This window comes from Helianthus annuus, chromosome 14 (genome assembly GCF_002127325.2).
Source record: "Helianthus annuus cultivar XRQ/B chromosome 14, HanXRQr2.0-SUNRISE, whole genome shotgun sequence".
Classification (NCBI taxonomy): Eukaryota; Viridiplantae; Streptophyta; class Magnoliopsida; order Asterales; family Asteraceae; genus Helianthus; species Helianthus annuus.
The window spans coordinates 99,076,178-99,148,266 of NC_035446.2; the positions used below are offsets into that span (position 1 = coordinate 99,076,178).

Sequence of the window (72,089 nt, forward strand, 5' to 3'; positions counted from 1 at the left end):
TTAGCCGGCAAGAAGCTCCGATAACAGCACTTAGCATACTGAAGGAGCACCCAGTCACCCCAAACCCCGCGCAGGTCAGTTACGTGCTCAGCAAGAATCACACAAGGAAGCAGCGCAAAGCTGCTCCAGGTAGTACACAAGGTACAAGTGGCAGAGAAAAAGAGCCAATGAACATCCAGCAGGCTCTGTTCAATCGTGCGCCACGATCGTCTGACGAAAAGTACTTAAGGACGCCTACGTGGCACCAATCAGAGGATGGAGACATCTGTCCCACGATCTCCACTTATCTGCTGATGGCAGAAGGACGACAGGGCCGACAACAATGACACGTGGCTCCAATCAAGGCGCGCCAGCGCCGGAGAGCTTCTAGAAGCCATTAACGGTCGACACCAGTGAGACAAAGAGCATATCCATTATGTTGTCGATTACCGGCCCAAGGCCCATCAGCCCATATCCTCTTACACCTCTCCGGCTATAAATAGAGGCCTCACTCCACAGGTTAAACATTCTATTCCCTCTACTCTTACTCTTAGCACTTAATTATCCTCCCAAAGCAGTCGCTTATTCTTACGTCGGAGCCCGGTTAAGAGGGAAACCCCCACATTCCCCTCTTGACGAGTAATGGTGTTCTGTTTTGCAGGATTAAACATCAAGTCGGAGCTCAGATATTTCATTAGAAGATTAACCACTATGGTAGAAGCATAAACCAAACTGATTAGTTGTCTAATTAGTTCCGTGTTTCTTCATTGGCGCCCACCGGTTTTTCTACAACCATTTTCATCTTCTTTTTTCTGAATTTTCGACATCTCTCTTCCTTCGATCATGGCTGGTCAAGTAACCATTCCCGAGTTTGGTTTCGGAGCAAACTCTAATGGGGTGTTGGGAGAAGGAATCCAAAACATTCAAGCCCAACACATTGAAGAGATTGGTGAAATCGAAGTAACCAACACTGGGGACCCGCGCGGGAGCATCACCCGCATCACTCAGACGGTCACCCCAGGAAACAACGGCGAAAGACCTTCGAACCCAACACCGCCACAAAACGTTTCGGCACTGTTAGCGCTACCGGAAAGCGAAACTCCAGCCTCATGGTACGCCAAGAATATCGCCACAATCAACGCAGCATACCAATCTCCGATTGCGCAGCAAGCAGTCTTGACGGCAGAACCGCCCTTGGTCACTCCTCAAAGTCAGGGGGCGCGCCAGATGCCCCACCGTCAAATCTCCAAGGCAGAATCAACAGGCCTCCCCCTACCAGACGTTTAAGCGTGCATGACACGCGCGACACAAGGGGAGAAACGGAAAGTTACTATGACTATCCGTCAAACCTTCAAAGAGGTCCTGTTCATAGCCGGCTTACGCCGCGCAACATGAACAACGAATGGGAGGAGACTGACCCGAATGATCCAACTTGGGAGGATGACGAGGGCTCGTTAGTCTTCAACCGCTTGCAGAGGAACCATGAATACTTCAAACCGCGACAGCATGTCGGGTACACAGAAGAAGCTGAAAGAGATTTCCGCCTGTCCTACCGGCCAGCGGAAGCTGCGGAGCATTCAAAGTTCATCCCAAAAATCGCACTCGCGCTGCTTTCAAGAGAAAAGTTACCTCCGACTGTCGGGAAGTTCAACGAATTGACTGATCCGGATGATCACGTCAGAACTTTAACTAGCGTAGGTTGCATGGGAGGTTGGAACATGCCTATGTGGTGGCATTTGTTTATTCAAACCCTTACCGGGGCTGCTCGCGCCTGGTTTGACAGCCTTCCAACAGGGAAGATTAAATCATGGGTAGATTTCAAGACTCAGTTTTTAAGCTACTTCAGCCAACAACGACGCTACCAGCGCGACACAGCTGAAGTAGAAGACATCTGGCGAAGAGATGGCGAAGGTCTGGAAGATTTCATCACCCGTTTTAACAAAGAATGTTTGGAGATAGGCGGCGTAAGCGAACAACTCATGCGTTGTCACTTCAAGAAAGCCATTCGTTGTGATAGTCTCATCAGAACTATCACGGGCAAAGACGGAATGCCAAAAGAATGGGATAAACTCATGTAAGCCGCAAAAATCGTTGCGCAAACAGAAGAATCACTCGCTGGAAACAAGAGTCATTATTCTGAAGATCGATTCTCCAGAGTGAACACGCGCGACAACAAAAGGCGCAACAAATACAAGGGTAACGATTGTAAATCTGGGAGATCAAGGGGCCATGATGAAAGGCCGCGCTATAGAGAAGACGTGCGTGAAACAATCGACAGAATCGGTTACAGGAAAGCAGTCAAGGATGATAATCGTGATAAGCACTGGACCCCGCTCATCAAAACGCCAAAAGAGGTGTTAATGACGGAGAACCACGATTTCAAGGCTCCCAGGCCTATGACAAACAAGAAGGGGCAAGACCCCAACTTGTACTGTGACTTCCATAAAGACTCAGGGCACCTGACAGATGACTGCTATAGTCTGCGCCAAGAAATTGAGAAAGCGCTAAAAAGCGGAAAGCTAAGTCACTTGGTGAAGAACGTGCGCAAAGAAACTCGTCAGCTCCATCGCCACGATGAGGGAAATCACAAGAAAGTCCGACGCTTGGAGACCCACATGGTCAACGGACCAAGATACAGTGCAAAAGAGAAAGGCAAGCGCCCCTACGAGCCTTCATGGCAAGAGCAGCAGGTTATTTTCCCGTTAGTGCGCGGCGGTCCTCGCGCCACACGACCCATCGTCATTACCGGCATTATCGGCCACTATGAAACGGAATACGTATTTATTGATCCAGGAAGTACGGCTGACATCATCTACGAACAGTGCTTTAACCAGTTTGATGAAGAGGACAAAGCGAGACTCGAGCCAGTTGATTATCCTCTGTCCGGATTTTGCAACGAGATGGTTTTCCCACTTGGTCAGATCAGCTTCCCCATCACGCTCTCTGACGGGAAGCATTCAAGAACAAAAAGCGTAAATTTCATGGTGATGCCTGTCAAATCGAGGCATGATGTATTGATTGGGAGGGAAACCCAAGGCGAGCTGAGGTGACTTCCACCCCCCATTCAGCAATAGGGTTCCCAACCAAGACGGGAGTGGCAATCATCTATGCCAAGAAGGAAGTGATGTCAACCGAAGAATTGCGCCCAACAAAAGCAGCGAAGGTCTCAACAACTAAGCCAGAAAAATGGGTATTAAACCGTAAATACCCAGAGCAAACAGTGACAATTGGCCACGCCATTTCATCAGATATCAGAACGCATTTAAAGCAGCTACTGTTCAGAAATATGAATATCTTTGCTTGGACCCCGGCAGACATGACCGGTGTCCCACGCAACATAACCGAACATTGCTTAAACACCTACCCCTCTGTTGAATCAAAGGTGCAAAGAAAGCGCAGCTTAGGGGCAGACAAAACAAAGGCAATGAATGAACAAGTATGTGAGCTGCTCAAAGCTGGAATTTTGCGAGAGGTACGTTATCAGAGTTGGGTCGCGAACCCGGTAATGGTGGAAAAATCAAATGGTGGATGGCGAATGTGCGTGGATTATACTGATCTCAACAAGGCATGCCCTAAAGATTGCTATTCTTTGCCTGAGATCGACAAAAATATAGACTCTCTCGCGCCATACAGATGGAAATGTTTCTTGGATTGCTACAAGGGATATCATCAAGTTCAAATGAAGCTCGAAGATGAAGACAAGATAGCTTTCCGTACTGATCTCGAGATTTTTTGCTACACAAAGATGCCATTCGGCCTCAAAAACGCTGGTGCCACATACCAGCGCTTGATGGATAAGACCTTTGCGAGGGATATCGGAAAGCATATCGAAGTTTACATTGATGATCTGGTGGTCAAAAGTCCCGAAGAGGACCAAATGTTGAAGGACATCGAAAAGACGTTCAATTCTTTGCGCAGTGTAAATATGAAGTTGAATCCAGCCAAGTGTTCTTTTGGCATGGAAGAAGGGAAGTTTTTAGGCTTCATAGTCACAAACGGCGGCTTTAAAGTGAATCCAGAAAAAGTCCAGGCAATAGAGCGAATGCCATCGCCGCGAACAATTAAAGAGATGCAACGTTTGGCCGGCCGCCTGGCCGCGCTTAACCGCTTCCTATCAAATCACGCCGCGAAGTCGTACCATTTTATCAGTACTCTGCGCAACTATGTGAAGAAGCCCCGAGGCAGAGAAAGCTTTCCAGCAAATGAAAGAATGTTTGATTGAGCTCCCCACCCTGACTGCATCGTTTGAAAAAGAGCCACTCATATTCCACGATGGAATAATTGGTGCTTGTGCTGCTGCACGCCTCTCGAATGTTGCGCAGATATTTTACAGGGCATGTGATCACCGTGCTTACAAACTTTCACATCGGCACAATATTGCAAACCAGAAACATACGGGCGGTTAGCAAAATGGGCCATCGAGTTGGGGGGCCACAACATTTTGTACAGGTCGCGCCCAGCCATTAAGGGCCAAGTCCTAGCTGACTTCATCACAGAAGTCCCAATTGATAAAATCAAAGAATGTGAGCTGGTGGAGACTCCCGAAAAAGACGTGACAAATGAGACTTGTATGCTTTATACTGATGGGGCCTCAAATGAGGACGCCGCGGGAGCCGGATTGCGCCTAGTGAGCCCCGAAAACCATGAATTCACTTACGCCATCAAGTTGGATTTTAAAAACACCAACAACGAGGCAGAATACGAATCATTTTTGGCAGGCTTACGCCTCGCCATCAAAATGGGAGCTAAAAATTTACGAGCACACATTGATTCACTCCTGATAGCCAGCCAAGTTAACGGTATATACGATGTAAAGGGCGAGGTTATGGCCCTATATCTAGAACAGGCGAAAGAGTTGCTTCAACAGTTCCAATCTCACAAGGTAATCCACATCAAACGATCTGAAAACAAACCGGCTGACGCGTTGAGCAAGCTTGCTTCAACTTCCTTTCAACATCTTGCTAAAGATGTAAGAATCGAAATACTTAAGAATCCGTCAATCCTGCTACGACAAGTCAACGTGATCGAGGTAGGGCAACCGTCCTGAATGACCCCTGTAATTCAATATTTGCAAGAGGGGATACTCCCTGAGAACAAGGCAGAGGCAAGAAAAATTCAAAACAAGGCCCTGCATTACGAGATGAATGGTGGTATTCTATACCGAAAATCCTTCTTGTGACCATTGCTGCGTTGTGTAGACCCGCAAGATGCGAATTACCTGATCAGAGAGATCCACGAAGGGATCTGCGGCATCCATGCAGGTCCACGCATGGTTGTCGCGAAGATTATGAATGTCGGATATTACTGGCTAGGGATGCATGTCGATGCCCTGAAAGAGCTGCGCAAGTGCGATTCCTGTCAGCGACACTCTCCAAAAACCCTGCGCCCTAAAAACGATCTTATCCCTGTATCCACTGCTTGGCCTTTTCAGCAGTGGGGAATTGACATGGTGAGACCCTTCCCAAAGGCTCATGGCGCCGTCAAATTTATAATAGTGGCCGTCGATTACTTCACGAAGTGGGTGGAGGCCAAAGCTCTCGCTTCAACTACAGCTATGATGATGCGCAAGTTCATTTGGGAACACATCATCTGCAGATTTGGCCTACCACTCAAGATTGTAACCGACAACGGCACAAACTTTGCGTCTGAAGACCTTCAGAAGTGGATGAAAGAGATGAAAATCGAACACACTTTCTCCTCCGTTGCACATTCTCAAGGCAATGGGCAGGTGGAAAGCGTGAACAAGTGTATCGTCGATGGGATAAAGGCCCGACTGGGCACAAAGCGAAGAGGCTGGGTCGGTGAGCTCACGAGTATCTTGTGGGCTCACCGAACCATGCCAAAGACAAGTACCGGCGAAATCCCTTTTAGCCTAGTCTATGGCTAAGAAGCGGTTATCCCGGCGGAAGTTGGCCTGCCCTCCCCGCGCTTGACAGCAGTCAACGCAATCGACAACGAGGCAGAGCGACGTTTTGACTTGGATTTGCTAGAAGAAAGGCGTGAACTCGCACGAATTAGAGAAGCTAAGTACAAAACACAACTGGAAAGGTACTACAATACAAGAGTCCGCATCTGTACCTTCACTCCAGGAGAATACGTCTTCCGAGACAACGAAGCGTCAAGTGCTGAACGCCCAGGGAAACTAGCACCCAAATGGGAAGGCCCATACTTGGTTCACGAAGTGCTAGGCAAAGGGGCTTACAAGTTACGCACCCTAGATGGTCACATCATACCGCGAACGTGTAATGCGCAACAACTGCGCAAATGCTATATGTAATTAATCTCGGCCTTGCGCCTTTACCCGCTAATGTCGGCCACGCGCCTTTTACTTTCCTATGTTGGCTACACGCCCTTTACAATTAATGTATGTTGGCCTAAGCGCCTGTTTCCAAGTCAATGAAAGCATACGACATGTTTTCCATTACTTGTTTCGTTACAAATGCATGTTAAACTTCTAATTAGCACGAAAACACTCCAGTGACTTACGAGCCCTCAAATGGGAACGCCTCCAAGGTCCTCCGCGAACAAAGCGCGAGACCGGGCAATTGCACTCACATGAGAGACACTTCCATTTATTCGAGTTAACTTAACCAAAGTTTCTAACAACAGTGCAATAATTGTAACGGGAAAGAACAAATAACATTCATTCAGTCTAAAACAAGCGCGACCGCGCATAAGTTTACATTCAAAACAAACAAAAAATTACAAGGCAGAAAGCCTGTCGATAAAGCCTATTCAAATTCATCATTCCCACTACCATCACGCTGATCGCCTTCATCACCGTCATCATCATCGTTTCCACCGTCATCACCATCGTCTCCACCATCATCACCAGCTGGCTCCTCTTCATCTGATAATTCAACAGTTATCGGTGGGTCGAGAATAGCCTTGAGGCGCTGACACCAGTCGTCATGCTCTAGAGCCTTCGCGACTAAGTCCATCACAGGCAGTGATAGGTTATCATAAGCATTTTCAGCACGTGTCAACTCGGCACTAGCCTGGTTAGTCACCGAGCAATGACTCACGTCAAACTCCTGGCCAAACACCTCTTCAACATGTTGCGCACATTCCAGATACCTTCCTCGATAACCAAATGCGCGCGCGACATCTGTTAGAGCAGCAACAGCGCGATCCAGCTCTCCAGCATTAAGGACACAGTTGGCAAACTACAAGGGAAAATGCACATTAAAAACAACTCCTAACACAAAACTTCTAAAGGACAAAAGAATAACATACCAGCACCACTCCGCGGTTTCGCATCCACTCGGCCTCAGAGACAAGCGTATCAACGATGCCTTGAGCTTCAGAATAGTTAGTCTGCGCTACATTGAGGGCGGCAGTGCTAACATCACGCGCTTCCTCAGCAGTGGCAGCCTTAACTTTCTCTGCTGCAAGATCGATTTCCAAGGATTCGCATTTATCAACCTGATCATTCAGGCGGCGTTTCAGTTCAGCGATCTCGACATCCTTGGCCTACAGATCCTTGTCTTTGCTCGACAGCTGCAACTTCACATCAGCCAATTCAACCTACAAAGCGACAAAAGACTTAGGCTATTTTGCAAACAGAGCACATAAGGGTATAAGTTTTACAAACCTGAATCTGCTCCTTAGCAGCCTGTGCAGCTTGCGCATCCTCTACCTTCGCAGTCAGCTCAACAACCTTGGCTTCAAGATCGACAATCTTGTTACGAGCCGCGAACGCGCGTTCACTGTCCTTCTCGCATATGCGCTTGAACTCGGCTTTCTCCTTAGCTAGCTGCTGTTCAGCAGCTTGAAGTTTGTTTTTCAGGCCCTCACGCCCCCATTCCTCCGCTTTCTTGTCAGCATCAAACTTTGCCTTCTCTTCATCAAAAGCGGCTTTGGACTTCTCGAACTCGTTAATACGTTTCAACATTCGCTCGCGGTAGCTCTCCCAATCCGACCGCTCTCTAACCATTGTTCGCCACTCACGGACTATTTAATGATTAGCAGCGCTGTCACACCCCTAATTTCCACGTGTCACTGGTGGGCCTGGTGCTCATAGTAATGGATGGGGTTCGCCGGTGCGAAGGCCCGGCTTCGTGATCATGACCTGTCACGGGTCCTTTGCCTCTACCTCGAAGGAATCTGGGTGGCATGATGACCTGCATACAATATTTAGATAACCACAATAATATAATTTTTAAAAGACTCAAAATAAAACAAAGCAGAGTTTGTCCTATGTTCAATGTCTAGACTTGGAACTCGAAGAATGTGCAAATTTGTGCACTGAGATTAAACACAAAAGGCTAGTGTTTAATTCACTCAGTGTTGGCTCTGATACCAACCTGTCACACCCCTAATTTCCACGTGTCACTGGTGGGCCTGGTGGGGGGATTCCGTGACGTAGTTGATATCATCATATGTCAAACAACACAAATTATAATGCACAGCGGAAGCAAATGAAAATAGATTTATTTCAACTATTAATTGTAATATCAAGTATTACAACCAGTCAAAATAGATCCACAGGCGGATCGAAGTAAAAAGAAAGTTATTGTTCAACAGATTACGCATCCCAAAAGCTTGCGAGACTCTACGATGCTAAGGAGAAACCAGCCTATTCCGTATAGCACCTGCACTTAATCTTTTTGGGGAAAATACGTCAGTTTGCACTGGTAAATACAATTTAACTGACTCATTTTGAAAATATTTAAAAATATTGGTTTTAAATGCACAAGGCACAAAACATTTTATAACTTGGGAATAATTAAGCAGAGTTAAACTTGTAAAAGATTTACATGTTTGTTGACCGTTCAGTCGCCCGAGTCATGTCGGGTTTAAGGTTAAATGACACACCACATGGTATAAGTCCGCGGCGGGAAGCCAACGTTAATACCTTAAAATAATAGACATAAGACCGGGTGTACGCCTACACCCGACTGTCAAGGTCGTGGCCAAAAATGATGCCAAGGATATCCGGGACATGGTCATTAAGCTCCCAAAGGTACGAGAAACAAACAACACCAGATATTCAAACGGGTCCCATTGGTAGTACCCATCTTCTAATGAGATGGAACCAACCGCCCGACCAAGCGGTATATTACATACCGTACCCCCAAGCCCGTATAGGGAAATTAAGTTAAAAGTATTTACCTGAGCAAGTATAACCACAATTTCAAAAATGCACGTGTCTTTTACTGGGCTCCTACTCTGGAACGAAGGTTATAATAACCTATTAGAATTCTAACGGGTCTTTTAACATAGCCTAAGCTTAGACCGGTTAGTTTCAAAGAGTAATTATGGTTTAATCGCGAGGAATGCGAAAACCGGGGAGGAATGTGATTTAGACCCTACAAGTTTGGATACTTGTATAATATGGGTAAACTAAATACATTCTGAATTTTGAGACTTAGATGATATGGTTTGACCCGCTTCGGCTAATATGTGTGAACTAGTCACATAAGCCGATCCGAACGCGAAAGTGCGTAACGAGTAACCATATAAGTCATATGCAAGTTTCCTGAGATCATATGCACAAAATATGTTGTAATATCAGAAAGGTATACCCAAATATGTCCCAAATGTTTTTATACGCCAATTACGCCTCATAAGGGCATTTTAGTAATTTTACATAGGCTAAAAAGGGTACAATGGAAAATCTGAGTTTCCAACTTTAGGCTACTGTTATAATGTATATTTTTATAAAATATATCAGTAGGTTTAAGCCTTTTATATAAAATCTTATTTTGACATATACTATGTCGTGAAAATGCCTAAAAAGGCGATTTGGAGCCATTCCCGGGTTTTAAAAGAAAAGCTGGTATTTTTGTATTTCCAGAAGGCTCAAAATATGATATTTAATATAACGAATCAGTAGAAAAAGGTTTCGGGTCAAAAGGTTATGTAAAACTCATTTTATGACCGAAAAGGGTAAAACTGGCATAAGCCGAAAGAAGCTTAGAACCTCTAGTTATGCTCAACCTAAAAATAAGTAAAAATCTTTAAAATTCCCAAAATATTATTTTATAACAGTGGGTATAAAGTTTTGGCATAAAATTCGGGTTTAGATAGGCTATGCGTTAATTATGCTAATAATTTACTAAGAAAGCCTCTAATTACGCTAATGAGCATAACTCTTAATCTAGACCTCAAATTGATGTCAAATTTTGGGGACAACTTTATATTTCAGTAACTAAGGTGTCAACCCTTTTAAATTATCAAAAATTATGATTTTTGGACATTCGGGCATAATGGTCAACATATGGCATTTTAACGGAAACTTGCATACGAACTAGATGTCTAATGAACCACATTGTATAATCACAGGAGGATATATTAACATGTTAATAGGCTCAAAAGAAGCTCTAAGGTATAAACAAACTTGACTAAAACGGGTCAGAACTGAAAGTCAAAGCGAAAGTCAAACTATGCGACTTTCGGTTCCGAACCGGGTCTAAACAGAAAATTGTCGAGTTGAACATGTTGGAACATGTTCTTACACTTATTACCAACTTATATAAATTTTCAAACAGGTTACATACAACCTACATTGCTAATTATGCATTAATCTAAAGATAAGCATTCTGTTGACTTTTTCTAATTAGCTTTGACTCGACAATTAACATGCTTAGAGTGGGAATCTGGAAATACCCTCTTAAGGGTTTGTTACCCACTTAATTACCTTCCTAAAGGTACTTTTAATTCGTGGTTAGACAAAGCACATTATGCTTAATCACGAAGTCAAACCTTACTTACGACGGTTTGACTTTTGCTTAATTAACTAAGCTAGAAAGGATTAAAGGGGGTTAAGGACACTTACAAGAGTCCTAAGATGGATTAGAGAGCCTAAGAAAGTGCCTTAGTGACCAGAGGAGCTCCAGAAAACTTGTAGCCAAAGTTCCAAATGAGTATCCCCAAATGATCAAGCTTGTGTTCTTATTTATAGTGAACACAAGGTCTTTAGATCATGCCAAGCAAGTCTAATGTTGATATAAGATCATTACAATTGTCCCTAAGGGGCTATAAACAGCCTATGCAGCCCATAGTAACTCAATTTTACAATTTAAGTCGGTTACAAGAAATGGACAGGCAGCTGTCCAAAACATACTGCCAGCGACGGTCTTACGGGCCGTAAGCTTGAGGCTTTACGGTCCGTAAGGACCTCTTGCGGACCGTATGATATCAGCCTTGCGGTCCGTAACCAACTTCACTGAAACAGAGTTCAGGTGCCTTCCTTACGGACCGTAAGTCTAGGGCTTTGCGGTCCGTAACCGTTCATGCGGAACAGAATCTATATACCCTGCTTACGGACCGTAAGCCAAGGGCCTTGCGGTCCGTAAGCGATGACCAGAAGACAAAAATTTTGCAAACTTTAAAGTCTTGACCATACACTTACAAAACCCGAAATATGCATTTCTTTTGCAGCTTGTGGGACCACCTGAACATCCTTTGCATGATGAGAAGACTCTTACATGTTCCCTATTTCATTTACTCACAAGGGCCATGACAAATTGACGGATTTCTCAAAGGAATGGGTCTTGAAGTTTTATAGAAGTTGTTTACAAAGGATTTCTATTTAGATTAGGAGTAGTAACACTCATAATTCCATATCCCTTAATAAAGATGAAACTTTATCTTATTCGAGAACAGCCGTTTATTGTACAAGATAATTATTTATGGATCTTGGGATTTATAAAATGCCGGGTCGCTCAGAGGTGATTTAATAACATGTCGCCCTTGGGTCGTTCAGAGGTAATTAAAATACATGACGCCCTTTCCTAATTAAATCCTACCACATATCTCTTTATTAAATCCGGTTTCTCTGACACGTCTGTCACAGAGGACACGTGTCTTTATTTAATTGGACAGGAATTTTCGAGGTGTCACAGTGTTGGCCTCCCCGATCACATAAGTGCGATATAGCCCTTCATGAGTCTTCGCCCTCTACCGATTTACCTCACCAGGAGTAAAGGAATTTAGGAACCAATCACGGCAAGGCCCGAACTCTTGAAAGGTGTCCCTCTGCTTCAAACCCCAGGGAGCTTGGTGAGGGGCATTACCGCGTTCCTCTTCGGTATAACTTTTATAATAAATATCACCAAGGGTATCCTTCGCCCCGATAACTTGTAAGTTATAACCCCCAGCGCCACCAGAGCTCGCGCCGCTAGAGACATACCGGCCCGATCCCCTGTTAGAAGTTACCTTAGTGCGATCAGGGACCTCAGTATGCGTGGGGTGGATAGGTTTCTCAAACTCGGTGATCACAAACTCCTGATCATCGTCAGGCTTTTCCACAGCCTTCTTCCTCTCCTTCTCCTTCTCCATATCAGAGGCTTTCTTCCTCTTCGCCTCCTCAGCCTTTTTATCTTCCTCAGCTTTCCTCTTCTTCTCTTCCTCAGCCTTCTTCCGACGCTCCTCAACCTTTCGTTTCTCTTCAGCAGCCTTTGCCTCATTCCCCTCAGCAACATTTTTCTCCTTGGCAGACTCAGCCCCAACAATCTTGGAAGATTTAATAGTAATATTTGGCCTCTTGGGCTCTGGCTCGGTAAACTTAACACCCTTCTCAGGGGTGGTCTTCTTAGTCTCTGCAGAAACCAAGTGATTAAGAAAAGAAAGTAACAAAAGGAAGAGACGTTAAGAACTTACCAGGAGAGAATTTATAGAGAGAACGCAAGTTGCTCGTTTTCCCAATCAAGGGAATCGCACCAGCTACCGACACAGAAGCCACGCCAGTTGTGGTCTCGCTTCTAGTTCTTTTTCTACTGATCAGCTTTTAGTAACCTCTTCTTCTTCTTCTTCCTCTTCCTCATGCGCAGCAGTAGAGAGAGTAGCACCAGCATCAGGGTTACGAGAACCCGCGCTACCAGAGCTCTTTGAACCACCTGCTCCAGTCTTCTTCTTGGCTGCGCGCGACAAGCCTTCAAGTGAATCATTAATTATCACATAATCTTTTAAGTCACTCTGTCGAAGGCGAAGAGTACCTTTACCAGCAGCACCAGCGGTTGCGCGACTACTCGCAGCCCCCTTACTGGTCACCTCAGGATTCAAGTTGCCTACCTTTTTCTTCCTCAAAGGTTTTTTCTTCTTATCTTCAGGGTCAATGCCCAGGTCGCGCAACACACCTGCAAAGATGTTAGACCACGGACTTAGTTCTCCGTTCGAAGACCCTACAGACTCCTCGCTGGAAAGAGAGACGACCTCTTTCCCAGCAGAAGTCACAGAGCGCAAAGGACGAGGTTTAGATATTTGCGCACCTTCGGTTGCAGTAGGCGGCGGGGCAAATGCATCAGCAACCGGGTACATGAAATTACCCCTAATCTGGTGGTACCAATACTCCTCCCCAGCCTGGAGGGGGCGCACACTCATAGAACCACCAAAGGTGGGGAATGCAACTTGAAACAGTTGCGCCTCTACACAACAAAGTACGTAAATAAACAGGAGTTACGAAACAAGAAGTCAAAAAGGCTAAGTAAATTAATAACCTCTATCGTTGAACATCAGAACCGGAACGTCTTTACTATCAGCTGGCCATTGGTCACTCATGCGCGCCGCCACCAAGACATTTTCTCCAAATACCCGGTTTGGAGTAGAAGTAAGCTTCTTGTACCAAGCGTCATTCTTGGGGATCGCCAAATCCTCCTTCAAAATTGTTTCTGACCACGCGCGAAAAGTCATGGTGATCGGTATCACCTCCTCACGAATATAAAAGAACTTCGGTTTCCAGTCATGAAAGCTCTTGGGGGGGGTTCAGAAGTATCTTTTTTGCAGCACCCCGACTGGCAAACGAATAGAAGCCCATGTTTTTTAATCAGCTGATAGAATACCCTAAACTTATCAACCGTCGGCTCAATACCATGTGACCAACACAAGAACTCAAAGTGACGAACCCGGACCATCCCGAGAGGGCTCATCTGCGATATATGAAACCCATAGAACTGCAGAATATGGGCCATAAAACTCGTCGCCGGTAACCGGAAATTACCTTGATGAAAGAAGTCTTCGAACAACGTGATATACCCCGGTGGTGCATCAGCAGCTGTCTGGTTTTGGCCGGGGTACTTAGCGTCCCATTCCGGTGGAAACCGGAAACTCCTCGTGATCTGCTCAAATAGACCCGGATCCCACTGGAGAACGGGAACAGGGCCCTCCTCCTCAGGAATATCCTCTCGATGTTCTTTAGTCATAGTAACTAAAGATTCAAGTTTTTCTTGAAAAACTTGAAGATACGAAGAAAGATCTTGAAGATCTGCTACAAACTTTGAAGATTCGAAGAGAAAAAGACACGAAATGAGAGAAAGATAGCAATAGTGGAAGAGAAAAGTGATGACCTCTCACATCTCTTCGGATATATATACCGATCGCATTTAATGCGATGGGTAAACGTGCCGCGATCGTCGCGCACGTGACCAATCAGAAGATGACACGTAAGGAGGGAATCTCGGAGTGACGGTTACCACGTGCGCGTGTGCCTCACTCGCCTGACGGAAAGCCGAACCGTCAGGAAAACCTAACGACAGCCGTGTAACAGGTCAACTCAAACGTCACCATCAACGACGTTTCTCACCAACTTGTCAGAGTTCAAATTTCGAAGTTTTTCCCGCCATAAATTAAACTTAGCTTCATGCAAAAGCTACTAAGGCCGCGCAGTGTAGCAATGCCTTAACAACCCTTCGCGCCTATTCATGAAAAGCAATAACCCACCTAGAACCAGGCCTGGCAGCCGCGCCGTTGTAACCAATAAAGCCTACACGCGCCACGTCCGCCAGAATCAAGGAAGCATTTTCTTCAACTTTTATTTTCTAAGTCCAGAGCTCCAACCACTTGCCTCGCGCATGGTGCAACACTGGACTGGACTGGGGGGACTTGAAGGGGTATGGTCCCAAAAAAGCCGCGCAAACCTCCATCAAGGTTGCGCGCGGAACCATACTTCTTATTTAATAAACTTTCTACCACGAGCCTTGCGCGAGTTTCACCATCTCCTGCTCTACGTCGCGAGGGTTAGCCGACAAGAAGCTCCGATAACAGCACTTAGCATACTGAAGGAGCACCCAGTCACCCCAAACCCCGCGCAGGTCAGTTACGTGCTCAGCAAGAATCACACAAGGAAGCAGCGCAAAGCTGCTCCAGGTAGTACACAAGGTACAAGTGGCAGAGAAAAAGAGCCAATGAACATCCAGCAGGCTCTGTTCAATCATGCGCCACGATCGTCTGACGAAAAGTACTTAAGGACGCCTACGTGGCACCAATCAGAGGACGGAGACATCTGTCCCATGATCTCCACTTGTCTGCTGATGGCAGAAGGACGACAGGGCCGACAACAATGACACGTGGCTCCAATCAAGGCGCGCCAGCGCCGGAGAGCTTCTAGAAGCCATTAACGGTCGACACCAGTGAGACAAAGAGCATATCCATTATGTTGTCGATTACCGGCCCAAGGCCCATCAACCCATATCCTCCTACACCTCTCCGGCTATAAATAGAGGCCTCACTCCACAGGTTAAACATTCTATTCCCTCTACTCTCACTCTTAGCACTTAATTATCCTCCCAAAGCAGTCGCTTATTCTCACGCCGGAGCCCGGTTTAGAGGGAAACCCCCACATTCCCCTCTTGACGAGTAACGGTGTTCTGTTTTGCAGGATTAAACATCAAGTCGGAGCTCAGATATTTCATTAGAAGATTAACCACTATGGTAGAAGCATAAACCAAACTGATTAGTTGCCTAATTAGTTCCGTGTTTCTTCAGACAGTGAGCTGTCGACTATCAATGATTTAAAATACGACAAAAAAACTCGATTAAAAGCAAATGTAATCCTTTAAATTAGCATTATTTTATTGTTAATTCCAAATATTAGACAATAAATTAAAGAGACATGGTGTTTTGAATTTTGATGAGACGATCGAGTACAGGGCTTGAGGCCACTATAGATATAACATTTAATATATAGATGGACTTTTTTTTACATATTATATAGTGAAAATACTTTATTCTCAAGTCTTTAAACCTTAAAATTAAAACGATCTTTAATTCACAAACCAATTCTAATTCTCTTTTTAATTTTTAATCATCTGATGTATTAATTTGTTTAATTATAAGAATCCATCAAATCTCAAAATCTTTTAGGAATAAAGTTTATAGCAAAAGTTTTAGGTAGAGTGGTAGAGAACATACAAGGATTGGTTCTGTTTGAAATAAAGACGAAATGTTATTCATTTATAAATATACATTATAATTTTTTTAATATTTTTGAAAGTGTCTGTGAGTGAAAGACAGAGAAAATGCAATGATAAATGTATAAAAAAATATTATTTGAAAGAAAGAGAAAATGTAATGATGAATGTATAAAAATATTATTTAATTGAAAAGATTAGAGAAAAAAACATTTGTTTTTGTGTAACTCTAAATAAAGAATAGAATGCGAATGCTCTAAATAAAGAGGTGCCGAAAGTCTACCAGCATATAAATACCCACCACTTTTTTACAATTTTTACAACTTCTTTACCTCTTCTACCATATCTCTTTATTTTTTATAAAATCAACCCACAACATCCTACAATGCATCCTTATAATCGCGGCTACAACCCCTTTGGATACCAAGAAAACCCGAACCTAGCCCGCCACCAAACTGTACCCTGTTTCTTTCTACCATAAGTACCGACCCTACTGCCTTATCTGAAGAAGACAAGTATAGTATGAGTGGTTCCTTCTCATACGGCGCAGTTAGTGTAGGGAGTCTGATCAAGCATTCTTTCATCTGCTGGAACGCCGCTTCTGCCTCAGGCGTCCACTTGAATTCTTGTTTCTTTACGCAATTGCGCAAGGTGCTGATAAAAGGGTATGACTTTGCGGCATGATTTGATAGGAATCGGTTGAGCGCGGCCAAGCGGCCGGCTAATCGCTGCATCTCCTTGATTGTTTTTGGCGATGGCATTCGCTCTATTGCTTGGACCTTCTATGGGTTTACTTTGAAGCCTCCGTTTGTGACTATGAAGCCTAAAAACTTCCCTTCTTCCATACCAAAGGAACATTTGACAGGATTCAGTTTCATGTTCACATTTCTCAGCGAGTTGAATGTTTTCTCAATATCCTTCAGCATTTGGTCCTCTTCTGGACTCTTGATCACCAGATCATCGATGTAAACCTCGATGTGTTTCCCGATATCATCAGCGAAGATTTTATCCATCAGGCGCTGGTACGTAGCGCCAGCGTTTTTGAGGCTGAACGGCATCTTTGTGTAACAGAAGATGCCGAGGTCGGTTCGAAAAGTTGTTTTGTCTTCGTCTTCTAGCTTCATTTGGACTTGGTGGTACCCTTTGTAGCAGTCTAGAAAGCACTTCCATCTGTATGGTGCGAGAGAGTCTATCTTTTTGTCGATCTCAGGCAGAGAGTAGCAGTCCTTGGGACATGCCTTGTTGAGATCGGTATAATCGACGCACATTCTCCATCCCCCATTCGACTTTTCTACCATTACCGGGTTTGCTACCCAACTTTGATAGCGCACCTCTCGAAGAATTCCTGCTTTTAAGAGCTCGCAAACTTGCTCGTTCATTGCTTTTGTCTTATCCGCTCCTGGACTGCGCCTTCTTTGTACCTTTGGTTCAACGGATGGATAATCGTTTAAACAGTGCTCTGTAACATCGCGCGGGACTCCGGTCATGTCTGCCGGAGTCCAGGCGAAAATATCCATGTTTCTGAACAAGAGCTGCTTTAGATGCGTTCTGATATTTGGTGAGACGGCGAGGCCTATCGTCACCGTTTTTTCATGGCATTTGCGGTTTAGAACCCACTTTTCTGGCTCTGTTGTGGAAACCTTCGGCGCCTTGGTTGGACGCATATCGTCTGTTGACATTACTTCCTTCCTTGCATAGATAATTGCCACCCCAGTTTTGGTTGGAAAACCAATTGTTGAGTGAGGGGTGGAAGTTACCATGTTGAGCTCTCCTTGGGTTTCTCTCCCAATCAAAACATCGTGCCTTGATTTCACAGGCATTACCATGAAGTTTACCATCGTTGTTCTTGAATGTTTCCCATCAGAAAGCGTGAGAGGGAAACTGATCTGGCCTAGTGGGAAGATCATTTTGTTGCAGAATCCTGACAAAGGATAATCAACTGGCTCGAGTCTTGCTTTATCTTCATCATCAAACTGATTAAAACATTGCTCATAAATGATGTCCGCTGTACTTCCTGGGTCAATGAATACGTACTCTGTTTCGTAGTGGCCGATAATACCGGTAATGACGACAGGGCGCGTTGCGCGCGGCCCCCCGCGCACTACCGGGAAGATGACCTGTTGCTCTTGCCATGCTGGGTCGAGAGGACGCTTGTCTTTATCACGCTCGCTATATCTTGGTCCATTAACCATGTGTATTTCCGGGGAAGGTTCTGCCGTTAGAATTGCTTGACGCGCGCTCAAAGATTGATACGCCGCATTGATGGTGGTAATCTGCTTGGCGTACCACAAGGCTGGAGTGTCAACCTCGGGTAGCCCTAGTAGCGCTGCAATATTCTGGGGTGGAGCTGGATTTGAAGGTCTAGCACCCCTGTTTCTTAAGGTTGTCGAATGGATGGTGTGAGTGAGACTCGCGCGAGGTCCCTCGGTGTTGGTGACTTCGCTTTCACCAATTTCTTCGATATGTTGGGCTTGGACATTCTGGTTGCCCTCCCCCACTGCCGCATGTGCATTTGTTTCGAATCCAAAACCAGGAACGATTCCTTGACCAGCCATGGTCGGAGGAAAGACAACAAAAAGCACAAAGAAAAGAAGGTGAAAGTGGTTTGTAGAAAAAACCGGTGGGCGCCCATGAAGAAACACAGAACTAATCTTAGGGATAATTAGTTTGGTTTATGTTTCTACTATAAGGGTTAATCTTCTTTGATTTCTTGAGCTCCTTAATGGCTGATTATCCTGCAAAACAGAACACCGTTAGCTCGTTAAGAGGGGAATATGGGGGTTTCCCTCTTAACCAGGCTCCGGCGTGAGAATAAGTAACTATCTTGAGGAGATTAAAGTATGAGTGAGAGTAGAGGGAATCGAATGGAATTAACCTGTGGATGAAGTGTTCTATTTATAGCCGGAGTGTTGTAAAGGATGTGGGCTGATGGGCCTTGGGCCGGAAGACGACAATAGAACGGATATGCCTTTTGTCTCACTGGTGTCGACCGTTAGTGTGTTCTGGATGCTTCTTGGTGCTGGTGCACCATGAGTGGAGCCACGTGTCGCTGTTGTTGGTCTCTGTCATCGGCCAGTTAGTGGAGATCGTGGGGCAGGTGTCTCTGCCCCGTGATTGATGCCACGTTGGCGTCCTTGAGTACTTTTTGTCTCCTGCATGTCAGATGATCGTGGAGCACGATTGAGCAGAGCCTGGGGGATATGGATTGGCTCTTTTCATCTGACACTTGTACCTTTTGTACTCTAAGATGTCTTTACGCCGCGTCCTTGCGCGGCCCATGTTTCACATGGGACTGGCCCGCGCAAGGTATGGGCGTTTGGAGGCTCCACTTCTGGATGCTAAGTTGTTAGTCTTTCTCGTTTAGACCCCGCGCGGCGTGGCGAGTGTTGCTCTACCCGCGCGAGGTTGAGGTCGAAAATGTAATTGATTAAGGAGTATGGTCCTTCGCGCGACTTGGAGAGAGTTTTGCGCGGGTTTTTGGGACCATACCTGTCACACCCCAACCAATGGCGGAAACATCGGGATGAGACGAAGTGTGAAGATTGCTCGAGACATCATAACGCTAATAATTGTGACAAGTATTTAAATAATCGTTTCATTTCATTTCTAAAGAATCAAGTACAAGGTTTTGAAACAAAATACAACAACATAAATAATAAAATGATACAATACAAATACAATTCTTTCTAAGTGTGTATCTAAGCATCCTACTAGATTCCATGCATCGTCAACATCCATCTGTAACATGTTAAAATAAAGTTCAATGCAAAAGCAAAGGCGAGTATACAAGTTTGATACGTACATAGCAAAAGATAAGTTTGAACGATTCCTCATAGCAAGCATGTGATTCAAGATGAACATTTAAATATGGTATGTGTCTAACATATCAAACCAAGGAAACGCAATATGCTCATGACATAACCGAAGATAAAGAGGCGGGTCGTTAATCCTATAGCGCTACATATGTCACGGTTTGGCTCGTACGAAGTTAATGATAAATTCAACACATAAGATAAATCCAAGTTTTAAAGCATCAAGCCATCACGTATACAAGCATGTTATAGGAATGTTCATGTGTTTAAGCAAAATGTTCATGTGTAAGTTTGTTGATAGATAAACATGTTACACCCCAAAAGTGGTAAAAGTAAAAAGGGGAATACGAGTATACTCACAAGGTTTGCATATGTTTTCCGATTATCCAATTGTTGACGAGTAGAGATTTAGAGTCCGAATGTATAAGGGTTAAAGTTCAAGTATGTTTAGAGTCGAGATTCGGTGTTTAAAACAACATAAAAATAAGATATGAGAATAACATGGAAAATAATCATTTAGTACATATGATGCTTGTTCTTGACACTAGGAAACTCGAAGGAGTTTAGATGTTTTCATGGAACAAGGTTCCATTAGAATCGTGACAAGTTATCATAGTCTAGGATGATGTAATCTAGTACCCCGACATATGAACACTAGTTCATCATCAAGGATTCGATTATTCGAATAATATGTTTAGGGTATATAATATATGTCCAATAGTTCAAGCATGAGGTAGAAGATTAAAATCTTCATTTTGGTACCTCTAAATGTCATAGAAATCATGTAGGAGGTAGGAAGATCAAGTCTTCCATTTAGGCACCTCTATGTGTTTACCACTACACTTGATATAAAAACAACCAAGGAGGGTCATGAACATACAATAAAGAATAAGAAATATACACACTAACTAAGAGAAATCATCAAATCATGTGAGGATTGTATGTTTGGACAACCCAAGTTGTTCCATAATCACTCATGTATCAAAGACAAAGTTTGACATGACTTGTGGGTTAAAAACCCTAAACAAAACACCAAGTTTATGAGGTTTAATCCTCTGATTTTTAAGTGTCTCAACCTTGTTTTTAAGCCTAACCAACCACTAAAGTGTTGTAAGCATTAGGACATAGGTTTGAGATGAGATAGACTCAAGTTTGGTAAGAAATAACAGGGATTTCATGAAAACAAAAACAATTAGTGGACTTTGGAGCCTTTTTGTCGGAGTTCCAGGGACTTATTTACTGTGAAAAACCCATGGAAACGTAGATAAGGTCAATACAAAGTAGTAGGAAAAAGAATCGAGTGAATCGGATAAGAATTGAGTGAGTTATGCTCATTTTCGTGAAGGGGTGTCAATCTGCTCGAACCCTTGCTTTCAGCTACGGTTTGGAGGATGTTTTGAGAGTTTTTAGTGTTGCAAAAGTGGTAGGGAGGCTGGTTATAAGTGATATTTATAGGGGGAAGGATTAGGGTTTCAATGGGTTGGGATTTGTAAGTGTTTAGAAGGGGTTACACCTTGAAACTAGCCCACAAAACCCAACTATATGGGGCTGAAGTTTGCTGAATTGGGGCTGTCATATTTCTTTATTTTTTTAAAACATTATAATGAGTAATTTTGTTAATTAAGTTGTGTAATAATATGCAACAATGTTTCCCCTAACTTGTAACAAGGTGAAATATGAAATAAAACATGATTTAACTAGGTAAAAAGTGTAATGTACAAGTATGTAACATGTTTGTAAGTGACAAGTATATGTCACATATTAGATGATTAACCGTTGTATAAATAAGCATATTATTAGGGGTTTTTAGGTATCAACAATTTAAGGACAAGCATGGACATGCATCGTGAATAAGTATCGTATAAGTATGAATTACAAATAAGGATTCGATGTACAATGAATTCGAACGTATGAACATGTATGAATATGTAGATGGTGAATTTAAAGAAATACGAATTTTATTTATGATCCAAGTCTCGGATTTTACAACGAAAAGACGACTACAATAATACAATATTTCCAAAAATAACATTACAAGGCGAGCTTTCTAATTATGGAAAGTATGAAAAAGCAGGGCGTTACAATACCCCTTCAGGATTCGATCAAAAAAGGTTTTTTTATTAAGTATAAGTTTTTTCTTAAAAGCTTAAAGCTAGAAACTCCTAAAAGTTTCATGCCAATCATACCCTAAGGTAGCGTTCGTTTCATGGAATGGAATGGAATTATGAAGTTTTTCTTTGTAAAATTGATCTTGGTTGGGGGAGGGAGGAATTTGAAATCCTTCACTCTAATGAAATTTGTGACTATTTCAACATTCCTTAGAAATCCTTCACTCTAATGAAGGAATGGAATGGAATGTTAAAATAGTCACAAATTTCATTGATTAAAGAAATTCATTGGATTTCAAATTTCTCCCTCCCCAAACCAAGATCAATTTTACAAAGAAAAGCTTCCCAATTCCATTCCATTCCATGAAACGAACGCTTTCTAAAATAAAAGATTTCAGACATTCAGGTTCAATTCCTGAACCATACTTCAAATAGTAGACCAGTTCGATTTGGTCAATCGAGTTTTGAGGATGTTTGTAACCAAACTTAAATAAAAAAAGAGGGTTATCAAAAAGTTTTAAACTGGATCATCCATTATTCTTCATTTTTTCGATATGGTTCACTTATTCGTTTTTTATACACGCCCCCAATAAAATCATAAACCAGTGGTCGCATGTTGAAGATTTGCCAAGAACCTACTTTATATTAACGTTTAAATTTGAAATTTGAAATACGACTGTTTAGTAATCAAAATAAAAGAGTAACATATACTACTACCGTGCCTAATAACAAAAGTAATAATTTGCAAACAAATATTGCGGCGCCTTTTGTTGCAACGAGCAACAAACAAACAAGAGATCAGATCGCCTCAGCAACAGGGGTAGGACTGTAATCTTAGGAACACTTGTGAATCCATGCTGTGAGTACTTGTACTATTGATTGTAACTGCTGATTAAACGCACCAGTGGTTACTGCTTCTCTGTAGGCGGTTCAGGGGGTCCTCTAGCTATCGGCATACCACCAGTGTGTTTTGTCCGTGGTTTTGCCAGTTCAACGGTTATTATACGTCCGTGTAGTGTCTGCAAAAAACCATATATATTTTGAGATCAGGATTTTTGGGGGGGGGGGGGGTGGGGGGTGGTGTTTGGCATTGCGTTTTGGAAGTGATTATGCAGACATGGGATAAAATGAAAAACGGAAATTAGTTATTTAGTTTAAAAATACGAATTAGGATGGAACCTTTCCATCCATTTCAGAAATGGCTTTCTCAGCTTCTTCTGCAGATGCATACGTAATAAACCCGAAGCCTTTTGATCTGCTTGAAACTTTATCCATCAGAACATTGGCTGCAAATAGCAATCATTTTAGCTCATAGTTGACTAATAGCAACATAATATTTTTTCTGATTTATCTATTTGACCCATTAGAGATAAAATATAACCCGAATTGACCCATTAATAAGTAAATCGGTTGAATATGCTGCCTCTTGTAAGTGCATGAACTGTTTAGGGTACCTTCAACAACTTGGCCATATTGAGAAAATGCGTCTAGTAATGCTTTTTCTGTGGTATAAAATGATAGTCCTGCAAGTAATACGTTATGAAGAATAAAATTCCCGATGCCTCAAATCAAAGTGCAATTAAGATGTGTTGCATTGCTTTAAATAAAAAAAAAAACAAACATCATTTAAACATTCACAAGAGATGAAATGATTGTTTAAAATCATAAAATCATATATTGACTACAGAAAAACCATCACATAACCCATGTTACAAAGCTAAGTTGACCAAAACCTGATTAAAAATGCAACCTAATCCTCCTACATTGTATATATTGTCGTCATAAACATAATTTCATTTGAAGTCCTATACAAAATGCGAGGCACATTCATCAAGTATTCAAGGCATTGCTCAATTTACAACCAAATAGGCTACTTACTTACAACCAGGAAGTGTGTCTCTCTCATTTGTTTTACATATCAACCTTTTTATCAAGTAAACCTTTCATAATTTCTTCATTTTTTTTGTTGTTTTTACATATTACCCTCCTACATACCCTAGTTTTGACCAATTTTGCCACAGTAGCGCATCAAGCCCCTAATGTATTATCCAGAGCGCCAAGCGCCTTAAATCCAAGATGCAGACTTTGTTGCATTCTGTAAAGAGACTCTTTATCTATGCAGTTAATATGGGTGATATATCGGTTATATCGGTCATATCGGTCCCTTAGTAAAATATTGGTGTTAAATATTGGTACCGATATTATCGTCGATATTGACCGATATAACCGATATTTGACCGATATAACCCATATATCACTGATATATCACTGAATTATTGGTGTTAAATTGCTATATGTATAAATTCTGCATTATATTAAAATTACCGATATCTCACCGAGATAACCTATGTTTCAAATATTGGTCCTTGACCGATATCCGATATTTTACCGCATTAACTGCATAGCTCTTTATTGATTAAATCCAGTAACTTGACTAGACTCCCCAATCTCACACCGTATAGGCACAAAAGTCTTAACAAATCCTATGTGAGTAGCTACACTGTTCTATCACCTAAATCATAAACCAATTCATATCCTATTTATTTATAACTCTAAAAACTGAAACAACAAAAAAAGGTTTTAGCCTTTAGGTATAAATGCAACATATCCAAAATAATGAATATGAACTCAACTCTTTAGCAGTCAGTGATCAGTTATTCATTATTCATTAACATATCTACAATCACAATACCAGAGCTTCTAAATTCTAATTAGGCTTGTTAATGGATTGGATATTGATCCATATCCAATCCAATCCGATCCATTTAAATCACTTATTGTCGATATTTAACCAACAATCAAGTTCTTCTAACATGAAACTACAAAACATTCAATCAAAATACCAACGTCAAAGCTAAACAATATAACAACAGCAACTTCAAACCCGAATTCGAACAATATCAGTTACGAAAATTCAACATTTAGAAGTAGATTTCGAGCAAAATCTCCATAAAAACCGATTAACTGACTCTCGAATAGTGAGAGACAGTATGAAAACAGATCATGAATCTGAAATCAACTCGTTAACAGCCAGTCATCAATTGATCATTATTCATTAATATATCAACAAACACCACATCAGAGTTTCTAATTACTATCTACTCATAAGTATTTTCACTATTCAACCGCCAATAAGTTCTTCTAACATAAAATATCACCGTTGAAGCTAAATAATATACGAATTCGAACATTCAGAAGTAGATTTTGTGCAAAATCTCTACAGAAACCGATTGATTGACTGTCAGGTAGTGAGAGATGGTACGAAAACAAATTATGAAGCACGAAGCGTAAGGAAACACTCGAACCTGCTACATAAAGCCTGGAAGCTATGCCTCTGCGTGAAATGAGAGAAGATGGAGGTCCGAATGAAGATGATGACTGATATCCTGTGCTTGATCGTGAGAAAATGTTGCTGAAGATAGTTTTTGGTATCCTCTTACATGCCGCCATAGTTAACTGTTTTAGGGCTTGAGAAACAGGGGAACATGGAGATGAGAATGAAACACAGCGATAAAAATGAAGGATATGCATGTCTAGTCCCTCATCATTTGCCAAGTCACATTCTTGGTCCAAAACTTAATACTAATATCATTTTTAGAGCATGGGTGGCGCTTGCAAGTACGGGTATTCAGAATTCGTTTCGAATTCGAAAAATTCGAAATTCGATTAAATTCTATTCGATTATCAAGAATTCGTTTCGATTATAAGAATTTGAATTTGAATTCGAATTCGATTCAATTCGAGTCAAGTAAATCGAATACGAAATTATAATTTTAAATTCGATTCGAAATTCGAATAAAAATTATACATTTTTATTTATTATTTTTATATATAATACATTTGTAACTTTTATACGATAATATTATAAATTATTTTTAAAATTAATTCCAAGTATTAAAATTACCCAATATCAAACCCACTATATGGCTCATAACTAAAACCTAAGTAACAAATCTATCAATAGATTTCTAACACTAAAAATATTAACTTGTAATGTGGAGTGGTTATTACCGACTTCTCGTTTTGAGTGTTTTATGGTACTTTACTTGAAACTTTTTAATTTGATATCGTGCTTTATGGTTGCTTTAAAATTGATGTTTCATTTTGATAGTTTTATACATGTTTTAAAAGAATCCGAATCAAATCGAGTTTATTTGAATTCGACCTTTTAATCGAATACGAATTGAGATTTTTATTCGAATCGAATTGGGTAGGTTTTAATCGAATTCGAATCCAAGGAAAAATAAAAAATATTCGAATAATTCGATATTCGATTCGATGAACACCCCTACATGCAAATAGAAGTGTACAAAAAAACCGGTTTTAGGAAAAAAAAAAAACGAAACCGGTTTTTTTAAAACCGAACCGAATCGACGGTTTATGACCGGTTACTATTCTTGATCTGAAAAACCGGTTAATAACCGAAATCGGTTAAAAACCGGTTTTTGTTTTGGATGAAAAAAACGGTTCGATTAAAAATCGGACCGGTTTAAAAAAAACGATTTATACACCTCTACTTGCAAGTTGCCACCCTCAAACTTAAAAATCATACATACATATAGACCAAAACCTTAAAAATGATACACATACATTAATACATACGTCTACATATACATATACATCTATATTTATATTTATATAATAAAAGAAACCATCTTTGGGACACTTGTCATTATATTAGGCTATCTATCTTTTAATTTCCTACTAATTTATTATGATAATTATTATTTAGTTTAATCTTTTCTAATTAATTATAGATAAGTCTCCTACTAAATATTATTTAGTTTAATCTCTTATGGATAATTAATATTTAGTTTAATTATGGATAATTAATATTTAGTTTAATCTCTTCTAATTAATTATAGATAACTCTCCTACTAAATATTATTTTATTTAATCTTTTCTGAGTTAAGTGTCATTTACGTCCATGTATTTGTTCACTTTTGCTATTTCAGACCAAATTTTAAAATTGCACCGTTTTTCTCCCTAACATTTTGGAAACGTGACATTTCAGTCCAAAAAAATAACAACAGTTAAAAAATCCAGTTAGCTTAGGGGTAACCACAGTCAAAATTGCAGCTGGCTGGGATCGAACCCGTGACCATCTGCTTAGAAACAAACGAATTTTACCCCTAAGCTAACTGATTTTTTTAACTATGGTTATTTTTTGGACTGAAATGGCACGTATTCAAAATGTCAGGGAGGAAAATGATGCAATTTTGAAATTTGACCTGAAATGGCAAAAGTGAACAAACCACAGGGACGTAAATAGCACTTAACTCATCTTTTCTACTTAATTATAGATAATTATTATTAAGTTTAAATTTAATGTAAACTTCTCATTTTTTATTTATAATATACAAATTTAATCTTAATTTTTTCGATGATCTAATTTTCTCTAATAAACTCTAAACTTTTACTATAGTATATACAATGCTAGACATAAAATCGAATCAAATTATTTATCATCAAACCCAAACTTTGTATTAGTATATTATTTATTTTTATTTTCATTATTAAAAAAATATTATATCGATTTTATTACATAATTTTTAAACGAATTGTATATAACTTTCAACATTACTTTATATATAAAATTAGATTTATTACGAGTTTTTTTTAAATATAAATTATATTTTATCACTCAAATGGTTGCTTATTTCTATATTCTTTGACTTGGTGTGTTGGTATGTTGTTCGTTTTTTAGCCGAGGGTCTCTCTAGAAGCAGCCTCTCTATCCTTATGCATAAAGTCAAGGTCTGTCTACATCTCACCCTCCCCATACCCTATAAATAGCTTTGCTATTTGTGGGATTTACTGGGTATGGTTGTTGTTGTTGTTGTTGTTTATCTTCTTTTCAATAATCATCTCCGCAGTCACCATATCTATTACGTACCGAGTATATTCATTAGTTTTTTCTTATATATAATTTTCTTATTATTTGTATATAAAATCATATTTATTCAACCCGAGTAATACACGAGGGTTTTTAGAATGAAACTTTTTTTAATATTTGGTAAACAATATTACATTTATTTAACTCGTGTAATACACGTGGTTTTAAAGATATAACCTTTTTATTAGTTGATGTATAAAATTACATTTATTCAACTCGTACAATACAAATTGTTCTTATAGATATAACATTTTATTATTTAATATATGAAATTACATTTATTCAACCCGTGCAATAAAAAAAGTTTTTAAAGATATATTGTTTTATTATTTATTTGGGGTAACTTCGTAGAAATGTAACCAACTTTGACAAGTGTTCCAATTAAGTCATTCAAACTTTTTTTGTCTCTCTAAAATAACTCAAGTTTCATTTGATGTTCTAATACTATGTAATTATCAGGTTACCAGGTTAGTAATGATGATGTGTCAGGTTTTATTATCTTGTTTTTATTTTTAATATGATGTGGAAAATAAAATTAATGACATGGATTTTTCTCTATAAAAAATTGAAAATTTATTTTTTATTCTAAAATTAATAATATACTTTTACGATTGACATTTTTTAAAGAAAAAAATTGTTGAATGAGTAACAAAAACAATTTTTTTTATTTTAAATATCGTATTGGTATTTTTTGTGATTTATACTAAACTAATAAGACTATAAAATATTAAGATGAATGAAAAATAAATGATAAACCAAAACTTTCAATACCATCGTATATGTTCGTCAAAAAAAAGATAAACAAAAAACGTAGGCAACATCGTCCAAAATTCATGTCACATAAAGATAACTCAAAAAAATAAAAAAAAAACACGAAATCATGTTAAACTTTCTTCGTTGCACCACGCTTTTTAGGTCTACCTTTTGGCCTTTTCACCTTTGGTGGGGGGTCTTTTTTCTCGTTTTTGCAAGACCTAACATTATGACCCGTTTCATAACAATTTTGACAAGACATTTTTCTTCCAATTCCAACCTTCGGGTTCTTTTTCTCTTTCTCATCAGCGCTTCTTTTCCTCTTTACTGCTGGTCTACCTGGCATTCGTCTCTCTTTTGGAGGTAAAGGTTTTATATCATCAGTTTTAGGCCAAAATGTACTTCCTCTTAGTGGTTTGATTGGATATTTGTATGCTTCTCTGAACATGTCCTTTTTAAGCCAAGAACTAACAAAAGTTTCTGGGTCCTTGTTAACGAAGGACAACGTTGCCACTGTATGAACACAAGGTATGCCTGACAACTGCCATAATCTACAACTACAAGTTTTTTCATCAAGGTTCACCACGCATGCATATTTTTCACTTCTAACTTCAAATACGGTGTTATCACTTGGAACTACCTTCCAAAACCTACCGAAAAGTTTAAAAATTAATAAAAAAAATACTAAAAAAGTAAAAATAATAATTACTTTTGTCGTACCTTTGATCCTTTTTGATGTCTTCTAACTTTTTCCTGATTTTCGGACAGACATCACGTTTTAATCTTCCAGCTTTTTTCGCCATTAAAAATATTCTTTCCATCACAAATGTTCGGATTTCTTCTAGCATAGTAATTATAGGTTTCCGTCGTGCTGATAGAATGCGCGAGTTGAAGCTTTCGCTCATGCCATTTTCGTACGCATCACATGCCTTATTAAGCTCGAAAAAAGCCTTTGACCAAGTAACCGGATTCCTTTCCATTAGATGGGTATATGCCCCTTTGTTAATGTTTTTCAATTCTTCCATTTTCTTCTCAAAATATTCCTCGGTTGTTGCCTTTGCAGCTTTCCAAAATAAATTTGTAAATTGTTCTCCGCGATATTTTTTCTTATAGTTAGCATAAATATGCCTTACACATTGTCTATGCTCAGCATAAGGAAACACGTCCTTTACAGCTTCTATAATTCCCTAATGAAAATAATAACAATATAAAATAGTTTGATTATGATATCCCCTCTTAAACAAAAAAGTAAAACTAACTAAACTGCATATGAGTAGTAATCACATACCTTGTGTTGATCTGAAATGAGAGTTAGTCCAAGTCCACTTTCCATTTCAATGTCATCCCTCACTAGATTAAGAAACCATTTCCAGTTTTCCTTATTCTCAACAGACACAACAGCCCATGCCAAAGGAAAAATATGGTTATTGGCATCTCTTCCCATAGCTGTTAGTAGTTGGCCACTGTTTTCTAGAAAGCACCCATCTAAACCAAGAACTTTTCTGCATCCATTTATCCATCCATCTTTGACACCCTTAAAACAAATATAATAACTATTGAAGTAAACTTCTCCATTCTCCATTTCATTCACAACCATCTTCACAGTACTCCCTGGATTAGTTTCTAATATCTCGGCTTTATAATCCGAAAGTCTAGCATAATGTTCTTTTAAACCACCTTCATAATCATCCAAAACCTTTTTTTTTGCTCTACTACATTGCCCAATACTCACTTTGCATTCAAATTTTCTCATGATATCGGTCTGCATTTGCCTTAAACTAATTTCCGGATTTTCAACTATTTGTTTGAAATACCGTTTTGCAATCCAAGAGTATGTAACAAGAGAGCCCAAACAATACTTTCTTGTGCATGTGTGTTTCTCGTTTAGTGTTTTTATTTGGAATGAATCCTCGCCTGTAAGCCTTGAGGCCCAAAGCCTAAATGGACACGTCCTGACTTTCTTTTTTTCCCGTCATGATCTTCTTCATCTTCAGTTTTTTCTTCCCCACATACCACCAGTAACCTACGATAGTCGTTGACTGTAAACTCTAATTGATAACCATTTGATACTCCATAGTCAATTAAACTCTCCTTTAGTTGTGTAGGACTCTCAAATTTCATTCCTAGAATAGGTTTGGTCAATCTCCAATTAATTGTTGGATCGTAGCTCGGATATACAACATCTCGCTCCATATTTTCAACACCATCACTGTCATAATCCTTTTCATTTGCACTCCAATCTTCAGCGGAACTGGCCTCGTCATCTTTTTCAATACGATCATCCTTTTCGCTATCACTGTCATAACAAAGTAGACTCAAAAAAGGGTCCTTTTCGATTTGATCATCTTCATGTTGTAATGTCCTTTGAGACCCAACTTCTGTACTATTTATTGCTGAATATAAATAGAAAAAAAAATACAAATTAGTTAAATAACTAAAAAAATACATTATATTGTTGAAAGCTAGGCGCCAATCGATGGGTCATTAAGTCAGTTTATAGGAGTGTGTAAGGATTTTTTTTTTTAAATTTCATGCATTTTTTTATCGAAGTGAAATTACCAAAACAGTCCCTAGTGTTTCATCAGTGTATTGTTTTCACCCACAACCGTTTAACAACAATACACATATACTATCATATCTGTTTTGTACATTAAAAATTACTCTGCTTTATAATTATTTCCCTAGCTTCACTAGCTAGTACATGCATGCAATGCTATATGCTCCCTTTAAGTGACACAAGGCTTCACTAGACCAATGATTTCCCTGGCTTAACCAGACCAATATGGTTGACCGACTCGTGAATCATTAAACTAGGAAAAAAAATTGTTTCAATTTTGATATACCCTTTCTTGATCAAAACAAAAAAACGAAAGCAATCTTACACGGTGAATCGTGAATCTGATCATCATAGCTTGAAGGTCGGTCCCCGTTGCCGCTCGTCATGTCGTCTAGGGTTTTGGGAGTAATGAAACATTCGTAGGTTTTTATGATCTGATTCATAATATGTTTTTATTTTATAAATTCCATCTAATATAAATATTATCCACATAAGCATTTAAAAAAATAAAAAAATAAAATAAAAACATGATAACCTGATAACCTGGTAATTACACATTATTAGAATACAAAATTAAAGTTTAGTGACTTTAGAGACACAAAAAAAGTTTGGATGACTTAATTGATACACTTGACAAAGTTAGTTACATTTTAGTGGCATTTCCCCTATTTAGTATATAAAATTCATTTCTTCAACCCGTGTAATATACGGGGATATAACCTAGTATACATATATACAAACACATATATACAGACACGTACACCAATACATACATATTATTTTTAACTATTAAATTATACTATTTTTTATATTTTAATCAAGAAATATTTTAAAAATTATATATTTATATATGTGTGTGAGAGAGAGAGTGTATGTATGTGTGTATTATCTTTTAATAAAAATAAAAGAAATCTAAAAATTACATATAGTGACGGCATATCATCACCCTAGGTGAAAACTTTTTTTATTATTTATGGATCAAGAATAAAAGAAAACCAAAAGAAAATTATATTTCTCTACATCGATTGACATGTCCCTGCTATAGAGTTTGACCAATCAAAAGTTAATACAAGTTCAAATATACCATTCTTGTGGGGGGGGGGGGGAGGTGTTGTAAAATTGACAAGGAAAAGAGATCCTCTATATTGAGCCCTTATATTAATATAGGAGATGAGATGGGCTAAAGCCCATGTGAATCTCTATGTGTTGGGCCCAAATCCGTTGTGCTAAGCCCAGTAAAGGGTAACCTTTACCGTTTACATTGAATCGGATCAAGCTTTATCTTGTATAGAATCTATGTTTAATCGAGACAAATCTAACTTCGAGGAAAGAACTCACTCAACTTCGATCTAATAATGAAAAAGATGATTTACAAGTGTGTTAACTTTGATTTTATTAATTCTTCACCAATAATTTAGAGGAGTCAATGCTTAATTGCAGTCCATGTTTGTGTTACATCAAGAAAGGTTCGTGTTTAAAAGTATATTATTTGGAGAATTTAAAATTGACAGCTTTTAATGGTAGTTTTTTAATTTGGTAAATACATGTGTAGTTTTTTTTAATTTGGTAAATACAAGTGTAGTTTTTTTTTTATTTATTTTGTGTTATTGAATTCATCATATATATGATGGTTGCCAACCATATCTAAATGAGGTCAGTTGGTGAGTTCAAGCCTACCTAAAACCCAACTGAAAACAAACAACCCTGATTACAATTTCTTGAACTGTTGTTTTATGCAGGGGCTGCGCGAACGCAAGCCCCCACTGCCACAAATTATGACGTAGGCTCGACCGCTTGGGCCGACCTTAGGGTAGCACCCCTCCTATGTGCAATGGAGGTCACTAACCTAGGCCATGGGCCTTCTTGATCACCCATTGACCCCATCCAGGTAAGTGCCTTTTCTAGTTCCATCTTTCACCTTTTATCCATCTGTCTACCCTTTCGTCTTTCTTCTCGTTGCCGATGTGGGATCACATTAAATGATACCAATATCTTTAATAAATCTTTAGCTTCTATAAAATAAAATGTCCTTATGCAAAACAGATATTTGCATACTAGAAAATGGCATAACAAAAAATCCAAACTTGAAACATAGAGATTGTAATGGTATATTAGTCACTTAAAATAGACCACTTTCACCACCACAACAAAAGGACTGGCAGATGAACCTTACGCTACTCGTCTGCAAACCCAAGAAAGAAAAGTTTGATCATTATTGTGTTCATTTTGTGACCCTTAAAGTATGCAAATACCAGCCACATTCCGTATGTGCTGATTGCATGATGAGCTGCTTCCATCACTACAACACACGGATATATGCTACGGCATAGTAGCACTTGTGACGGATTTGCGAGCAAATAGCTTCGCCCTTGTTTTTATGATGGAATTTGCAACTGACATTAGTAACTATATCATTCGTTACCGTGTTGTAACACTGGCAATGGAATTGCAGGCAGCTAGAACCTAGGGGAACATCAATATTTCAAACGCTCATCATAAAAAGGTAGAAGTTATAAACAAGATCTAAACAGAAGAAATTTGAATTCCTACATTATGGAGGGGCTGCGCGAACGCAAGCCCCCACTGCCACAAATTATGATGTAGGCTCGACCACTTGGGCCGACCTTAGGATAGCACCCCTCCTATGTGCAATGTAAGTCACTAACCTAGGCCATGGACCTTCTTGATCGCCCATTGACCCCATCCAGGTAAGTGATTTTTTCTCTACCCTCTTGCATATTTTATCTACATGTCCATCCTTTCATCTTGCCTTTCTCTGCCAATGTGGGTTCACATTAAATGCAAACCTTTTTTTTTACTTCTGTATTTGACGTGTTAGTTTTTAAGGTTTGAGTTTAACATTGTGTGTGTTGTAACTTGTAATCAACAAATCTCTTTATCCAGTTGACATACTAATTAAAAAAAAAAAACCATAACAAGAAAAAGAAGCCAAAAGACACCATTTCCAGCGGCACATAAAGAAGACCCCGGATGCTTGTCAAAGAAATATTGATCATTGTTATGTTCATTCTGTGACCCATCAAGTATGCAAATACCAGCCATGTGCCCGTAAGTACTGTTATTACATGCTTGGTTGCTTCACTGATGTCTCATAGTGGGGGATAAATCCCTGGTTCAGTTATTCATACAGTGAATATTTACCAAACTTGATGTGGAATGTAAATGAGATTTCATTTTAATATTGTGTTCATATTTGTATTGACAGTAGAGAAATTAATATTCAAAAACTTATTTCAAGCAAACAGTATTTAGATCTAGGGAATAGTTAGCCTGGTTCAAGAGACTTGTTACCATGTAGTGTGTCGGGTTCTGCCGGCTACATGACTCGTTTAACACCCTTAATTGTTGAAAACGAGACACACCATGTTTGTGTTAGCACATGAAAACTTATATCGTGTTCGGATTCATGTGTCTGCCACGATTTCCAGGTTTGTGTCGGATTCTAGTATGACTCGTTTAACACCCTAGGTTGTTGAAAACGAGATCACACGTGAGTTTTAATTGATTGCCTTTGTTTACTACTATTTTACTCATTGTGTGATACTATTACCACATTCTCTCTTAGTCGATTCCTTTGTTTACTACAATTTTACTCATCGTGTGTTACTTCAAGCTAACTTGTTCTCTTAGACGGCCAGACTTAAGCATAACATGAAACTTTAATGTAATGAAACTCTTCACATTTTGGTTCATCTGATTCTGACTTGTAATATTAATATCAGAAAAGAGTTATGATTAGATAATTATGGAGGTCACTAACCTAGGCCATGGACCTTCTTGATCCCCCATTAACCCCATCCAGGTAAGTGACTTTTCAATTTCCATCTTTCATCTTTTATCCACTTGTCCATCCCTTCATCTTTCTTTTCTCTGTCGATGTGGGATCACATTAAATGCTTACTTTTTTCTACTTGATCTTTTAGATTTCAAGGTTTGAGTTTATCATTGTGTGTGTTGTAACTTGTAACCAACATCTATCTCTTTATCCAGTTGGCATACTAAAAAGCCATAATCTAGAGGCACTAAAAGAAGACCCCTGATGCTTGTCAAAGAAAGATTTGATAATTGTTATGTTCATTCTGTGACCCATCAAGTATGCAAATACCAGCCATGTGCCCTGATGAGGATACGTCCCTAACCGGACCGAATCATTCTAGCAAACGGATCGGATCAGGTCTTGCACCACGAAACGAACCGGACACTTTGATGATTCGACATAACTAACTGGGTCCCACCTCCATAACCGCCTTGATAACGACTGGTCCGACCCCAACTAACTGGCCACGTCAGCACACCCAAAAGCTATAAATACCCCGCCAAAGTCTCCAGTAAAGGGTAATCGTTACTCTCTCTCTCCCTGACTTACTTTTTCCTCACAAATACTTATTCTCACGCCCGAGCTTGGTCACAGAGAGGCCCCCCTCCCTGTGACGAGGCTAACAGCGTGCTTGTCTCTTGTGATCTTGCAGGTCTGCCGCTTGATCATCTGAAGCTCTACTCTGGCCGGACTGTTCTTTCTGGCCCTTGAGTCTTCAGTGGCGCCATCCCCTCGAATTCACATAATTCGTTTCGTTGTTCTCATTTTTTCGAAGTAATGGCAGAATTACCAGTAGTAGTCTCCACCAGTCCTTTCCCATCTTACAATGATATATGGGAAGGAAATGCTAATTCCACAATCGCTCCAGCAGCAGTTATCGCTTCAGCAGCTTCGATAGGCTCCACATCGGCTCCTCCAGCTGCAAATGTTGTGAGTGGAAGTTCTGTCACCACACTGTCCGTTACCGCTCCAGTTGTCACGCCACTACCGAGTTTCGACAACGCTTTCCTCTTAAGGAACGCTGATCTGTTGCGACAGTTACAGCAGCAACAGCAGAGAGATGAGATGCTGCAAAGTCTCCGAACAAACTTGTTTACCAGTGCCTACTCAGGGGGAAACCCTGTCTCCGTCGGTCCTTTTGCTTCTGGATCTCTGGTAAGTTCTATGATCTCCACTTCTATACCACATGTCACACAATTCTCATCCGTAACAAGTGCTCCGATGAATAACGGTCTAAACGACCTGTTTCTCCAGGGATCTCTGGGTTTAAACCCCCAAGACCAAGAGCTACTCATGCCATATCATCCCACGTCTATGACTTCGCAGTCAAAGTTCACGCTACGGATTGTCAACGCTCCACTCCCAGCTAAGCTGAAGATGCCCCCCACGTTAAAATTTTACGATGGTACATCCGACCCGGACGACCACATGTTCGCGTTTGCCGGAGCAGCTAAGGTCGAGAAATGGCCAATGCCGGCTTGGTGTCTTATGTTCGCCCAAACTCTCACCGGATCGGCTAGAGTTTGGTTCGATGGGTTGCCAGAGGGGTCGATCGATCACTTCGAGGACTTCCGACGTATATTCTTGCAAAACTTTTGTCAGCAGCGTCGCTGCAAAAAAGATATTACCGAGGTACACCACATCAAGCGCCGCGACGAAGAGTCCGTAGAAGATTTTATAGACCGTTTCAACCGAGAAAGTATGCAGATAAGTGGAGCAGTAGATCAGCTTCGAGTATCGGGTTTCTGTCATGGTGTACGGAACAATCAATTGGTGGAAAAACTTCACGAAGATCTCCCAAAGACCATGGAGACGCTCATGGAACGGGCTCGAGCTTTTGTTCGAGGGAAGAGTGCTTGCGGCCAACCGAACGAAGCGACTGCCAGGAGCTCCAAAGCCCGAACCACGTCATGGAGACGGAACGCATCGCCACCAAAAGATAGGAGCAATAACTGGAACAGAAACCGCGGTCCGTATCAAAAATCCGATCGAAGCAGTTTCCGAACAGGAAACGTACGATTCAACAGTTTTTCTGAATTATCAAAATCGCCGAGCGAAATCCTCAGCACGGAAAACACTCGATTCCCCACGCCATCAAAGCAACGGCCAACCTCAGATAAGCACTCCAAGAAATATTGTGAATATCACCGCGACAAAGGTCATACAACTGATGAATGTTGGGCTTTAAAGCAAGAAATCGAAAAGGCCGTTCGTTCCGGTAAACTCTCACATCTTGTGAAGGAAGTAAAAGATGGAAAGAAGCCAGCAACAGTAGTTGACAATCCGAACACCGAACCGGGAATCAATATGATCCGGTCAGCAGAACCGAGAGGAATTAAACGATCGAACCAGCATATGGCAACATGGATGCGTCAGCCGACGTATTTTCCTCCGGTCGACCCCGAAGACGCTCGGGACGGACCGATCATAATTTCAGCTGTTGTCGCCGGACACCTGGTTCGACGTATTTACGTAGATGGAGGAAGTGCCTTTGAGATCATGTATATCCAGTGTTTCCAACAGCTGAATCCCCAAACAAAAAGGAAGTTAATCGAAGTATCTACCCCATTGATAAGCTTCTCAGGGGAAGTAGTCCGTCCGATAGGACAGATTACTCTTCCAACCACATTCAAAGACGGTAGCAAAAGCAGGACGGTGCCACTAACTTTCCTTGTTGTTCGAACTCATTCTTCGCATAACATAATACTTGGACGCCCCGGATTACGAGCTCTTGGAGCAATCAGTTCGACAATACACGGAGCTATTAAGTTCCCTACCGAAGCCGGAGTTGCAACCATCTGTTCAGAGTCGAATTCATTAGTCGCCGAAGTAAGACATACGGCCGAAACAAGCTCTAAGAAGTCTGAAGTACCTACGGAGCTATGGGCAATCAACCCAGATTTCCCCGAACAACAAGTGGCTATTGGTGCTCAACTCCCAAAACGAACGAAGAAACTTTTATGGGAATTATTAAGCAACTCGATAGATGTCTTTGCGTGGCAGCACTCTGATATGCAGGGAGTCCCCAGATCGATGGCACAACATCACCTGAATGTAAAAGATTCAGTCAAACCAATAGCACAAAGAAAGAGACACATGGCACCGGATCGAGCCAAAGCCATAGCAAAAGATGTTAAAAGCCTCTTAGACGCGGGGATCATTCGGGAGGTTCGGTATCAAACATGGGTATCAAACCCCGTGATGGTACGAAAAAAAGATAACTCCTGGAGAATGTGCATCGATTTCACCGATCTAAACAATGCGTGCCCAAAAGATTGTTTCCCCCTCCCAGAGATCGATGAGAAGATTGACTCCGTTGCAACATTCAGGCTAAAATGTTTTTTGGACGCTTACAAAGGCTATCACCAAATACAAATGGCGGTCGAGGACGAGGATAAGACGGCCTTCGTCACCAATGAAGGAGTGTTTTGTTTTAAAAAGATGCCGTTCGGTTTGAAAAACGCCGGTGCTACGTACCAGCGCCTGATGAACAAAGCCTTTAAGGACCAGATCGAACGAAACGTGGAGGTGTACGTCGACGACATCGTGATAAAAAGCCATGATGAGGCCGCCATGCTAAAAGATATACTCGAAACATTTACTCGGCTCCGAAGCATTAACATGAAGTTGAATCCGAAAAAATGTACATTCGGGGTGGAAGAAGGCAAGTTTCTCGGGGTCATGGTCGGGTCAAAAGGCTTACGAGCCAACCCCGACAAAATTGACGCTGTCCTTACAATGAAGCCCCCGACATCGGTTAAAGAAATTCAGTCCTTAAATGGACGATTAGCTGCCCTCCATCGGTTTTTGTCAAAAGCTGCAGACCGATCGCTCCCCTTCATGGACGTCCTCAAAAAAAGCTTTAGATCGGAGTTTAAATGGACGGGGGAGGCCGCGCGAGCTTTCGAAGAACTTAAAGAATGTTTGGGCACCCTGCCAACCCTCACCGTACCGGAAGAAGACGAGGTATTAACGGTGTATTTAGCTGCATCATTCGGAGCCATCAGCGCGGTATTAGTTGCCCACCGAACTGGAAAACAAATCCCCATTTATTATGTAAGCCGAACGTTAAAGGACTACGAAACAAGATATTCAAATTTGGAAAAATTAGCCTTGGCCCTAGTCCATGCTTCAAGAAGGCTTCGCCGATATTTTCAGGCCCATCCAATCGAGGTACGAACGGACCAAAGAATCCAACACGTTCTCCGACGACCCGAGGTCTCAGGCCGAATGGCGAAATGGGCGATTGAGTTGGGCGCGTTCAACATTACCTTCCGAACTAAAGGTCCGTTGAAAGGACAGGTGATAGCTGATTTTTTGGTTGAAATACCGGAAGAAAAAGAAACTGAAGAGGCAGGTAAAGCTCCGGAGAAGCCATGGTCTTTATATACCGACGGTGCCTCTAGTGCCGAAGGATCAGGAGCGGGCCTAATTCTCACAGATCCAGACGGAACGGATGTGACGTATGCGCTCCGACTGGAATTCAAAAGTTCCAACAACGAGGCTGAGTATGAAGCTCTCCTGGCCGGCCTACGCCTAGCACAGAAAGTCGGAGCCAAGAATGTCATAGCCCATGTAGACTCGTTGCTCGTAGCAAATCAGGTAAATGGAGAATACGAGGCGAGGGAAGCAAACATGATCGAGTATCTCGAGCAAGTAAGGCAGGCAATGGCTCAGTTCGAAGCATGCAGAGTCGAGCACATCCCCCGTAGCAAAAACAAAAAGGCAGACGCATTAAGCAAGTTGGCATCAGTGTCGTTCAGTCACTTGGCTAAAGAAGTAAGAGTGGAAGTTTTAGCTACACCGTCAATCGCAGCTCCGCAAGTAATGCAAGTTGAAGTTCCACCACAAACATGGATGACGCCGATAATTAATTATTTGGTGCATGATGTTCTGCCAACTGACAAAGCGGAAGCAAGAAAAGTCCAGATCAATTCCCTCCAGTATCAGATGCAGGAAGGAGGATTATACCGAAAGACCATCTCGGACCATTGCTAAAATGCCTGGATCCGGAGCAAGCTAGTTACATCATACGGGAAATACACTACGGCATCTGCGGCATCCACGCCGGGCCTAAAATGATCGTAACAAAGGTAAAAAACGCAGGGTACTACTGGCCCGGAATGCATGAAAGCGCCGTAAAAGAGCTCCAGCAATGTGACGAATGTCAAAGGCACGCACCAACCAGCCTCCGAGCTAAAAATGAAATGATACCAGTAACCGCTGCATGGCCTTTTCAAAAATGGGGAGTCGATATCGTCGGACCTTTTCCGAGATCGAGCGGAAGCGCACAATATCTGTTGGTTGCGGTGGATTATTTCACCAAGTGGGTAGAAGCTCGTCCGTTTACAACCATCTCCGGCTACAATGTGACGCGATTTTTCTGGGAGCAAATAGTGTGCCGATTCGGCCTACCGCTCTACATCATAAGCGATAATGCAAAACAGTTTGCAGAAAACCCCTTCAAGCGATGGTGTGAAAGGTTAAAAATCAATCAAGTTTTTTCCTCGATTGCCCACCCTCAGGGCAACGGACAGGTCGAACAGATCAATCGACGCATCGTCGACGGCATAAAAAGAAGGCTAGGTCAGGAAGGAAAAGGTTGGGCGGACGAACTGCCAAACGTCCTATGGGCACACCGAACACTGCACAAGACCAGCAACGGTGAGACACCGTTCAGCTTGACCTACGGTACCGAAGCAGTAATTCCGGCCGAAATCGGGCTCCCGAATCAAAGATGCAAGAATTGGGAAGAAAACGAATGTGAACTCCGGTCCAACCTTGACCTGCTGGAGGAACGCCGAAACATAGCGGCAATCAAAGAGGCTCGGTACAAGAAAAAAATCGAAAAGTATTACAATGCTCGGGCTAAAATTTACAAGTTCAAAGTCGGAGATTATGTGCTCCGAAACAACGACGCAAGTCGCACCAAAACCCCCGGCAAACTTACCCCAAAGTGGGAGGGGCCATACCGAGTCAAGGAAGCCAGTGAGAAGGGCTCGTATGTGCTAGAGAAGCTTGACGGAACCCCAGTGCCACGAACATGGAATGGGGTACACTTAAAAAAGTGTTTCATGTAAACAACCAGCTACGGCTGAGGAAGATCGCTAATTTACATTTTTAGTATTTCCAGATTTTAATATGTAAATCGGGAGGGTATTACCCCGATAACTTGTTATTTCCTTTGTAATCGGGATGTTTTTTCCCCGAACTAATGAATAAAGCGATCTACATCTTTATAAACATAAAGACAGCATACATATAAGTTCGAACAAAATTTCCAAACGTGCACGAACGGGCCACGACCCATGCCTCGCGCCGATCGAGAAGGCTTAAATAGTTCAAAAAGAATTAAAATCTATTAAGCGGACGAAGCACCCTCATTTGGTACGATCGCCAAATTAAAGTATACGGCAAAGGTTTGGACGCAAACCGAATGCTAAGTAACTAAGTTAAAAATAAACGACTTAACACAAAAGATAGTCATACATCGTTGATTGAACGATCAAACATATTTCAAGCAAAGCAAATTGATGAGACACATTGTACGGTTACAAAAAAAAAAAAAAAAAAAAAAAAAAAACATTAAACTTGAGCTATATTATCATCATCCCCAACAATGGGAAGTTCGCTTCTCTATTGAATAACCGATAGAGGCTCGCCTATCAAATCGGATACTTTGTCGAGAACAGAGATTTTGAGTTCGTCAAAAGCTTTCACCGCAGCTTCCAAGGCACTCTGAGCTCCGGCATCGTAGCCCGGAACCTCTTCCGCCGAACCAACCAGTTCCTGCGCGGCTTTGAAACCTTGTTTTATCCCTTCGTTCGCCCCAACCGCATTAACGCTGTTGACCAAATCAGCAACCACCTTCTCCAATTCGGGGCTCTGATGCACCAACTTGACAACCCATGCGACCCCATCTGTCAAGAACCACTGCTTGGTAAGTTTCAGCTCCGACAGTTCCGAATATGCTTCAATCATATCACGCTCGCACCGGATCAACATCCCTCTTGCTTCATCAATCGTTGTCTTGTGCGACTCGATCTCCCTGTCGCGAGCTCTCTCAACTTCGTCTTTAGCTATAAAGAAACAATGCGAAAAAGGATCAATAAATAATAACGTATATATACGGACAAAAAATGGGGGAACAGAAGAGAAGGTTATAAATATACCATCGACCAAGCGATGATAATCAGCCAAAAGTTGATCATGTGATGTCCGCATCTCCTTCAGTTCGGCGGCATGCTTCATCTCTACGTTGGACAATTTTTTTTCCAAATCAGCAAACTTCAACTTAAGGGCCTCTAAATCCTGAAGAGCCTTGTCACGAGCTTCATAGGCCGCCGCGGCCGAAGCTTGAGAGGACTTAGTAACTTCTTTAGCTTCCGACACCTGCCCTTTCAGTCGATCGATTTGAGATCGCAGGGACACCAGTTCCTGTTTCGTTTTGGATCGAACATCGCCCTCACCCTTCAAGCTGGCAATCTCACGTTTAAGCTTGTGACACAACGACTCCGACTCAACCCAACGCTTGTACGTCTCTACCACTAGGGAGTTTGATTGAGCTTGATTCAGCATCAAGGTATTTCCAAGTTCCGGCCCACTCATCTTGCGGTAATAAGAATGCTCCGCAGGAGTTCCCAGGTGGAACAAAGACATCTTGGCCGAGAGGGCATCCACAATCCTATCTTTATTCGCCAACGACCACTCCGGTACGTACTTCTCCAAAGCATTAGCTGCATCCGCGCCCTCAAAACCACCAGAACCTAATTCTCGAGACAAGAACACAGCCTCAGTGTCATACCACAGAGGGGAGGAAGAAGCACTGTCCCCACCATCAAACGGCGAAGAGCTCGGCCTAGACACGTTGGATGCAACTCCCGTAGTAAACTTACCCGAAGGAGAAGGCACGGCTTTCTTTGGATCGGAGGTGCGTAAATCCGTAACAACCTTGGCACCACCCTCACCGAAGGACAACGGACTCAAAGGAGTTTGCAGAAGATGATCCCGTGGGGTGCGGCCCTCGTGGAGATGAGCGTCCAAATTCTCTAGTACACCTCCAGCAGTAGAAAACGCAGTAACATGATCGTCGTCATCAAGTGTAACCACTTTAAAGTCGGCCTTCGTCTTTTTCGGCTGCCTGGCCTTCGGGTCAGATTTGGTGGGAGCAGCCCGTTTTCTTTTCAAAACAATCTGAGGCTGTTCATCTCCATCTTCACCATCCCCTCCGATGTCTTCACCCTCGTTCTGATCGTTTCCTCCTTTCTCACCACTAGCATGTACCTCGGTGTCTTCAACAGAAAGATGGACCCCCTCATCCTCAATAATAATTTTAGAGCCAGAACCTTTCGTCATCGACGAACCAGCTTCCCGACCCCCAGCATCATCCGCCGCAACCGTCGCCTGAATTTGAGCAACAGGTGACGCGGTAGGGACCGAACCCGAACCACCTTGATCACCAGGAGCCTCCGGCGCACGAATCGGGTAAAGATTCTGTTGCACAAGTTGCAAGTACGGGGTCTCACCCTTCGGAGTCTTGGTAGCACGAACATCCAACTCTTTCGAATCGAAGGACTTCAATCTAAGCGCCTCCTTCAAACCCATAACTGCACAAGAAGACAAACAATAAGCAATATCTACTAACACATAAAAAAAAAGGGGAAGTTTTGAAGATAGATAAGTAACATATAAAAGTACAAGGAGCACCACACAACTAACCCTCTTTGTTCCACCGAAGGGTAGGATACCACTCCGGTTCGGACCACATCGTGCTAATCCGACCCATGACGAGGATGTGTTCCGGATATTTCTGTATACGTCCGGCCTCTTTTATCAGATCAGCGTACAGCTTCTTGTCATACGAGAAATCCTCCGGAAGAGGAGGCGGTAGTTTCGACTTTTTTATCCTCCACACCATGAACTCCGGAACGCATCGGTCGTCGACTAGAAAAAAGCGGTCTTTCCAGTCCTTTAAGCTCGTGGTGATCCATGTATAGCAGCATGAATTCTTATCCCTAACCTCAAAGGTATACCAATTTCCGGATCGATTCAACTTATAGAAGGCCCGAAACACATCCAAATCCGGCTCGGATCCTAAGCTACGACAAGCCAACTCGAAGTGACTAATCTTGGCAAGGCCAAAAGGATTCACCTGAGTCAAGTGTACTTCGTGAAAAAGTAAAACCTCAACCAGGAATTTCGTCAGGGGCAGACGACAGTTACAGTAATCGAAAAAACGAGTATAAATCCCAATCTTCCCTGGAACGAAAGGATGGATAGGTGTATTCTTTTTCGGAAGTACAGGGTTTAGCGATTTAGGAATCGCATAACTCTCCACATACCAGTCTAACCCTTTTTGAGTCAAGACGTTAAAGCAAGTAGAAAGATTGCTCTTATTTGCCATAACAAGAAAAAAAGCTTACTAACCTGAGCAGAAGAATCGTTTTTTATCGCCAAATAAAGATGAAGAAAGAAGAAGAAAGTGAAGAGGGTAAAAAGATGTAAAGTGAAATCGGAGAAAATTACCTTTTCCCCTTTTATAGGGATGTGAAACCGCCTCAAAGCCCCAATCAAATGGCGACACGTCATGACAATTGACGCGCACCAACCGTCACATCGGGTGAAAAAGTTAAAACGACTGACGGTCACCAATCCTAGATCACCGCCCAATTTCAAAATTTAAAATCAACAAAACGGCCGCCAAACAAAGGGTCATGGATACCAGAATACTGCGACAAATAGTTCGAAACTTTTGCTAGACAAACATTGCGAACTAGGGGGACTTGATGAGGATACGTCCCTAACCGGACCGAATCATTCTAGCAAACGGATCGGATCAGGTCTTGCACCACGAAACGAACCGGACACTTTGATGATTCGACATAACTAACTGGGTCCCACCTCCATAACCGCCTTGATAACGACTGGTCCGACCCCAACTAACTGGCCACGTCAGCACACCCAAAAGCTATAAATACCCCGCCAAAGTCTCCAGTAAAGGGTAATCGTTACTCTCTCTCTCCCTGACTTACTTTTTCCTCACAAATACTTATTCTCACGCCCGAGCTTGGTCACAGAGAGGCCCCCCTCCCTGTGACGAGGCTAACAGCGTGCTTGTCTCTTGTGATCTTGCAGGTCTGCCGCTTGATCATCTGAAGCTCTACTCTGGCCGGACTGTTCTTTCTGGCCCTTGAGTCTTCATGCCCTAAGTGCTGGAATTACATGTTTACATGCTTTTCCATTGTGTCTCGTAGTGGAGGATAAATCTTTGGTTAAGTAAATATTCAATAACTTTTCTTCTTTCAACCAAATAGTATATAAATAGTTAGGAAAAAAATGACAGTTCACTTAAAAAAGCCAAACTCGGATAGCGGACTTTATTGGTTTCTGGAGAGCAACACAGAAACCTGCAACCCGTGACAGCGGACTTCATAAGTCTGCACATGAGGACCACGGAATTCTATAGGTTATGCATGGTTGTGAAAAAAAATGCACTCCAATAACCTTTAACAAACTTAAATTTTATTCCTCACTAAGGTATTTGTTAGGGTTAACATCTTTATAAGGTCTGTTCAAATACTCTACACTAAGACTACAAATAGTCATATTTGAACTATTGGATTATGCAGGGGCTGCGCGAACGCAAGCCCCCACTGCCACAAATTATGATGTAGGCTCGACCGCTTGGGCCGACCTTAGGGTAGCACCCCTCCTATGTGCAATGGAGGTCACCAACCTAGGCCATGGACATTCATGATCGCCCATTGACCCCATCCAGGTAAGTGATTCTTTCGGTTACCTCTTTCACCTTTTATTCCCCTTTCTATCCCTTCATCTTTGTTTTCTCTGCTGATGTGGGATCACATTAACTTCTACTTTTTTATACTTGGATATTCTAAACTTATGAAAGATTAACTATGCATTCAGTCACTTAAGTCTAGTTAGATGTAGTTTTGGCTACACTATGCTAGACCCTTCCTTGACTCCTTCTGATTGCTCTCGAGTCAAGGTTACGTTGTCGGGGGGATCCATTTTCTGTGTTAACCTACGTTAACCTGGTTCAATAGATTACTTACCGTGTAGTGTGACTCAAACATAAACACAATGGCGATTTCATATGACAGTTAGCATATAGTATTGAGACTTGGTAGTTAGTCAATCCAGAAGGTTATTGAATCCCTTTTCTGATTGTTTTTGCTAAGCTTCATATATGCAGTCCTGTAATTTCTCAATATAAATAATCGTACTACATATTATGAATATAAATGACACGTCGTTTTATCGGATGTGGTTAGGACGGGTATGAGGTATAATGCCTAGGGGTGTGAATGGGTCGGTTTGGTTCGGTTTTTACTATTAGCCATAACCATAACCGCTAGTTCGGTTATGGAGTTTTGGTAACCATAACCATAACCAAACTTCGGTTATGGTTAATCGGTTATGGGTCGGTTTTGGTTAATTTCGGTTAAGTAACCAAGCAAGGTTTGAAATAAATAGCGTTGTGCACGATTTGAACTTAGCTTGATCCTATTTTATAAGATAACGGAGACTAAACTTTTTGGTGAAACTCCCAATTTAGGGTTCTTTTTAATAAGGTAATTCTCAAACAAAAACAATTATCACCATAACACCTTAGTTCTTTATCAAAATAAATGGGCATCTACATCAATATCATTTTGTTACTAACATACTTTTATCTTAGTAAAAACCCTCTATATGGTTTTGTAAAACACAAATCCATTATATAAAGTTAACATCACAAGTTCAGTTCAGTTTCGGTTATATCGGTTAACCAAAGCTTCATAACCATAACCATAACCGATTGAGTGGTTATACAAAGTTTCATAACCATAACCATTGGTTTTATTGGTTATCGGTTGTTAGTGGTTCGGTTATGTCGGTTATGGTTCGGTTATCGGTTATGGTGGTTAATTTGCTCACCCCTAATAATGCCTATTTAACATTATGAGCTAGGGTCTGTTTGTAAGTTTGTTTTATGCTAACAAGATTGATGTCAACGGTAAGATAAGATTTCTTTTCACTAGTGGGTTCATATTTGTATTGTTAATGTTAATAGAGGAATTTATGTTCAAGACATTTGTAATTAGCAACAAACAAGTAAACATCGACTGTTCACTTAACAAAACTCCGAGCTCTATAAAACGGATTTAAAGCAGCAAGATTAACTTGAAAAAAAAAAACGATCAAAATAACTGAATTGTTAATGATAGCGCAAAAGACAAATCCAGTTGGTATGTCTACGATCTTACTAGTTATATTTTTTTTTAATAATCATTAATCATTAACTGATGTATTATGTGAAGGCTGCGCGAACACAAGCCCCCACTGCCACAAATCATGATGTAGGCTTGACCATTCGGACCGACCTTAAGGTAGCACCCCTCCTAAGTGCAATGGACGTCACTAACTTAGGCCATGGATCTTCTTGATCACCCATTGACTCCATCTAGGTAAGTGACTACCCCATTACCTCTTTCACCTTTTACTCACCTTTCCATCCCTTTTATCTTTCTTCTTTATGCCAATGTGGGATCACATTAAATGACATTTTTTTTAAAAACTTCTATACTTGAGGTATTAATTTCCAAGGTTTGAGTTTTATTATTCTGTGTATTGTAACAAATAAATCACTTCATCTAATTGGCATCCTATAAAATCATAATAAAAAAAAACCAAACTTGAGACGAACCTAAGAATATTGTGACTAGTAGATTGTTAGTGTTTATCAAAATAGACCATATCGGCTGCCGCTCAAAGAAGACCTGGGATGCTATTTTTTATGCTTGTCCATATGTAAGCCCAATCAAAGAAAAGGCTCATGGGTTGTTTGTTTAGCTCTTAATTACACTGTTAATGGTTCAGATCTCTTACTGGTTCGGTACTTAATGATTCAGACTGTTTGTTTCACGAGCGGATGTCTGAATGGTTCAGACATTTGTCTCTGAATGGTTAAGCATTATACTGAATCTGAATGGTTAAGACCTCTAATTTGAATTGGACAGACGTTGGTTAAGAATTATACTGGCTCTTAATGATTCAGACCTCTTACTGGTTCAGCACTTAATGATTCAGACATTTTACCGGTTCAGCACTTAACCATTCAGAAGTTGCCAAACAGCCTTTTGTTCATTATATGACCTTTGAGGTATGCAAATTCCAGCCACATCCGGTAAGTATTGGAGTTACATGCTTAGTTGCTTCCCCTGTGTCTTGTAATCGAGGATAAGTCAATGGTTAGTTATCAACAACATATTGATGTCTTTGTGAATCCACTAGTGTAAAAAGAAGATTAATAAAGGGAAATCTCTGTCTCCCCCCGACAACAATGGGTTCTCAATTGACTCATATTGTTTGCTTTTTAGTCCTTTCGACTCGTCCAGTCTCCACCGAATGGACAGAGAACAAATAGATACAAGTTTAACAAACCATGCCTAATTGACGTTATAAGATACGACCTGTTCGTTTTATGCTAACAAAATTGATATGGACCAAAAGATAAGATTTCTTTTCACTAATAGGATCATATTTGTATTGTTAAAAGAGAAATTTATATTCAAAAACATTTGCTCATTCAACCAACCTGTAATAAAATATAGCCAACCGTTTGCAAACAATGACAGTTCACCGCCTACAAACATGTAAAGCTTTATACGTATGTGTCATACAGTAGCACCGCCTACAACATGTAAAAGTCCGTCAGCTTCAACTATTCCCAAACCGTGGGGGAACAACGTCATACAGTAGCATTGCCTAAAAACATGTAAAGCTTTATATATGTGTGTGTCTATGTTTGTGTTTATTTAGTGTCTAATCTAGTTTTTAATGTTAAACATGGTTTGAAACATCTCGCTACATACCGCAAAACTCACACCGATTAAGATGTGAATCGACCTGGCCCGATAGCTGAGCAGAATTATGTAAGTATTTATCTAAAGTATATATGTATATATATATGGGTCAAAATGAATATGGTGGAGAAGGCGGCGGTTTTCAACTGCCGAATGAGGTTGTTGCGTTTCAGAATGTGTTGGGAGATCACGGGGATGGATATGGGGAATTGGGCATAAACCTTATTCCAATATGCCCTCGAATGTGTTGAGTGCGCAACCTCAAACTCAACAACCCTTTTCTGAGGTAAACTATACAATTTTACTTTAAAAAGTTATACAAGGATCAATGAACGCATGTTACTTTGGTAAATATATGTTGGTAGTATGTTAATATGCTTATATGGGTTTTGATATGTATTGTTGTAGGAATATGTTTCGGTAATTCTGTTTTGTTCCAAACCCCGACATTTTTTAATCAACTTGACTGCTATCTTGCTTTGAAGGGAAAGCAGCCCGCAAACGATGATGATGACATTTTTTATAACGACGATGAGGATGATGATGACTGTTAAGTATTATTGACATATGACAACTATCTTGTAGTTTTTTTCACGTTTTATGCAATTTTAGGATGTTAATGTACAAATTAAACGTTTTATGCAATTTTAGGATGTTAAGTATTATGTTTATTTAGTTTATGTTATGGAATTGAAAAATTAACAGATTTGTATATAACCAGAAATATTGTAATTAATGGTTAACATATTTGATCCAAACACAACACTAACAAACCCATTTGTAAATAACTGTACTAAATTACCACCTCTAAACATTACATTATGCAAGTGCAAACAAATATATATTGCATCTTGAAAAAAAGATTATTATGTGACTAGTTCTATATACAATTCTTTGTCCTAATAATTGTGAGTATGGTACACTTAATTATAAATGTTTATTATGTATCTTTTTTGTTCCTTTTAAGTACATTTTTTTTACCATCTATATATATATATATAAATGAGATGGATTTGGGCTAGGTGGTATTTGTATTTGACCATCTTGGCATATGTGGCAATTTAGTTTAGGGGGGAAATCACATTTTGGTTCTAAATACACACAATCTTTCTTTGGACGCGGGATCCGTTTGAGTTCGGGTCATCCTATACCGTGAATTCGGATCTATATAAAAGGCACTATCACCATTATTGTAACGCCCGGCTCTTTTGTACTTTCCATTTATAGAAAGTTTTGTTTGTATTTCTATTTTTGGAAACCTTGTATTCTTGTAATCGTTCCTTTCGTTGTAATCATTATCAAACCGAGACTTGGATCATTAATGAAGCTTGTATTTTGTTACGTTTATGTTATACGCATTCTATGTATGCTCGTATGTTCGATTTGGTGAATCAATCGATGTTTAATCGTTATTCTTGGAAACTATGTGCGAAACTTGTAATTAATCTAAACTTATGCATTGAACGTGTTTTGAACGAGAACGATACTTGGTTATGACATTTATACGCTTAAACATACTTTGGTTATGATCATCATGCTTAACTACACCTTATACTATGCTTTTATATCTAAACAAGTCCCTAAACTATCAAAAATGCACCTAAAAGAATCAAACATAAACTTCAGGGGCCAAAATGCAACAAAACCAAACTTGTTGGAACTAGGGCGCCGCGTGACGCCTAGCCCCCCTCGCGTCACGCTACGCCCCTGTTTCGGCAGAATGTGTGTTTCTTGAGCTGGTTGCACGAAATCAAATTCTCCAAACTCACCCAATCACCTTTAGTCCACCTCTAATCACCTCCAATCACCTTCTAACTCTTCCATTATAAATACCCACCTTCTCCAACCCATTTGACACTTTCACAACTCCTAAATCTTCACTAAACTACTCTCTAATCAGCTGAGAATCTGAGTTTTGGACAGATTCGTGAAGACTTACAAAAGTGAGTGTAACTTGCTCATTTCTCAACCAAATCACTTGGTTCTTCTTCCTATTGCTTTGTTATGTCCTTGGGTTTGAATCCTTGGTTTTTCCTTGGAAGAATCATGCTTGGGTTTGCCCTAAAATGGACTAAAACTTTCTGTTTTGTTTATTATTATTCAACAACTTGTTATTTCTTATCCAACTTGTGTCTAACACATCTACACCAATGTCCTAATGCTTACAACCTCTCTTATGGTTGGGTAAGCTTAAAAACATGGTTGAGACACTTAAAATCAGAGGATTAAACCTCATAAACTTGGTGTTTTGATTAGGGTTTTAACCCACAAGTCATGTCAAACTTAGACTTTGATACATGAGTGATTATGGAACAACTTGGGTTGTCCAAACATACAATCCTCACATGATTTGATGATTTCTATTAGTTAGCTTATCTTACATACTCGTATAAACCTTAGTTCGTGACCCTCCTTGGTTGTCTTTACATCAAGAGAAGTGGTGAACTTCAAAGGGGTGCCTAAATGGAAGCTTAGTCTTCCTACCCCATACATGACATCCTTGTAACTAAGAGGTGTCTAAATGGAGATTTAATCTTCTACCTCCTACTTGAAATATTGGACCTAAATAATATGTAATATTTAGCCTAAGTATAAGCATATACTCATTCGAACCTTTGATGTTAAACTTGTGTTTACATGTTAAAGAAGTAGAATATCATCCAAGACCTAAACCTTAATATGATTCTAATGGGTTCACTACCCATGAAAAACATTAAATAACCATATTGGTTACCTAGTGTCATATGATGGTTATAAAGTCTAAAAGATGATTATTTTTACATACACGTATACTTTCGTTATACTAAGTTATTTCCCTATTCTTAATCTTCCGTAAACGCCAAACTCACACACCTACGTCTCCTCGTGTAGAAGGACTAGGTGCTCCAAGCTAAATCATCCACCAAACTTACTCTCGGATCTTCCAAGTCAAGACTTGTAAACCGTGAGTATACTCGAACCCATTTTTACTTTTAAACACTTTGGGTGCAACATGTATTCTATATTAAACGCACGTGACACTTGAAACTTATTTGAAACATGCTCTATCCTTCTAAACATGAAACATGAAACTTGTGATACTTGAGACTATTTTGTGCTATGTGAACGTTTAATCCTTGTGTGTAGTTCCGCCTTAACAATGGTAGCGCTATAGGGGTAATGCACCTCCCCCATTTGTAGTCGAGGGGTATTGTTAGGAGGAGACATATTAACCTCCCGTGAAACTTTGGGTTAGGTACTTTAACGCATTGGAAACTTGGGCTATCACTTGGACTGCGTAAAACTAGCATGGTTGAAACTATTTTAATATGTTCATGTTGGATACGAGTTTTTATTCTATTATGCTATGTACACAAACTTGTATACTCGCTCTTTGCCTTTGCATTGAAACTCTATTTTAATACATGTTGCAGGTTGATTATTGAAGTATGGATGATTGATGAAACAAGTTTAGGGTGGACTAGATACACACCTAAATTTATCTATCTTTTGTTGTTATGTTATTTGTTGAAACAATGTTGTTATCTCCTTTCGAATATTGTGTAACATTTAGTTTTGAAATGAAATTTGAATTTAATTAAATATTGTCACATAGTGTTATGACGTTTTGAGCAATCTACACACTTCGTCTCATCCCGATGTTTCCGCCATCGGTTGGGGTGTGACAGATTGGTATCAGAGCCATAACTATAGGGAATTAGGAAAATTGCCATGCTTTTGCCCTAATCTATAGTTCTAGGAATTTTGTCTCTTATTTGTTGTTTAAAACTTTTGTGCTCTACCATGCATGCTTCCTAGCTATACTTTCTATTAAAATTATGTGCCTTTCCTAAGGCTAACACGAATACACTTATGCTATTTTTATGCTCTTGTAACACCAACGAGAAGAATTTACCAAAATAGGCGTGAAACCCACAATTTGGTAAACGACTCTCATTCTACCTTTAATCTATTTTTGCACGAAATTCCACCGTTAAGCTAGGAGTGACATCCACAACTTAATGGTAATTTCCATTTCAACTCTAGTGGACCCTCGTCAAAGTGTCAAAATTTTATTTTGATCGACGAGTACCAACCACATTTAGGGTACGAAATCGTCAAGTTAGGGGTGAAACCCGCATCTCGTCGATTAAGTCCCACTCCTCGATTTTTATTCTCGCCAAAGTCCCGAATGTTTCAATCATTTAGAGATGTGTAGTAACCGGAAGGGTAAGATACCGTTAATCGCTTCTCGACGAGAGTATCTTACTTATAGGCCAAAGCACAATATCTCTAATTCGAAAGAACTTTCGACCCACTTTGGAATAGTCGACGTTTCTCTACCCGAAACAATCCAATGTTTTATTGAGCCTCTCTTTTATGTATCTCAATTTACATGTGATTTTATACTTGAACGTTCTTTCATTTCCAAATGTCGTTTTAATCATTTCGCACGTTATCGCAATCACAAACAATAATAATCCCTCGTGAACAAACTAAATTTACAATGCTTTCGTTTATTCATGTTATGCTATGTGGAATTCATGACTATGCTATATGAAACGTTTAAACTTTTATGTTATGTGAATCAAATTGAAACTTTCATGTTATGTGAATCAAATTGAACCTTTTATGCTATGTGAATCAACTTGAACCTTTTATGCTATGTGAACCTTTATGCTATGTGATCAATTTCGATTTCTTAAACAAACATTATGACCAAGTCTCACCTATTCGTTCTTTTGAATCTTAGATGTCTTCTCGTCACTCCAACGCGTCTAAGAAGTCAAAGTCTCGCTCCACAAAGAAGATGATGGCTTTCATGGCCGATCAATTTGCTCGCGTCGTCCCAAAGGTCATTTCCGAGATTCGAGCCTCTGAAACTCCTCACTCTTCCGTCGACTCTAAGGTTGAAACACGCAAGCCCGTCTCGTTCAACTTCAAGCACTTTTCATCGTGCAATCCAAAGCCATTCACTGGCAATGATGGGGTGACCGCCATGCTCGAGTGGTTTGACAGCATAGAGGTCACATTCATCAATAGCGAGTGCCCCGATGAGCTCAAGACGCGCAGCACGACTGGGGTATTCCAAGCCCGAGCTCTCGAGTGGTGGACGAATGAAAGAAACATCCGTTCGAACGAGCTGGCATATGCTTTGACATGGGAAGAGACTAAGGCCCTGATGATGGATGAGTTTTGTCCTCCGCATGAGCAACGAAAGTTGGAGGAAGAATTTTGGGTATTAAAGCAGATTGGTGATGACAACCTAGCCTACACCACCCGTTTCAAACAACTCTGTTTCATTGTCCCTCACCTTGTCTCAACCCCTGATCGCAAGAAAAGCAAGTACATCAACGGTTTACCCCCTAGTATGCGTGACACAATCGAGGCAGCTAAACTCGATAGCATCAAAGACATTTACCGTTTGGCCGCGTCCTTGAACAACAACCGTGTTCGCGATAAGCAAGCCGCAAACCTCGTTCCTTCGAAGCCAGCCAATCAAATCACCCAACAATCGAATAACAATAGGGGAAAGAAGCGAAAGCAATCCAACCCCGTTTGTAACGCGATTGTGCCGCCTGTTAACCCGGACCCTGTTGCTCCTGATAACACCCAAAGGCCGTACACTGGGATTCACCCCAAGTGTGCCACTTGTAATTTCCATCATCCCATCAATGCTAGGTGCCGTCGTTGTGGCAATTGCAACCGTTATGGTCATACTATCAATTTTTGTCGCCAACAACCACAACAAGCACCACCCGCTCAGCAAGCCCAACAAGCACAACAAGCCCTACCTGCTCCTCAAAACGCACGACCCGCTAGAGCTTGTTTCAAATGTGGGGATGTTAATCATCTTCGTCCTCAATGCCCACAATGGAATCAAGAGCAGCAACAACCTCCTCGTGGACGCGCCTTCAACCTAAACGTGAATCAAGCGCGCAACGACAATGATGTCGTTAACGGTACGTTCCTTGTTAACCATCTTTATGCTTCGATACTATTTGATACTGGTGCGGACAAAAGCTTTGTGTCCTTAGAATTCGAATCATTGTTAAATTGCACACGTTCTAAGCTACCTAAGTCGTTTTCCGTTGAAGTCGCCAATGGCAAGTCTATCTTAGTCGATTCCATTCTCCTCGATTGTCGTCTTACTCTTAACGAGCATGCTTTCTCTATCGATCTTATACCCATGCAATTGGGTAGTTTCGACGTCATCATAGGCATGGATTGGCTTCAAAAGAATCATGCTGAAATCGCTTGTCACGAGAAATTCGTTCGTTTACCTCTTCCATCCGGTGACGTTTTTCCGTTTATGGAGACCGACCTTCGAAGGGACTAAAGTTGATGTCCTGCACACAAGCGAACAAGTACTTACGCAAACAGTACTTTGCCTTTTTAGCCCACGTTGTGGAAGAAAAGGGCAAGGGAAAAAGTTTAAGTGATGTTCCAGTGGTGCGCGACTTCCCTGACGTCTTTCCTGAAGATCTACCCGGTCCTCCTCCTCCTCGATCTGTTGATTTTCGTATTGACCTCGTACCTGCTGCGACTCTTGTTGCCAAGGCTCCTTATCGTCTTGCACCTTCCGAGATGCAAGAATTGTCTTCTCAGCTTCAAGAACTCCTCGATAAGGGTTTCATCCGTCCAAGTACCTCTCCTTGGGGTGCTCCTGTGCTTTTCGTTAAAAAGAAAGATGGTTCTTTCCGCATGTGTATCGACTATCGTGAGCTCAACAAACTCACCGTTAAGAATCGTTATCCCCTTCCGCGTATCGACGACCTCTTTGATCAACTTCAAGGCGCTACCTGTTTCTCCAAAATCGATCTTCGTTCTGGTTATCACCAACTTCGAGTCCTCGAAGAGGACGTTCCCAAAACCGCTTTTCGCACTCGCTATGGACATTACGAGTTCGTGGTCATGCCTTTTGGCTTGACCAACGCACCCGTTGTGTTCATGGATCTCATGAATCGTATTTGTAAGCCTTACTTGGATCGCTTCGTGATCGTCTTCATTGATGATATTCTCATTTATTCTAAATCTCGAGCCGATCATGAGCGTCATCTCCGCCTTATACTTGAACTTTTGCGTACTGAACGTTTATATGCTAAGTTTTCTAAATGTGAGTTTTGGATCAAAGAAGTTCAATTCCTTGGGCACGTTGTTAGTGAAAAAGGAATCCATGTCGACCCTTCAAAAATCGAAGCCGTGAAGAATTGGACCGCGCCTAAATCTCCTTCTGAAATCCGTTCTTTCTTAGGGTTGGCGGGTTATTACCGTCGATTCATCTCGAACTTTTCAAAGATCGCCGTTCCTCTCACTTCGTTGACTCAAAAAGAGAAACCTTTTGCTTGGGGTCCTGAGCAAGAGGAATCTTTCCAAACTCTCAAGGACTTGCTTTGCAACGCTCCTATCCTCGCTCTCCCTGATGGGAATGATAACTTCGTGGTGTATTGTGATGCCTCAAATCGTGGTCTTGGTTGTGTGCTCATGCAACGAGACAAAGTCATCGCTTACGCCTCTCGCCAACTCAAGATACATGAGAAGAATTATACTACCCACGACCTCGAGCTGGGCGCAGTTGTTTTTGCGTTAAAGATTTGGCGACACTACCTATATGGTACTAAGTGTGTGGTTTTCACTGACCATAAGAGCCTACAACACATCTTTGACCAAAAAGAACTCAACATGCGACAGCGACGTTGGGTGGAATTGCTCAACGACTACGACTGTGAGATTCGCTACCACCCTGGTAAGGCGAATGTCGTGGCCGATGCACTTAGTCGTAAGGCTCATGTAGATGTCATCTGTTGTTTTCATATCTCGAGCGATCTCCACAATCGTATTCGTGAAGCGCAGTACTCCTCTATCAACGAAGGCTCCATGGCTGTAGAAATACGTGGAGCATCTGAAAGTCAACTCGTTTCAAAACCCGATGGTCTCCTCTATTGTTGCGGTCGCATTTGGATACCAGATCGTGACAATCTTCGTGACCTTATCATGAACGAAGCACACAAATCTAAGTACTCGATTCATCCTGGCGCTGACAAGATGTACCATAATCTACGTACATCCTATTGGTGGCCCGGTATGAAGAAAGACATTGCTGTGTACGTTTCCAAGTGTCTTACCTGTTCGAAAGTCAAATCCGAGCATCAGCGACCTTCTGGTCTACTCGAACAACCTGAAATCCCCGTGTGGAAATGGGATAGCATTGCGATGGACTTCATAACTAAACTCCCGCGTACACCTTCTGGTTATGACAGCATTTGGGTAGTCATTGATCGTTTAACTAAGTCCGCACAATTCATTCCCATTCGCGAAGATTTCAAGGTTGAACGACTTGCTCGTGTCTATACCAATGAAGTCATACGCCATCATGGTGTTCCTCTTGACATCATTTCTGATCGTGATGGTCGCTTCACTTCGCGTCTCTGGCAAACTTTTTAGTCCGCTATGGGTACTCATTTGAATCTTAGTACGGCTTTTCATCCTCAAACGGATGGACAGACTGAACGTACTATCTAAACCCTAGAGGACATGCTCCGTTCTTGTGTCATCGACTTTGGTGGTAGTTGGGATGTGCATTTACCTTTGATCGAGTTCTCATACAACAATAGCTACCACTCCAGTATTCAAATGGCTCCTTTCGAGGCATTGTATGGTCGCAAATGCCGATCTCCTTTAAGCTGGCATGAGATTGGTGACAAACATTTTACTGGCCCTGAGATCATACAGGAAGCAACGGATAAGATTCTTCAAATCCGTGACAATCTACTCAAGGCTCGAAGTTGTCAAAAGAGCTACGCTGACAAAGGACGCAAACCTATGGAATTCAACGTTGGTGACCATGTCCTTCTCAAGGTGTCTCCTTGGAAAGGAGTGGTTCGTTTTGGTAAAAAGGGAAAACTTGCCCCTCGCTATGTTGGTCCTTTCAAGATACTCGAAAGGATTGGTAAGGTGGCTTATCGACTTGACTTACCTCAAGAGCTCAGCAATGTTCATCCAACGTTCCACGTCTTGAACCTAAAGAAATGTCTCGCTGATGAAGGACTTCAAGTTCCTCTCGAAGATCTTCAAATCAACGAAACTATGCATTTTGTGGAAAAACCTGTAGAAATCATGGATCAGCAAGTCAAGTTACTAAGGCGCAATAAGATTCCTATCGTCAAGGTTAGATGGGAAGGAAAACGTGGCGCCGAATTTACTTGGGAACTCAAAAAGGATATGAAGTCAAAGTATCCTCACCTTTTCCCTACGTCTTCCTAAATTTCGGGACGAAATTTCCTAAAGGAGGGGAGACTGTAACGCCCGGCTCTTTTGTACTTTCCATTTATAGAAAGTTTTGTTTGTATTTCTATTTTTGGAAACCTTGTATTCTTGTAATCGTTCCTTTCGTTGTAATCATTATCAAACCGAGACTTGGATCATTAATGAAGCTTGTATTTTGTTACGTTTATGTTATACGCATTCTATGTATGCTCGTATGTTCGATTTGGTGAATCAATCGATGTTTAATCGTTATTCTTGGAAACTATGTGCGAAACTTGTAATTAATCTAAACTTATGCATTGAACGTGTTTTGAACGAGAACGATACTTGGTTATGACATTTATACGCTTAAACATACTTTGGTTATGATCATCATGCTTAACTACACCTTATACTATGCTTTTATATCTAAACAAGTCCCTAAACTATCAAAAATGCACCTAAAAGAATCAAACATAAACTTCAGGGGCCAAAATGCAACAAAACCAAACTTATTGGAACTAGGGCGCCGCGTGACGCCTAGCCCCCCTCGCGTCACGCTACGCCCCTGTTTCGGCAGAATGTGTGTTTCTTGAGCTGGTTGCACGAAATCCAATTCTCCAAACTCACCCAATCACCTTTAGTCCACCTCTAATCACCTCCAATCACCTTCTAACTCTTCCATTATAAATACCCACCTTCTCCAACCCATTTGACACTTTCACAACTCCTAAATCTTCACTAAACTACTCTCTAATCAGCTGAGAATCTGAGTTTTGGACAGATTCGTGAAGACTTACAAAAGTGAGTGTAACTTGCTCATTTCTCAACCAAATCACTTGGTTCTTCTTCCTATTGCTTTGTTATGTCCTTGGGTTTGAATCCTTGGTTTTTCCTTGGAAGAATCATGCTTGGGTTTGCCCTAAAATGGACTAAAACTTTCTGTTTTGTTTATTATTATTCAACAACTTGTTATTTCTTATCCAACTTGTGTCTAACACATCTACACCAATGTCCTAATGCTTACAACCTCTCTTATGGTTGGGTAAGCTTAAAAACATGGTTGAGACACTTAAAATCAGAGGATTAAACCTCATAAACTTGGTGTTTTGATTAGGGTTTTAACCCACAAGTCATGTCAAACTTAGACTTTGATACATGAGTGATTATGGAACAACTTGGGTTGTCCAAACATACAATCCTCACATGATTTGATGATTTCTATGAGTTAGCTTATCTTACATACTCGTATAAACCTTAGTTCGTGACCCTCCTTGGTTGTCTTTACATCAAGAGAAGTGGTGAACTTCAAAGGGGTGCCTAAATGGAAGCTTAGTCTTCCTACCCCATACATGACATCCTTGTAACTAAGAGGTGTCTAAATGGAGATTTAATCTTCTACCCCCTACTTGAAATATTGGACCTAAATAATATGTAATATTTAGCCTAAGTATAAGCATATACTCATTCGAACCTTTGATGTTAAACTTGTGTTTACATGTTAAAGAAGTAGAATATCATCCAAGACCTAAACCTTAATATGATTCTAATGGGTTCACTACCCATGAAAAACATTAAATAACCATATTGGTTACCTAGTGTCATATGATGGTTATAAAGTCTAAAAGATGATTATTTTTACATACACGTATACTTTCGTTATACTAAGTTATTTCCCTATTCTTAATCTTCCGTAAACGCCAAACTCACACACCTACGTCTCCTCGTGTAGAAGGACTAGGTGCTCCAAGCTAAATCATCCACCAAACTTACTCTCGGATCTTCCAAGTCAAGACTTGTAAACCGTGAGTATACTCGAACCCATTTTTACTTTTAAACACTTTGGGTGCAACATGTATTCTATATTAAACGCACGTGACACTTGAAACTTATTTGAAACATGCTCTATCCTTCTAAACATGAAACATGAAACTTGTGATACTTGAGACTATTTTGTGCTATGTGAACGTTTAATCCTTGTGTGTAGTTCCGCCTTAACAATGGTAGCGCTATAGGGGTAATGCACCTCCCCCATTTGTAGTCGAGGGGTATTGTTAGGAGGAGACATATTAACCTCCCGTGAAACTTTGGGTTAGGTACTTTAACGCATTGGAAACTTGGGCTATCACTTGGACTGCGTAAAACTAGCATGGTTGAAACTATTTTAATATGTTCATGTTGGATACGAGTTTTTATTCTATTATGCTATGTACACAAACTTGTATACTCGCTCTTTGCCTTTGCATTGAAACTCTATTTTAATACATGTTGCAGGTTGATTATTGAAGTATGGATGATTGATGAAACAAGTTTAGGGTGGACTAGATACACACCTAAATTTATCTATCTTTTGTTGTTATGTTATTTGTTGAAACAATGTTGTTATCTCCTTTCGAATATTGTGTAACATTTAGTTTTGAAATGAAATTTGAATTTAATTAAATATTGTCACATAGTGTTATGACGTTTTGAGCAATCTACATACTTCGTCTCATCCTGATGTTTCCGCCATCGGTTGGGGTGTGACAATTATTCTGTAAACCCTAGCCACCTCTCCTTCATCGCTCAATTGGAGAAGCCATCTCTTCTCACTGATTCGTTAGCTGATGATGGTGGTGTTTAGGGTTGGAGAAACGACGATGGTGGTGAGCAGTGGTAAGTTTTTATTCATAAGGTATTTTATTATTTGATTTTTTTAGATCGGAGAAATAGTTAGGGTTCTTCTACTTTTTCAATCTTCGTCTAGGTTATAGATTATCTGTTTGCAATAATACCTAATTCGATTTCATCTTTTGCGACAAACAATCTTTTAGATATCTTCGTCATCTTTAATTGGGTTTGATTCGAATGGGTTTAATTTCATAGACAAACAATCTGATTAGAATGCTAGGTTTTGTTTGATTGGGTCTGATTCGATTTCATCTTTTGGTATAAACAACCCTAGCATTTGATATGTGTTTCCTTCATCTTCAATTTCGCACAATTGTTCTTCCTAAAATCATCTCCAAGGTACAGCCTTTCTCCTTATTGTTTGTATGTTTGTGTTTTGTGTACCGTGATGTATTTTTAATCGCATAAAGTTACTAAATTAGCATATTTTAGTGAGTTTTTTGGTTGGCGTTTGTGATGATTTGGCAACGGCTCATTTAGAGAGATCTTTCCAGGTATATATTATGATAATTTAGGTTATGTGTTTAAGAAGTGGTAATTGATATGATTTTTGTTTGCTTTACAGCCTGTTAGGTTAAGCAATAACACGGTCCGTGTTAGTGGTATTTTAAACCGCAACATGGATTAACTACAAGGGGTTGTGTTTCTTTATGCTACAATAATGTATTAACGGAAGTGGCTATGTAATTGCCATGATATACTAACGATATTACTTTTAACGTATTCATATTATAAAGAAGAGCCATGTGATCCTTTGAGTTTGCTCCACAATAGAACTAGAATGCCACGTATTGGGATTGCTTCTCATTCTAATAAGTAAGTATCATCTATGTCTTTTGGTTTATTTCTTCAGGCTGCTCCCATGCCACAATCAGGGGCCTAAAAGTCGTCTGCAGCAGATGCCGCTGACGTGGATCTAACGGTATAATCCTTCTCTTCGTTAGTTTATATTATATGGTTAGACGTGTGTTAAAATGTTCTCTGTTTGTCATTGTCAGCCTGAGCTCATATCCTTTATAAAAGATGGCATATGTTGTTTGTTGAAAACTGCAAAGATTTGCCCATGTTGTTCACTACATCTACATGTAGTGGTTAAAATGTATTTATACTGCATCCAACCTCCTAAATCAATGTAGACACTACCTATTTCTGATTTATAAGAAGGTAAAAATCTGGACAAAAAATTCGACTCATCCCGGCTCAGTCTGTTTCAAATAGTAAAGAAAAAAAAATACCTGTTTTGACCCTTGGGTTCCCATTTTCTCATATCCAACTATTTGATTATTCTTACAAAGATAATTACATTATGGTCAAACCATGGATTTGAGTTTAGATACATGAATTTATTGTTGATTATATCTATAAACATGGGTCAAAAATAAAGAACCCTAATCATGATTATTCAATAATAACGTAAATATAGATGCCAAGTTAGAGATACTTACTTGTAGGGATGATTATCTTTGAGGATAAAGATGAAGTCATGATTCCCGTTATGGTACCTTGTGTTGATGGATCACACTAGAGAGAATGTTTAGTATTGGTGTTCTTCATCAAGTTATTCATCTCTTATGATCAATATATATTTAACATCAAAATTAATGATGATCATGAATAGTGATCGTTATGAAAACTTTTCACATTCTCTATTAAAGGTACCTAAAGGGAAATCATAATTGCCCCTTAAACTAATCAATAATTAAAATTACTACCATCAATTAATTATCGGGGACTAGTTATGTCATATTGGTAATGTTACCAAATGATCCGTAAGGCCACATCAACGGGTTATTTCTAACATTCTCCCACTTGGCCGAGTGATCATTTGTGATAAGTATAAGTAAGTTTGGCCAAGTTAAAACATTAATCAATGTTTCAATTTGAAATTGCAACAGAAAAATACAGTCATTGAGTTATTGTCAACTCAAGACCCCCATTAATCATGTTACAACCCCAAATCAAAACATACGTAAATTTAAGACCAAAATGACTAAGGTAAGCCCTTTAAAATTAATTTGTATAATTCTTATCTATACGTCATCAGGTGCACATACGTATTTATAGACAAACAAATTGTATAATTGAGGAAAAAATAATAACTAATCATTCATATGTACAATATGCTATTATGTAAGGCCTTTAGTAAAACACGTCTTTATTATGAGCTCTTAAAAAGACTTTGGGTGTAGACCTTGGTTATCGGATCCGCAAGCATATCATGAATGTAAATATATTCGATACAAATATTTAGTTTCCTCTTCTTGTTCACAAACGAACAATAATTTTGTACCGAAGTTTAATGCAACACCTCTCGAGCTGTTACTGTTCGAGGAAATAAGGTAGCTGACTTTTCACAGTAAGTCTTCAATATAGTATTTATATGGAGTTAACAAGTTTATAAGTCCACTAATAAATCTTCAACAACATTTATTGACAACTGCGTTGTTAATTAACAACATATTATGTCAATATAACTTATTTTGTTTTATCAGTTTCTTATGACTCTTCCATGAGACAAATTTGTCCGCAGACATAAGGATTACCCCAAATTGACTTTTAGTTTCTTTTGAATATTACAAAATCAAGGTAAGAATAATCAACCTCTTCTTATAGTCTTTCTCGTTTCTTAAAGATATTGTAAGATGCTTCACGATAATCTATAGAGGTCTAATGTTCATGAATCTGAGCAATATCTGAACGAGTATAGACTTGAACCTTCGTAAGACTTCTAATTAATGAAGCATAAGGAAATAATCTCATTTATCATTTTAACCTCTAAAGGAGAGCTATATTGTTTGTTACACATGTAAGAGCCCGCTTTAGAGTAAAGCTTATGGGACGAAACTAATGTCCTGTTGGGTCTATCTTGGTATATTTTGATATCTCTCACGTAAGTGGTATCTCCGAGATTCATTATATCAAAATATGTGTGAGAAATTATTTGACTTGTGCAACCTATACTTATCCAAAAAGTGTTATCAATATAAGGATAAGTTTAAATTAGTTGCTCCCACTCATCTTGAGGTAAGCACATAAATCCACTTAATTCTTGATGAAAAGAATGCATTAAGATTTCGTCACATTTTGATGTTTGCCTTAAACCCATACATGGAATTAATTGACTTACAGAGTAAGTGTTCTTGACCTTCAGTTTAGAACTTTCAGGTTGTTTTATGAACATGTAAGTCTTGTTTAAGGAAAGTTGTTTTATTGTTCATATAATGTAGCTCTAAATGATTATAAGCCACTAGAACAACAATGATCCTCAAAGAAACATTTTGTAAGAAAGGTAAGATGATTCCTTGATAAATAATTCTCTTCTAAGCATAACCTTTAACAATCAATCATACTTTTAGCATCTTAACGTTTGCATTCAGATTTTGTTTAGTGATGAACACCCTTAGGTAATTCAACCGAATCCTAAACGTTAAAATCAAATTTGCTAATAACAATTCTTATTCCATTTAGAAAATTGATTGATGCTAATGGTTTAATTAGAGGAAGTAGGACCAGTAAACTTTCCAATATCCATTTCAACTTAAGTTAAGGAGGATACATAATCATCAAAGTTAAACCTAGATGACCTCCGTAGTTGATTATTGGGTTGTATTATGAGTTTCAGTTTTATGGATTAACTCTTGCCTAAGTTGCTATCACTTTCATAATTCTAAGTGTATAAGAGTTGGTGCAATATGGTGTGCAAGAGGTGTAATCGGAGTAAAATTGAATAGGTCTCTTCCCCCCCGCCTCTTGCACTTCTGGCAAGTCCTGATAAGGACTTTTACTGCTCCCACTGACTTAGAAATCTTTAACAATTTAGCATGCTTAGGTCAACATTAGAAGACCAATAAATTCTAGTAGAGAAACAAGTTAATGATGTTACTCATTGTAGTTTCTCTGTTTGAGGATTATAATTTTGGTAAGAAATCTGAGTGTGCCCACGTTTAAGTAACAATGAAACTTTTGTTAGAGTAGCGGTAGATTCTTAAAGAGAAAAGTTGTGAAGAAACAATGCCTTGTTCAAGAGGTACAAATTGAGGTAACAACAAGTTTTCACTCCCCTACCTCTTGCAACTCTCGCAAGTTAAGATTAAGACACTTAATGCTCCCACTAACCTTTTAGATCTCTAGGATGCTACAAGATAAGTTTCAGTGATGTACGTGTTGTGGGAACCTTTCATATATGTTAGACTTGATTTCCTTAATGTCCAGATGTTATAAAATATTTGAGGGACATATTTAGAAGGAATCATAGTATATATGATTTAATTTCTTTAATACCTTGATCCATAAGTGACATGTTAGACACAAGTAAATATTATTTGAAATGATAAATGACTTATGTCTGAATATTCCATTTTGGGATAAGTTCCAATGAAATATAATTTCTGATGGAACTTGATTTATTCCGTTAGCCATTTAAATATTAAGGCTTTAAACACATGCTCGTAAGTCACTAAAAATGAGATTTGATAATATTTCATCCTTCATTAACCTGGTCCAAATTTCGCATGCAATTTGGTCTTAATGGATGAAGTTTGTAGATCTCATTTTTCTTTTGTTAAATTTTCATTTTCATGATAACAAAAGTTGTGAAAAATGTAGTATCATCTAGTTCTATCTTATAAGGTTTCTATCCAGATTGAGATGACAAACAATATGAGAGTTTAAGGTAAGAGTGACTTTGTTTTAACCATGCAAACCTCACAACTGTCATAATGTAGCTTTTATATTGATACTAAATTCTGAATAATCTACAGAATATATAAGGTATCATAAAGCCCAATTATAAAACAGTTTATTATGGTTCTTATAGTCTTAACATAAAATTTTGCCACTAACTCTCATATTAATCATTTGTTGATTTCTGGTAAGGAAACACATAGAACTAGAGTCAACCCATCATGTGTAAATAAGAATATTATCATTAGCAGACTCAGATATCATAAATATCTAATTACTTATCTTAGCCATCTGTCTCATTGAATTATGGATAGTCCATGCTTATGCCTAGTTAATGGCAATATTTGTAGTGAGACTTTCCTTTGAAGAAACTTATAGCTGGAAGTAGTACTTGTACACTATCTTTGAATCTTAAAAGTATTCTCCTTTTAGGTTTAGTGGCGGTGAGATGAACAACATCTAATTTTCCAGTTTCATGCATTCATTTTCCTGTACATATGTTGCTAATCAACATACTCATTTTCCTTTGGTACTCTTGGGTGGTATAGTTGATTCTTAAGGCAACTTATGGTATTGGTGGAAAAGTTATATGTAATGCATCGGAAAAGTGTACTGATTTCCATGTGTAAACCTTTAAGTAATGGGTCATCGTATTGTACATCATGATGTATTCACATATACCACTAACTTTATAGTAAGAAACTAGAGTAATGCATGCATTTTAGGAGTTGTTTTGATTCTTCCAAAGAAAACAGATTAGTCTTGGGAAATTTAGAATCTAGAATAGCTCCCATGATAGCAATAATGAAATGAGTTCTTGATTATTATAAGAGATATAATGTTTGACTTATCCCACTAGTCATGCTCTAGTTTTCTTCTGTAAAACTTTTATCAGAAAAGAGCAGTAGGATTATCATATCTTAAGAAATAATCAATAATCCAACAAGAGAAAATTTTGTAGAAATTTTTTAGTAAGCAAAACATTTTAGGTTTCGAAATTAGAGTGGATGAAATAGATGAAATACAAACTTAAGAAGAAGCTTGGAGTGATTTACATTATGGGGTAATCAAGTAAGGCAGATACAAATTATTATATTGAAGATATAGTCTATTATAACACCCAAATAACAGACTAATTTAAGGTTCTACCTGAAATTTGGCTTCGCTTTGGCTTTGACCAAAATTCAGACATTATGAACGTACATAAATAACAGATTGTCTTGATGTTCTAAATAAATTTGGTTTCACTTTGACCAAAATTTATGCATTTGAACATACATAATGAACTAACTTATTGTTCTACATGAACTTTGGCTTCGCTTTGGCTTTGACCAAATTTCATGTATTATGAACATAAATAAATAAAACCAACTTAATGTTCTGCCTGAATTTTGGCTTCGCTTTGGCTTTGACCAAAATGCACGCATTATGAACAATATAAACTAATAAACCTCGGCTTAATGTTCTACCTAAATTTTGGCTTCGCTTTGGTTTTGACCAAAATTCAGCATTATGAACGATATAAATAATAGACCGTCTTTAGTGTTCTACATGAACTCTGGCTTCGCTTTGGCTTTGACCAAAATTCACATATTATGAACACACATAAATACAGACTGTCTCAATGTTCTACATGAACTCTGGCTTCGCTTTGGCTTTGACCAAAATTCATGTATCATGATGAACATACATACACAAAAAGGTAAAACACATAAATATAACATAACACCTTTTGGCCAGAAATGAAATATTTATGTAAATTAGGCTAATAATTTATTATGTGTGTCATTAAACAATTAGTTGTTGGGTTCATTATACAACAATACACATAATAACATAAAATGACATAAATTAAAGTTGGGCCATTCGCAAGTTATGGTCATACGAAACCAAATAAAATAAGACTTCCAAAAATAAGGCATGCAAAAGTTATATATTTTCGCATAGAGGATATGCAAAATAATTTATACAAAATATATCACATGCGAAAACCTGAAAGGGCATAACATAAATATATGTGACTAGTGATATTACTTTTAATCACAAAATTGTGTTGGCCCAAGTAAAAGTCTTAACAATAAAACCCATTAATTCACTTTGAGCCCATTATTTTATTTAAACCCATCATTACTCTTATTTTTAATCACAAAATTATATCCCTACTTACTTCATAGGAATACAAAACAAAAGTGAATGAAACTATTTGGTGAAGTCTCATGGTAAGACGCAAGGAGTAAAATTTAACAATTCTGGAACGAGTATCTTTAAAGATGAACCCATCAATTAAGAGTCAATGTTCATCGTTCATGTATAAAAATAAAATAATCAAATTGGCATGATCCAAATCTTATGAATATTAAATTCGTGTACAAAAATCATAGTAAAACAATTTATGGATATTAAATTAATTAATTCATGAGTGCAATTCATATTCAAATGTATCATTCACATAATACTTCCAAAATTTAATTGATTTTGAAAGGACTGATCATTTCATGACTAACGATTCATGGAATATTGGAATAAATTTACTGTATATATTTTAACTTTCAATTTCATAAGATCCATAGATATGCTTTTGCAGATCACGTGATGTAAAGCAAAAAAAAAACGACAAGGTAACAGATCGAATAACATGGTCAGATTGATATAATCAACATTGCTCTGATACCACATGTTGATTATATCTATAAACATGGGTCAAAAATAAATAACCCTAATCATGATTATTCAATCATAACGTAAATATAGATGCCAAGTTAGAGATACTTACTTGTAGGGATGATTATCTTTGAGGATAAAGATGAAGTCATGATTCCCGTTATGGTACCTTGTGTTGATGGATCACACTAGAGAGAATGTTTAGTATTGGTGTTCTTCATCAAGTTATTCATCTCTTATGATCAATATATATTTAACATCAAAATTAATGATGATCATGAATAGTGATCGTTATGAAAACTTTTCACATTCTCTATTAAAGGTACCTAAAGGGAAATCATAATTGCCCCTTAAACTAATCAATAATTAAAATTACTACCATCAAGTAATTGTCGGGGACTAGTTATGTCATATTGGTAATGTTACCAAATGATCCGTAAGGCCACATCAACGGGTTATTTCTAACATTTATTTGTTCATACAGTTGTCTTTATTTTTATTTTTCTCTCTGGTTATTTTATTTCAGGTGCTATATGCATTTGTCTACCTCCCGAAAGCCTTCAAGCAACTACCGTTTAAACAACTCCCAGAGTATCATAATTGTGGTATGTGTTCGTTTTCCATGGCCCTTTCTTCCAAAGATTGAGTAATGTAGTTTGACTTTTGAGCAGGATACTCACTTATATACCAATTTCTAGTTATCATAGATGTTTTTTGTGATTAACCTAACATGTTCTTATGTGCAGTATGTTTGTTTAACGTAGGTTTCTTTTTAAATTAAGTTTTCCAGCCCATCAAGTTCACGGGTTCAGTTGTGATGCAAGTTATGTTATCTCGGGTAGTGATGATACCAATCTTCGGACTTTGGAAGGCTAAAGCATCCGAGCAACTGGGTGTTGCAAGTTTTATTTTGTTATTTTTTTTCCTGTTCAGTTGCTAATTTCTATAAAGCTTATTAAGCCATTGATGTGATTGAGCCTTCAAACACTTTTCTATTTAATAAAGTTGTCATGTGTTGAGGTGATAAAAATCATAAAATAGATGGGTCTGCCTGTTTTGGTTATCGGTTAATAATGTAGTTTTTTATATGATTTGCCTCAAAACTATCTCCTATATGGTTATTATATTATTTCAGTTAAGTTATAACCAGTTTTTCTTGTATGAAATGATTTTGGAGGTTCTATGTATTGGGAAAACAATTTGGTTGACTCTGGACCCGTACCTGTTTGACCACTTTCTTTTTTAGCTACTCTTATAACCTATTTAACTATTTAAATTCATAAGATCTAATTGGATCGACATAGTTTTGTTGTGGTGCTAATGGTGCTATATGCAGACTCTACCACGAGTATATGGAGGCTGTGAAGAATCGCTACAAGCACCTTCCTGAGGTCAAACGTAAATTCAGGTATTAAAACAACCTAATGATTGATTTATGCTATAGACCTAAAACAACTGTGTTGGGTAAAGGGTCAAAGTTTGACTATAACTAATTTATATAAAATATAATTACAATATTAAAGAATCCAGTAAGTTAGAATCCAGTAAGTTTTAGTACAAGGTCTCTGTACAAGAATTTGAAAGATAATATTTTAAAGAATCCAGTAACTTTTAGTTAAAAGATTTTAATTCTGCATGGTGTTATTTGAAATCTGAAGTTGTAGTTGCTTTTCAATTATTATTTGTTTACTTGAAATTCGGAGTTTAGTTAGTTAGAAATCACTAGGAGTTGGCTGAGATTAACAAGCTACAATTAGTCTTGCAATTTGTTTCCTTATCTTCTAATGCGGACAGGTTGGTATAGGCCTTATAGAGTTCTGGGTTGTTTTCGATTTAAATAAGAATTCTTGATTTTAATCATGTTCAAAGAAACAAGCATTATTTTGGAACAATTTGGTTCCGAAAAAATATGGTCGCGAGGCCATGGTTTTGGTTAGAAGGCACATCGGTATCCAAGAATACTTGCTGTCCGTTATGTGGTGATGCCAGTGAATCAACGGAACATGTGGTTACGACCTTTCAATTGGATTGTGCTTTCATGAATTTATAAATAATAATAATAATAATAGTCAATTTTTTAGCTGGCCTTATGACTTCATAAGTAAAAGAATAAATGGTTCAAATTTTCAACCTTTACAAAAAGAATAAGAATGATACAAGTTGGTTGCTATATCCTGTTTGTCTACAATGATTGTACTTTCGTCATTGTATATTTTCTTATTATTATTGTTGTTGTGAATGTTGAAACCACAGGTACATTTTTTGACTGGTGGTAAGCTTAACAATGAGTTTTATATGGATGCGCAAGGACAAGAACAAACCGCTTAGGTGGAATACATGTATGTTTTTATTCTGTGAAGGGGTGGTGAGCCTGCAAGTACAGCATTACCGATATTTATTCTTATATGCAAGGCACTATATATAATGGATATATCATAAACATGAAATAGGCTTCAAACCAACATCGACAATTAGCATACACCTAATCTTTAACCTGCTTTATATTGTCATTTTACTGAATATGGTTGTGTAAACGGGCTGATTTGGGTTATCATATTGCTAATGGGTCAAATGTGTAAAATTATTTATTTAAAGGAAATGGGTCAAATTGATATCTTATATGTATGTTCTAACGTGATGCAGCGAGAGAAAACACAATGACCAGAGACAAAAAGGCAACATCACTTATAGCTCATAGCTGACATGATTCATGTGTCTTCCCAATAGGTTTGCACCTAAATCCATACACTTTTTGCTATATATATATATATATATGTTTCACGTTGAGACTTCATGTTGATAGATGGTTGTGGTGGTGCAGTCGTGCCCATGGTAGAACCATTAGTACTCATCACTTTTTGGTTCTAGCAACAATTTAAAACAGAAATCAACCTGCATTTTGATTGAAGTTAGGGACCAACAAAATAATTGGTGATCTGCTATGGTTAATTACTTTGCAGAGTCATGATGTGTTGTCATGTGAGTTCATGTCTTGTATGTACTTTAAATCAATCTTTACATTTAGTTTTTTTGTATTGTTAACGTAATTTTGTTAGCTGCTTTGTAGATGAAGCTAAGAGAAAATTCATAGCTGATATGGGTCGACTTTCAACAATTCAAGAATCGAGCACCGCGATACGAATCAAATATGAAGTTATATTACATAACAGGGAGTAAGTATGATGAAGTTGTTATTTCAACCTATTTACTCAAATGGGTCGATTTTAAATTTGTTTTTAAAGGTGTGTAGGGATGTTTACGGTTCGATTTAAAACAGTTAAACCAGTCGTCGATCCAGTTTCATGGTTGGTTTTATTTTTAGTTTTCGGTCGGTCGGTTTCAAACCATATTGAACGGTTTGGTTTGCGGTTTACACCGGAAACAGACCATGTAAAACCGGACAAGACCATTAGATTTAGATATACTATTATTTTAAAAATATTTCATACATATGGAGATGTAATACAAAATCAAACCATATTGAGACAAAGACAGTAAAATACTAAGTGCCTAATTTTTAAATGTGTCATTTGGGTTTGTCATGGATCAGTAAAATGATTTAAAATTCTAATCAGCTAAATCAATGAAAATCAAAAACACCGGCCCCTGATATTTATCAATTGTTGTATCAGTATATCCTAATCTTTCCTTAATGTTTGTTTCCCCTGTAATTGATCTTTGATTTATTGGCTTCTAGCATGTGTATGTTTGTTGAAGACACTTAAAAGTGTTACCATATTCGTCACAAGAGATCTATCCGCTGACCTAGGAGGTGGCCAAGGATGTATTTACTCTATAAATTCTATCGTTCTAACTAAAATGATGATGAATGTTAAATGTGAAACCAAACCGGTTGTATATTTATTAAGGAGACTTACATTGATCCTGATTTTCGACATAAACCGTCAT

General features: G+C 39.4%; 4 protein-coding genes and 4 non-coding genes across 8 annotated transcripts; 1 reads left to right on the top strand and 7 right to left on the bottom strand.

Moving 5' to 3' along the window:
* The first annotated feature begins 1,370 nt into the window (after positions 1-1,370).
* LOC110906983 lies at positions 1,371-3,029 on the top strand. The gene is made up of 2 exons (XM_022152029.1): positions 1,371-2,053; positions 2,135-3,029. The coding sequence occupies exons 1-2, from the start codon at positions 1,371-1,373 to the stop codon at positions 3,027-3,029; spliced, it is 1,578 nt and encodes a 525-aa protein (XP_022007721.1).
* Positions 3,030-22,645: 19,616 nt separating this feature from the next.
* Positions 22,646-25,530, bottom strand: LOC110908765 (small RNA-binding protein 11, chloroplastic). The gene is made up of 4 exons (XM_022153742.2): positions 25,335-25,530; positions 23,484-23,552; positions 23,209-23,315; positions 22,646-23,048 (listed from the first exon to the last, which is right to left on the bottom strand). The coding sequence occupies exons 1-4, from the start codon at positions 25,477-25,479 to the stop codon at positions 22,938-22,940; spliced, it is 432 nt and encodes a 143-aa protein (XP_022009434.1). The 5' UTR covers positions 25,480-25,530; the 3' UTR covers positions 22,646-22,937.
* A 3,278-nt stretch (positions 25,531-28,808) lies between these two features.
* On the bottom strand, positions 28,809-30,446 carry LOC110906982. Its single transcript, XM_022152028.1, has 3 exons — positions 29,967-30,446; positions 29,399-29,865; positions 28,809-29,328 (listed from the first exon to the last, which is right to left on the bottom strand). The coding sequence occupies exons 1-3, from the start codon at positions 30,444-30,446 to the stop codon at positions 28,809-28,811; spliced, it is 1,467 nt and encodes a 488-aa protein (XP_022007720.1).
* A 2,524-nt stretch (positions 30,447-32,970) lies between these two features.
* On the bottom strand, positions 32,971-33,131 carry LOC118486811. Its single transcript, XR_004879979.1, has one exon. It is a non-coding gene; the product is annotated as a U1 spliceosomal RNA (small nuclear RNA).
* A 659-nt stretch (positions 33,132-33,790) lies between these two features.
* On the bottom strand, positions 33,791-33,951 carry LOC118486812. The gene has a single exon (XR_004879980.1). It is a non-coding gene; the product is annotated as a U1 spliceosomal RNA (small nuclear RNA).
* A 7,758-nt stretch (positions 33,952-41,709) lies between these two features.
* On the bottom strand, positions 41,710-43,750 carry LOC118486523. The gene is made up of 2 exons (XM_035983022.1): positions 42,246-43,750; positions 41,710-42,152 (listed from the first exon to the last, which is right to left on the bottom strand). The coding sequence occupies exons 1-2, from the start codon at positions 43,675-43,677 to the stop codon at positions 41,710-41,712; spliced, it is 1,875 nt and encodes a 624-aa protein (XP_035838915.1). The 5' UTR covers positions 43,678-43,750.
* Positions 43,751-45,697: 1,947 nt separating this feature from the next.
* Positions 45,698-45,858, bottom strand: LOC118486814. Its single transcript, XR_004879982.1, has one exon. It is a non-coding gene; the product is annotated as a U1 spliceosomal RNA (small nuclear RNA).
* Positions 45,859-47,390: 1,532 nt separating this feature from the next.
* Positions 47,391-47,551, bottom strand: LOC118486817. The gene has a single exon (XR_004879985.1). It is a non-coding gene; the product is annotated as a U1 spliceosomal RNA (small nuclear RNA).
* Between the last annotated feature and the right edge of the window lie 24,538 nt (positions 47,552-72,089).

Bases quoted from the DNA above. Each gene is read 5' to 3' on its own strand.
- LOC110906983 (XM_022152029.1), top strand. From the start codon at position 1,371: ATGAACAACGAATGGGAGGAGACTGACCCGAATGATCCAACTTGGGAG. The intron at 2,054-2,134 runs GTAAGCCGCAAA...TCGATTCTCCAG, and splicing joins AAAGAATGGGATAAACTCAT to AGTGAACACGCGCGACAACA.
- LOC110908765 (XM_022153742.2), bottom strand. From the start codon at position 25,479: ATGGCGGCATGTAAGAGGATACCAAAAACTATCTTCAGCAACATTTTC. The intron at 23,316-23,483 runs GTACCCTAAACA...TGCTATTTGCAG, and splicing joins ATATGGCCAAGTTGTTGAAG to CCAATGTTCTGATGGATAAA. The intron at 23,049-23,208 runs GTTCCATCCTAA...GGTTTTTTGCAG, and splicing joins TTTCTGAAATGGATGGAAAG to ACACTACACGGACGTATAAT.
- LOC110906982 (XM_022152028.1), bottom strand. From the start codon at position 30,446: ATGCAGACCGATATCATGAGAAAATTTGAATGCAAAGTGAGTATTGGG. The intron at 29,866-29,966 runs GTATGTGATTAC...TATTTTCATTAG, and splicing joins TCATTTCAGATCAACACAAG to GGAATTATAGAAGCTGTAAA. The intron at 29,329-29,398 runs GTACGACAAAAG...ACTTTTCGGTAG, and splicing joins GACATCAAAAAGGATCAAAG to GTTTTGGAAGGTAGTTCCAA.
- LOC118486523 (XM_035983022.1), bottom strand. From the start codon at position 43,677: ATGGGTTTGAAGGAGGCGCTTAGATTGAAGTCCTTCGATTCGAAAGAG. The intron at 42,153-42,245 runs GTATATTTATAA...GTTTCTTTATAG, and splicing joins TTATCATCGCTTGGTCGATG to CTAAAGACGAAGTTGAGAGA.